Source organism: Triticum urartu, chromosome 1A (assembly GCF_056163025.1).
Source record: "Triticum urartu cultivar PI428250 chromosome 1A, HENAU_Tu73, whole genome shotgun sequence".
Lineage (NCBI taxonomy): Eukaryota > Viridiplantae > Streptophyta > Magnoliopsida > Poales > Poaceae > Triticum > Triticum urartu.
The window spans coordinates 540,068,806-540,140,894 of NC_141873.1; the positions used below are offsets into that span (position 1 = coordinate 540,068,806).

Genomic DNA, 72,089 nt, shown 5'->3' on the forward strand with positions numbered 1-72,089 from the left:
TACTAGCTATGGACCTGTAGGTCTGAGGTAAACTACTCACACTCCATCGGAAGGGCAATGGAGTTGATGTAGAAGCCCTCCATGATCGAATCCCCCTCCGGCAGGATGCCGGAAAAGGTCCCTAGATGTGATCTCACGGGTACAAAAGGTTGCGGCGGTGGAAAGGTGTTTTCATGGCTTGTTCTACTGGTTTTGGGATATAAGAGTATATATAGGCGAAAGAATTAGGTCAGTGGAGTCACGAGGGGCCCACAAGGGTGGGGGCGCGCCCTCCATCCTTATGGTCGCCTCGTAGCTCTTCTGAATTCATCTCCAAGTCTCCCTTTGGTATTCCTTTTCTGTGAAACTCAAAAATAGGGAAAAAACAGGAACTGGCACTGGCCTCTAGGTTATTAGGTTAGTCCCAAAAATAATATAAAATAGCATATTAATGCATATAAAACATCCAAAATAGATAATATAATAGCATGGAACAATCAAAAATTGTAGATACGTACGTTGGAGACTTATCAGGAGACACTATGGGAGCAATCGTAGATGCAATAGTTGGAGCTGAAACTATAACTCTGGAAGTGACTGGAACTGCAACTGATTTGGGCATAGTCTGAAACTAAGTGGTGGTGTGGAGGCCTGCACCCTGGTGCTCATCATCATCATCACTAGAAGACTATGCTCTGGCTTCATCCACATCTCTCTTCAAGTTCTCAACTTTGGTCTTGAACCTCTGTCACCTTGACATCCATATCGTGGAATTTTTTTCTAAAGAATCCTCTCAACGGTGATACAATGAACTTCTATACAAATGTTTTAACCCCTTCTCGCAATGGCATTTTAAACCGTCGCCCTAGTGAGTGTGTGCAATAGGGGTTCCTTACCACACGACCCAAAAACCATCGCAGATAGGGGAGACGTGATGCAAACGCCTTGCCAAATGTAATCGTATGTGATGCAGCACACACCAAATTCTGTCACATGTGTGGGATTGGTGATTAAACGTTTCTAATGACGCAGTGAAACCAAATGGTATTTTGTACTGAACCGTTTGGGAAACAGTATCTAAGGCACACGGGCGAACATATGAACTATGTGCGAGATGTGCCCCATCGCTCATGTTTCTGAACAATCACCGTGTGCGATACTGTTATATCACAAACGGTTCAAGAGCCCCTCCGCACACATATAAGTGCTGCAGATTGTTTATGATTTGTTGTGTATCACCAACGGTTGCGGTATGAGTGACGTGTGCTTTTCGTTTGGGATCCCACACGTGCCCTAAAAAAATTATGAGTGGGATTGTATTTTACATTGGGAACGGTTTACTCTGAGCTCTCGTGTGTGATAATGTGGTAAGACAAACGGTTCCGGAGCCCCTACGCACGCGTATAGTGCTGCAAATCGTCTGCGATCTGTTGTGTATCACCGACAGTTCCGCTAAGATTGACGTATGCTTTCCGATGTGGATCGCACACACCCATTTAGTTGAACTTTGTGTGCAGCAATTGCCAGGTTAAAGCTAAAATATCCCATTTGAATCGACATGCAAAAAGCAAATTCGCCACAATATGCAATTGAACAAATAGTGTCCACAGGAAGAACATTCATCAGATTTCACAACAGTTGCAATTGAACAAATGGTAGCTAAATTCCAATGATTTGTTGACATATATATACATTACATAATTAATCATAGTGTATGAAATACGAAGACCTCATCACATGGAGAACAATGGATCCATGCGTATATCTTTAGCGACTAACTCTTACTCAATGTTTCAGGAGAAGGCATGCTGAAATCTTCATTATCACGAGTGGGATTGATGTAGTGATTCAGGAAGAAGGTGCTGATAAATTTCCGAACCATCAGCAATTCACCAGCGAGGAGCAGTTTAGGGGTCCTCTATTCTAAGATAAGTTGCAGTATTTTTAAGATCAGAATATGCCATATGAATGGAGTAGAAGATATTAATTAAGACACACTTACTAGTACTAATTCACGAGAATTCACAATTATCAGCATATTTGCGGATGGAGATCACGTGTCTGCAAACATAGTATCCACAAAGGTTGGTCCCTGGTTGTTGCTAAGGACACTGATATTCTTTATAGAGAATTAGTCATGTATTTGTCCTGTTACAAACAACCTAATCGGTGTTAGATTTTTTTTCTTTGGACAGAAATAGAAATAGGTTTATTTAGAAGCTTGAACATTTGATTTGCGTAAGAAAGGTATTTGCAGACTGTTGGGTACATTTTCCGGAAATAATGGATTTTGGTGTGTTACCAGAGAAACGATCTCGTGATGCAGAGGTAGTTCCCTCTTGAACATGTTTCCTGGTTTAGTTTTCCACAATGAGAACACACTGCAAATGAAGATAAATTTTCACAACATCAATCCTTGAACCAGATATGAATGCAAATTAATTTCAACATCATAGAATTCAATAGCTATCCATTAATTGTTGAAGATGCGTCAGGTCCTAAGCCTTAATTGACTCTCTGAGAGAATCCAAGTAAATACCAAGATCCAGTGATTGCTACATATTAAGAAAACTAGGAACTTACGAATTATGTCGAAATCAATGTATGTTGATACGTCTCCAACCTATCTATAATTTTTTATTTTTCCATGCTATTGTATTATCTATCTTGGATGTTTTATATGCATTTATATGCTATTTTATATGATTTTTGGGACTAACCTATTAACCTAGAACCCAGTGCTAGTTTCTGCTTTTTCCTTGTTTTTGAGTTTCGCAGAAAAGGAATATCAAACAGAGTCCAACTGACCTGAAACTTTACGACGATTCTTTATGGACCAAAAGAAGCCCACGAAGTATCGAAGCTACACTAGAGGAGTCCCGAGGCCACCAGAAGGGTGGGGCGCGCCCTCCGACCTTGTGGGCTCCTCGTGGACTCCCCTGACTTGTTCTCAACGCCAACACCTCTTATATATCCCCAAACCTCCAGAACAGAACCTAGATTGGGAGTACCGTTGCCGCAAGCCTCTGTATCCACAAAAAAAAACAATCGGGAGCCCGTTCCGGCACCCTACCGGAGGGGGAAATCATCACCGGTGGCCATCTTCATCATCCCGGTGCTCTACATGACGAGGAGGGAGAAGGTCACCCTCAGAACCGAGGGTATGTACCAGTAGCTATGTGTTTGATCTCTCTCTCTCTCTCTCTCTCGTGTTCTTGATATGGCATGATCTTGATGTACCGCGAGTTTTGCTATTATAGTTGGATCTTATGATGTTTCTCCCCCTCTACCTTCTTGTAATGGATTGAGTTTTCCCTTTGAAGTTATCTTATAGGATTGAGTCTTTAAGGATTTGAGAACACTTGATGTATGTCTTGCATGTGCTTATCTGTGGTGACAATGGGATATTCACGTGATCTACTTGATGTATGTTTTGGTGATCAACTTGTGGGTTCTGTGACCTTGTGAACTTATGCATAGGGGTTGGGACACGTTTTCTTCTTGACTCTCCGGTAGAAACTTTGGGGCACTCTTTGAAGTTTGTTGTGTTGGTTTGAGTAGGTGAAGATGAGATTGTGTGATGCATATCGTATAATCAAACCCGCGGATACTTGTGGTGACATTGGAGTATCTAGGTGACATTAGGGTTTTGGTTGATGTGTGTCTTAAGGTGTTAGTTTAGTACGAACTCTAGGGCTGTTTGTGACACTTATAGGAATAGCCCAATAGATCGATCAGAAAGAATAACTTTGAGGTGGTTTCGTGCCCTACAATAATCTCTTCGTTTGTTCTCCACTATTAGTGACTTTGGAGTGACTCTTTGTTGCATGTTGAGGGATTGTTATATGATCTATTTATGTTATCATTGTTGAGAGAACTTGCACTAGTGAAAGTATGAACCCTAGGCCTTGTTTCCAAGCATTGCAATACCGTTTTCGCTCACTTTTGTTATTTGCTACCTTGCTGTTTTTACATTCTCAGATTACAAAAACTCATATCTACCATCCATATTGCACTTGTATCACCATATATTCACCAAACTAGTGCACCTATACAATTTACCATTGTATTGAGTGTGTTGGGGACACAAAAGACTCTTTGTTATTTGGTTGCAGGGTTGTTTGAGAGAGACCATCTTCATCCTACGCCTCCTACGGATTGATAAACCTTAGGTCATCCACTTGAGGGAAATTTGCTACTGTCCTACAAAACTCTGCACATGAAGGCCCAACAACGTCTACAAGGATAAAGTTGCGTAGTAGACATCAAGCTCTTTTCTGGCGCCGTTGCCGGGGAGGTTCGCGCTTTAAGGTATATCTTTAGATCTTGCAATCGGAACTTTTAGTTTATTGTTTTATCACTAGTTTAGTCTATAAAAGAAAACTACAAAAAATGGAATTGAGTTTGCCTCATATGCTTCATCTTTTTAATGTATTTCATGAAAATAAGCATTCCGATAATTGTGCCAAAGTGTTAGAAGAAGAATGCATTAAAATGTTTGGCATAAAATCTTTGAATGATGAGCATGATTGCAATGTTGTTAGTATGAATTCTTTGAATATCCATGATGCTAATGATATGCAAAGCCACAAGCTTGGGGATGCTATGTTTGATGAAGATGGTATTTTTCCTCCAAGTTTTGATGAGCAAATTTATTATGATGAAAGCATGCCTCCTATTTATGATGATTATATTGATGAAAGTGGATTTGGAGAGGTCATGACTTTATTTAGTGATGAATCCACTATTTTGGAAGAGGTTCCAATTGATTATGAGAACAAAGTTGCTATCTATGATGATTATTGTGATGACATGTATGCTATAAAGAATAATGATAACCATGAAACTTGTCGTCATGACTTTAATTTTCAATTGGATTATGCCTCCCATGATATTTATTTTGTTGAATTTGCTCCCACTATTATGGATGAGAAGAATTTTGCTTATGTGGAGAGTAGTAAACTTTCTATGCTTGTGCATCATGAAAATAATGCTTTATGTGATAGTTATATTGCTGAATTCATTCATGATGCTACTGAAAATTATTATGAGAGAGGAACATATGCTTTTACATATTGCAATAATATCAAGTTTCCTCTTTATGTGTTGAAAATCTTGAAGTTATGTTTGTTTTACCTTCCTATGCAAGTTGATTCTTGTTCCCATGAATTGTTTGCTCACAAAATCCCTATGCATAGGAAGTGGGTTAGACTTAAATGTGCTAGTCATATTATTCATGATGCTCCCATTATGTTTCATTTCTTATCTTTTATGTGAGCATCGTTGAAACCATCATGCCTAGCTAGAAAGGCATTAAAGAAAAGCGCTTGTTGGGAGACAACCCAACATTCACCCCTACTGTTTTTGTGTGTTCACATGATTAGGCTACTACAGTAATCATGTTTTATATATTTTATTTCAATAAAGTGCCAAGTAAGACGTTTGGGATGATCTATGGTGATAGTTGATTTGACCTTGCTGAAAAACAGAAACTTTTGCGCTTAGGAAAAAAATTCTCATTTTTAAAAGAAGTGTGGTAAAATACTGATTATTTTTGCATAAGATTAATAAATAAATTTCTCAAGTTTTCCTAATTTTTCAGAATTTTTGGAATCACAGAAGTACTCTATAGTTACAGATTACTATAGAATGTCCTGTTTTGATAGATTCTGTTTTGATGCATAGTTTGCTTGTTTTCTAGTTTCTATGGCTTATATTGCTTAATATAAATTGTAGAAATGATAGGGTACAGTAGGAATCATTTGAGAAAAATTATGAATCTTGTCTTGACAGTACCTAAGTGGTGATTTGTTTTATTTTACTAACGGAGCTTACGAGTTTTCTGTTAAGTTTTGTGTTGTGAAGTTTAAGTTTTGGGTAAAGTTTTGATGGACTACGGAATAAGGAGTGGAAAGAACCTAAGCTTGGGGATGCCCCAGGCACCCCAAGGTAATATTGAAGGACAACCAAGAGCCTAAGCTTGGGGATGCCCCGTATGGCATCCCCTCTTTCGTCTTCGTTCATCGGTAACCTTACTTGGAGCTATATTTTTATTCACCACATGATATGAGTTTTGCTTGGAGCATCATTTTATTTTATTAGGATTTGCTTGATTTTATTTAGAATAATTTTTTTCATGTTTATTTTCAATAAAAAGTCAAGTATAGCCTTTACCATGCTTATTTTCCAAGCCTATATGTTGCTGTTTGAAAACAGAAAGTTTTATGTTATGTTTTGAATATTGGTGAACAGTCAGAACATGATAAAATCTTGAAATTTTTACAAAATTAGTAACAACAAATTATCTACAGTGTGGTAATTTATCAGAATTTTTGGAGTTAAAGAAGTATGATTCGTCTTGCATTCTTTACAGACTGTTCTGTTTAGATAGATTGCTGTTATGATTGTATTGTTTGCATATGTTTGCTTGTTTAATGATTCTATTTGAGGATAGGAGTGTTAAATATGCAGATGCCTTTAGTATGCAATATCAAATTATAATTTTAGTAATTTTCTACAATAGAGAATGATAAGGTTTTGCATGGATTTATACTAACTTATCTTACAAATTCTTGTTGAGTTTTGTGTGGATGAAATTTTTAAGATTTAGGGAAACCACGAAATGAAAGGAATTAAGGAGACACAAAAGCTCAAGATTGGGGATGCCCAAGGCATCCCAACTTAATATTTCAAGAAGTCTCAAGCATCAAAACTTGGGGATGCCGCAGTAGGCATCCCACCTTTCTTCTTCAACAATGATCGGTCAGTTTTGGTTGGACCTAAGTTTTTGCTTCTTCACATGATAAGTGCTATCCTTGCAATGTCATTTTATTTTTTTTGCTTGCTGTTTTAATAAAGTACTTAATATCTAAAATTTTATTTATGAGAAGGAGTCTTCACATAGTTACATAATTATTCAACTACTCATTAATCTTCACTTATATCTTTTGGAGTAGTTTGTCATTTGCTCTAGTGCTTCACTTATATCTTTTTAGAGCACGGCGGTAGTTCTATTTTGAAGAAATTAATGAACTCTCATGCTTCACTTATATTATTTTGAAAGTCCTAAACAACATGGTAATTTGCTTAGGTTATGAATTTAGTCCTAATATGATGGGCATCCAAGAGGGATATAATAAAAACTTTCATATAAAGTGCATTGAATAATATGAGAAGTTTGATTCCTTATGATTGTTTTGAGATATAAAGATGGTGATATTAGAGTCATGCTAGTTAGTAATTGTGGATTCTAGAAATACTTGTGTTAAAGTTTGTGATTCCCGTAGCATGCACGTATGGTGAACCGTTATGTGAGGAAGTCGAAGCATGATTTATTTATTGATTGTCTTCCTTATGAGTGGCGGTCGGGGATGAGCGATGGTCTTTTCCTACCAATCTATCCCCCTAGGAGCATGCACGTAGTACTTTGTTTCGATAACTAATAGATTTTTGCAATAAGTATGTGAGTTCTTTATGACTAATGTTGACTCCATGGATTATACGCACTCTCACCCTTGCACCATTGCTAGCCTTTCTTGTGCCGCGCAATTTTCGCCGGTACCATACACTCACCTATTACCTTCCTCAAAACAACCACCATACCTATCTATTATGGCATTTCCATAGCCATTCTGAGATATATTGCCATACAACTTTCCACCGTTCCGTTTATTATGACATGCTCCATCATTGTCATATTGCTTTGCATGATCATGTAGTTGACATCGTATTTGTGGCAAAGCCACCGTTCATAATTCTTTCATACATGTCACTCTTGATTCATTGCACATCCCGGCACACCGCCGGAGGCACTCATATAGAGTCATATTTTGTTCTAAGTATCGAGTTGTAATTCTTGAGTTGTAAGTAAATAAAAGTGTGATGATCTACATTATTAGAGCATTGTCCCATGTGAGGAAAGGATGATCGAGACTATGATTTCCCCACAAGTCGGGATGAGACTCCGGACGAAAAATAAAAAAAGATATAAAAAAGAGGCCAAAAAAGGAGAAGGCCAAAAAAAAAAAATGAGAGAAAAGAGAGAAGGGACAATGCTACTATCCTTTTACCACACTTGTGCTTCAAAGTAGCACCATGATCTTCATGACAGAGAGTCTCCTATGTTGTCACTTTCATATACTAGTGGGAATTTTTCATTATATAACTTGGCTTGTATATTCCAATGATGGGTTTTCTCAAATTGCCCTAGGTCTTCGTGGGCAAGCAAGTTGGATGCACATCCACTTAGTTTCTTTTTGAGATTTCATACACTTATAGCTCTAGTGCATCCGTTGCATGGCAATCCCTACTCACACACATTGATATCTATTGATGGGCATCTCCATAGCCCGTTGATACGCCTAGTTGATGTGAGACTATCTCCTTATTTTTGTCATCTCCACAACTACCATATTCTATTCCACCTATAGTGCTATGTCCATGGCTCACATTCATGTATTGCGTGAAAGTTGAAAAAGTTTAAGAACATCAAAAGTATGAAACAATTGCTTGGCTTGTCAACGGGGTTGTGCATGATTTAAATATTTTGTGTGATGAATATGGAGCATAGCCAGGCTATATGATTTTGTAGGGATAAGCTTTCTTTGGCCATGTTATTTTGAGAAGACATAATTACCTTGTTAGTATGCTTGAAGTATTATTTATTTTATGTCAATATTAAAGTTTTGTTTTGAATCTTATGGCTCTGAATATTCTTGCCACAATAAAGAAAAGTTACATGGATGAATATGTTAGGTAGCATTCCACATCAAAAATTCTGTTTTTATCATTTACCTACCCAATGACGAGCAGGAATTAAGCTTGGGGATGCTTGATACGTCTCCAATGTATCTATAATTTTTTTATTGTTCCATGCTATTATATTATCTATCTTGGATGTTTTGTATGCATTTATATGATTTTGGGGACTAGCCTATTAACCTAGAACCCAATGTCAGTTTCTGTTTTTTCCTTGTTTTTGAGTTTCGCAGAAAAGGAATATCAAACGGAGTCCAATTGACCTGAAACTTTACGATGATTCTTTATGGACCAAAAGAAGCCCACGGAGTACCGGAGATGCACCAGAGGAGTCCCGCCCCCGACCTTGTGGGCCCCTCGTGGACTCCCCTGACTTGTTCTCAACACCAACACCTCTTATATATATCCCCAAACCTCCAAAACAGAACCTAGATCGGGAGTTCCGCCGCCGCATGCCTCTGTAGCCACGAAAAACCAATCGGGAGCCCGTTCCGGCACCCTGTCGGAGGGGGAAATCATCACCGGTGGCCATCTTCATCATCCCGGTGCTCTCCATGACGAGGAGGGAGTAGTTCACCCTCGGGGCTGAGGGTATGTACCAGTAGCTATGTGTTTGATATCTCTCTCTCTCTCTCGTGTTCTTGATATGACACGATCTTGATGTACCGCGAGCTTTGCTATTATAGTTGGATCTTATGATGTTTCTCCCCCACTACCTTCTTGTAATGGATTGAGTTTTCCCTTTGAAGTTATCTTATCGGATTGAGTCTTTAAGGATTTGAGAACACTTGATGTATGTCTTGCATGTGCTTATCTGTGGTGACAATGGGATATTCACGTGATCTACTTGATGTATATTTTGGTGATCAACTTGCGGGTTCTGTGACCTTGTGAACTTATCCATAGGGGTTGGCACACGTTTTTGTCTTGACTCTCGAGTAGAAACTTTGGGGCACTCTTTGAAGTTTGTTGTGCTGGTTTGAATAGATGAATCTGAGATTGTGTGATGCATATCGTATAATCAAACCCGCGGATACTTGTGGTGACATTGGAGTATCTAGGTGACTTAGGGTTTTGGTTGATGTGTGTCTTAAGGTTTTATTTTAGTACGAACTCTAGGGTTGTTTGTGACACTTATAGGAATAGCCCAATAGATCGATCAAAAAGAATAACTTTGAGGTGGTTTCGTACCCTATGATAATCTCTTCGTTTGTTCCCCACTATAAGTGACTTTTGAGTGACTCTTTGTTGCATGTTGAGGGATTGTTATATGATCTATTTATGTTATCATTATTGAGAGATCTTGCACTAGTGAAAGTATAAACCCCAAGCCTTATTTCCAAGCATTGCAATACCGTTTCCGTTCACTTTTGCTATTTGCTATCTTACTGTTTTTATATTTTTCATATTACAAAAACTCATATCTACCATCCATATTGCACTTGTATCGCCATCTCTTCACCGAACTAGTGCACCTACACAATTTACCATTGTATTGGGTGTGTTGGGAACACAAGAGACTCTTTGTTATTTGGTTGCAGAGTTGTTTAAGAGAGACCATCTTCATCCTACGCCTCCCACGGATTGATAAACCTTAGGTCATCCACTTGAGGCAAATTTGCTACTGTCCTACAAAACTATGCACTTGGAGGCCCAACAACGTCTACGAGGATAAAATTGCATAGTAGACATCATATGTATGGTTGTTTATTTGACTTACCTTTCATGATATGGCCAGAGAAATGATTTTGCATGGGACATGTTTACGAAGATATGGGCGAACGTGTTAATGGCCCACTCCCGTTTATCCTTACCATGTAATGTTGTGCCATTTGCTAATGTAGGATCTATGAAATACACGCTCTTCCTTTTTCTTCTCTGCGCGGTTAATCCTATGAGAGGAATAAAATGCAGTTAGTTGTTTATCATTTACAGTGTACGAAGAAGTTGATCGAAATTTGTTAAGTACTTACAAAATCAGGCATCTAACAAAAGTGGCATCGAGCACGTTGAAGTTGAAGAAGAGATGTAAGTCCTCGAAATCCACACTGACGGAACCAGGATCGTGTCGGAAATGATCTCTGTTATAGTAGATTAGCAGAACATGATGACTTGCTAACATTAGATCCATGCAATATTTATGTAACTCGCGGCAACTGAAACTGCACTCATCAAAGTATTCGCCAACAAGAAGTGGCTGACCATGGACGTAATTGCGTGCTTCAAGTACGTTTGCTTTATTTTTAGCAAGCGCCAATTCTATTTGTGCATCATTCATGTCGTCGGAAATAATATTACTCTATGATTCGAACAACTTGTTGTTAATTTGATTCTGGACGATGAGTGCCTTAAGTAAGAGGCAATCGTTCTCATTCCTCTTCGCTCTTGGGGGGTGCCTCCTCACGGGTGCAGCCTTTTTGGCCGCTTCCTTTTTGGTACTTGAAGCACTTCTGGTTCAAGGTCTGGATGCTGAAAGGCGGTCTGCCGAGCAGACGGTAAATCTTCGACGGACTGTTTAGTTGACGGTTTAGCTACGCCGGGCTGCTGAGCTGGCGGTGCTGCTGTGAGGGACTGTTGGGCTGTAGGAGCAGATGCATCGGACTACTGACAATGTGTTCAAGCTATGTCGGATTCTGCGTAGGTGGTGCTAACTTGTCGATGTGCTGAGAAGGACGTGCCAACGTGTTGGTTTACTGAGCAGGCAGTGCTGACACATTGGTGAATCCATGAAATTAACCAGAGTGGTTAATTGTCGCCCACAAGATTCAAACACGGGTGGGCAAAGAAGCACCACTGCGCTCTCATCACTGAGCTATGAGCCCATCCACAAGGTTACTTAATTTTTCTACAAACCAACTAATATAGAGGATTATGATTGATAATAAAAGGACCGGGGGCCCACACCAGTTAAATTTGGGGGATTATAGTAAAACACGTATAGATTTTTGTAGGTGTAGCATTATTGCCGAACGAGCACGTAGTCCTGCGGGCGCGAGTCGCCCGTACCTTCCTCTACCGACCACTGAAAAGTTCTTGACCTTTCTTGCTTCCTTTCTTTGCGCGTCCATCCACGTAGGCATTCATGTGACAGAACTTCCATTTGAAATGTATTTGGTGGAACCGGTCGTGTGTGCAAGTCACTTTCTCCATGCAGGTGCAGCTAGCTACAGGCTACAGGATACAACCAGTAACCAATAGTATGAACATATTTTTGCAGCTGATTGTGGAGTAGTATAACAGAGAATTTTCCATCTGGATGTCTGATGATGCCGGCATTATTGCACGGCAGCGTATCTTCGAGCAGCTCAAATTGCAGCCAATTGGCGAATAAACTGTGTACATGACAAGGCAATTTTACCACATCCACATCACCACGAAGCAAGGACTAGAACAACTCAGCCCATTATATACCGTGCGCGTCTCCATCATCACTAACACCTAACCTATCGAGATTTATAAATATAACACCATGCGGTTGGTCGTCTCTTTCGCAATTCGTCGCATTATTTTCGATGAACAACCAAAGTGGTGTGTAAAAGCTGACCAGGTTTGGGCATATAACACATTGCTGAAGGAAGAAAAGGAGCAATTTCTTTACAGAAAATATTAGTGGTGCGTGCAAAAGTTAACCACGTTTGGTAATATGCACATGGGATGTAGCCGAGCATATGTTACTTGCCTGGTCCTATTATAAATCCCACACAACATAGCATCATTTTGGCCTTTCCTGTTCTAATCTTTGCTCGGATTACACCTCTACTTTTCCATTTGGGCTTTGTTAGTGCATCCACAACGAATACCAAATTTCTAGTGCCAAATGATAAAGTAGCTTTTGGCATCCATTCTCACCATTGTGGAGGTAGTGGTAAATTAGGGAAAAGTGGAAACCGGCGCTTCCACTTGCTCCGATGCTAATTCTTCTCATGGAACAATAAACTAGCGACAAGTATTATGAATGGAAGGGAGTGGCATTTGTTCTCCCAGCTTCCAACAAGAATCATGCAAGGCTCACGAGACGGTTGACATGCAAGGAGAGACAACACCAATTTTCTATTTTGCTTTACTCAATATCGAGCCCTACTGTACAAAGATTTTTGCAACTGATTGTGGATTAGTATAACGGAGAATTCTCCATTCGGATGCTTGATAATGCCGGAATTATTGCACGATAGCGTGTCCTGTAAGAGCTTAAATTGCAGCCAATTGGCGAATAGACGGTGACACGGTGTACATGACAAAGCAATTTTACCACATCCATATCACCACGAAGCAAGGACTAGAACAATCCCAGCCACTTATACACCGTGCGCGTCTCCATCATGAGTAACACCTAACCTACCGAGATTACAAATATAATGCCATGCGGTTGGTCGTCTCTTTCGCAATTCGTCTCATTATTTTCGACAAATAACGAAAGTGGTGTGTAAATCTTGACCGCGTTTGGGCATAGTACAACACAGGGCTGAATGTATGAAAAGAACAGTTCCTTTTTAACAAACAAAAAGTCAGTGGTGTGTGCAAAAGTTACCCACGTTTGGTCATATAGCACAGGGGAACATATTTCTTGCCCGGTCCTATTATAAATTCCACACGGCATGGCATAGCATCTTTTTTTGTCATTTTCTGCTCCAATCTTTGCTCAGATTACACCTTCACTTTTCCATCTGTGCTTTATTATTTATGATGATCTGGTCAGGTCAGCTTGCACTAAGATTATGTTCCTCGCAAAAAAGAAGAAGAAGACTTGTTTATGTTAGCCAGCGACCCTGTGCTCCCCGTGGTGAGAGCCGGGAGGGACGATCCAATGCCGGCAGACCACGGCCGGGGACGATGATGATTGCCAACGATTGCGACGGCCCAACTAATAAACTAATTGGAAGAGATTAGTTATTTTCAGAAGAAAAAATAATTAGCAGACAGGCACGGGCGGGCAGACTGTCAGCGGCACCGGCCGTAACCACGGACAAAAAGTTTGCCCCATGCCGACTTCATTGACGTGATGTGCTGCGCACGCCCGTACGTCTTTGGCCGTCTGCTCGTCTTGCTCCGCTGGATCCATGACAGTGAGCAAGCACTAATAATTCCATGGGGTCCTGTGGCTAGCTGCTTGTCATTTAGCTCAAGAGGGAAGGAACAGTTGGTTAATGGTAAGGGAACAGTCCCTGAGATGCAGCTTAAACCGTTGTTTTCATAAATAAACGGTATAGTAAACTGCTGCTGCCATCTCATCTTAACAGGGCGCTTGTGGCTGTAAAATGTTCCAGACTGTGTTCCGTTTAGGGACGTTGGACAGCCATAAATTACCACGGTGAAACCACCTATGAACAACCAGCACCCAAGTGTCTACCTAGCGGCTGGCTAACGTTAGCATCACTCGTTGGGCTCGAGGAGAGGATGAACCACCAGCTTAACATAAAGTAACATATTGTGCCGGCTTTCGTTCGATTCTTTTGTTAATTGTACTTGACAAATTTCTTCTTTTTAATGGATGATGAAGTAAATCTTTTGTGAAACTACTCCCTCCGTCCGAAAATACTTGTCATCAAAACAGATGAAAATGGATGTATCTAGAACTAAAATACATCTAGATATATTCATTTCAATGACAAGTATTTTCGGACGGAAGGAGTACTTTACAAATGACATGCTTCACGCACGATAGTTAATCCACGGGCCGTGTTGCACCTAGTCGTATGTCCGAATGGTCTGATTTGCGGTATCGCGCAACAATCGGTTGAAAAATGTCGTGCGCATAGGCAACACACATCTTTTGTCTCAATTTATGTGTGTGTGTGAGGGGGGCAACCACCCTAATCAAACCCTGCCTAGATATTTTTGTTTCGTTTGTTTTGTTATAAACAAGACTGCTACTCCCTTTGTCACGGTTTAGAAGGCGCGCTTGAAAATTCTCTGGAACCTAAGTGGTTATCTATTGGTTGTGGAATGGGCTAAAAAATAACATTCACACTACGCATGCATATAGAAGTAGTACTAATTAGCTACTAGAAATAAATGCAATGCGCCCTAAACCTTGTCTATTGTGAAAACGCACGCAAATTTAACTGTGTCTTCTAAACTGTGATGGAGGGAGTAGATATTTGTAGTTTTATCTGTTTGTTTGATCAACTAGGAAGGCTGTATCATCATCAATGTATACTTGCATAAAAGTAGTCCATAAATTATAATTTTAGTAGAACAATTATAGCAGGATTAAAAAGTAGTGGACGAGGGAGCAGTTGCCCAACCAACCAAATCTGACTCGGCCAAAACCACCTTCCACGCGTCACGTCATGGGCGCGGCCTCCTGCACTCGGTCCATGGGCCGGAGCCCATCACCACCGTCCACTGCTCCGATCGGCGCGCATCAACGGCAGGCATCAGCGGCCCCGGGCCCCACGGCACCCTCAGATCTATCCTACAACTAGTAGTAGATTCCTATGTGGTGGGTACCCCGAGTGCGCCGGGTCCACGTACCGAACACGTCCACGTCGCCCAGGTCAACCGTTTCCGACCCGGCCCATGGGCCGGGTCTACCCGCGCCGTGACGGAAACACCCGTGCCGCTGCCCTCTGGCTTCTTCTTCTCCCTGCCGGAGTCGCCCGCCCCATTAAAACGGTGGGAGAAGGAGAAGCTTCTCCTCCTCCTCCTCCCGCCCCGAAATCCGCACCCAAAATCCGAATTCTAGCGGTAAAAAATCGCCGCCGGGAACCAAATTCCCCGATTGTTCGCCTCGCACGCGCCTGTAAGTAATAAGAATCATTATCGATCGAACCCTTTCCCCCCTTATCCAAATTCGGCGTTCGAGCGTGGTAGGCGCTTTGCTGCCGTCTTGTTGGCTGAGTTTTTCCGCGCGGATTTTTCAGCGGATTCCGGGCCTGGAGCCTCGCTGGGGAGATCGAGTCCGGAGCCGGAGGGGATGTCAGGGCCCCTCGACCGATTAGCCAGGCCATGTGAGTACAAAAGTGTTTATTTATTTCCTTTTATGGATAATTGTTGTTGGTTAGGGTGTTTACTTCCTTTAGAACTTGGAGGAGGAACCAATTTCCTAGGGCTCAAAGTTTCTGGGTTCTCTCGCTCTTTCCTGCATGAACTTAAGTTTCTTTTTTCAATTTTCAATGTTTGGGATTAAATAGGCTCGTATTTTGATTATTGTGCTCCTGGAATAGTTATATGGATTGTGGGATTTGGGGCTACCTGGAGCATCTTCTTCATTTAACAGTAAAAGTCCACATGTAAAAATACCCAACTCCTGTGTGAAAAAAGGAAAAATCTTCGAGCAGAAGTCTGCTCTGTTTTCAGTTGTTCTTACTTGGCATCACTAATGGATATTATATCCCCTATGCTCTTACAATGGGAATGACATCTTACCTAATGCGTGAAGGTTACCTTCCTTTAAAAAAGATTGTGTTATTATTATATCTAGTGCGTGAAGGTTAATAGGTAATCATTGTCAAAGATAGCTACACAAGACTAAATTGTAGAGTATAGAAAAATGCAGAGAATTAACATGTTGCGTTTTTTATGCCACGTGTATAAACCAACAAAGTTCTAAACCATCCAACTAATAATCAGTGCTACTGTGTTAAAAAAAACTAATAATCAGTGCAAGGTTCTTGCTGCTTGCACTCTGTATGGTGCTGAAAAAAATTGACGACACTGTCCCTTTTTGCAAGTCACCCTTGCTGAATCTTCATACTAGCACCTTTAATCACAAAGTGTTGTTTCAGCATACGGGTAACTGTATTTGGCATGGGTTCTTGCTGTAGTTCCTTGCAGAACACTATTATCTAGCTAGCCCACTAATCTGTTTTTGTTACTAGAGTAACTGTATCTGCTTTTGCTTTGACTACAATATGGAATATTAACATATTATTACTGGGCGCAGCTTTTGAAGGATTTACACATAATGATGGAAAGAAAGAGAGCAGATCGGATGCAGACAACTCAGAAGGAGAGAAGAAGACTAAAATAGCCTCCTTCAAGAAAAAGGCAATTAACGCAGGGAACAAATTCAGACATTCCCTAAGGAGGAGAAGCAAAAAGAAGAATGAAAATCAGATTTCCATCGAGGACATAAGAGATGTTCAAGATCTACAGGCCGTTGAAGCATTTCGACAATGCTTGCATGATGAGGACTTGTTGCCACAACAACATGATGATTACCACATGATGCTGAGGTACAGAATCTGCTGATTTCAGGGTCTTAATCTGACTGTATGGTGTAGATTTCTTCCCAATAGCCCCACCTTAGGAAACCGTGTACCAATGTCAATTGCCTATGTGTGCTCAAGAGGCTATCATTATTACAGACATTGATAGTTGTTTTAATTTTCGAAAAAAAAAGATAATTGTTTTACTATCTGATGTTTATTTATATCAATCATGTGTAGGTTCCTGAAGGCACGGAAGTTTGATGTTGAGAAGGCAAAGCTTATGTGGTCTGATATGCTTACATGGAGAAAGGAATTTGGGACCGACAATATAGAGGTAAAGCAGAAACTTGTACAAATGTAGTATTACATGGATTTAGCATTTTTCTTGCTTAAGAGTAACTTCAGGATGTTGGCACTTTTTTTTTTTTACTCAGGAATTTGATTACGCTGAGTTAAACGAAGTTATGAAGTATTATCCACAGTTTTACCATGGGGTGGATAAAGATGGAAGACCTATCTATGTGGAGTTAATAGGAAAAGTTGATGCCAACAAGGTGCTGCAAGTAACAACTATAGACCGATATGTGAAATATCATGTCAAGGAGTTTGAGAAATGTTTCCAGATGAGATTTCCAGCTTGCTCAATTGCTGCAAAACGGCACCTGGACTCATGCACAACTATTCTGGATGTGCAAGGCGTGGTATGGCTCTTTACGAAACATTGCTGTCAAGTCTCAACCTTGAAATCACATTTTTTAAGACTTTGTAATTGACTACTTTTCTGTAATTCAAGGGACTGAAGAACTTCTCGAAATGTGCAAGGGAACTAATCACCCGACTGCAGAAGATTGACAGTGACAACTACCCAGAGGTAGGTGATCCTGTGATGGATGTTGGGTCACAAATTTCAGTTCTATCATTTACATTCTTAAAGATTTATTTCCTGTCATGCGGGCTTATCATTATACTTCTCATGGCCCAACAGTACAGTATCTAACATGTTCAGAATGCTGCTGCAGACATTATGCCGGATGTACATAATTAATGCTGGCCAAGGCTTCAAGATGTTATGGGGCACAATAAAGTCTTTTCTTGATCCAAAAACTGCTTCAAAGATTCATGTAAATATTTCTATTATGTAGGATTGATTTGATGCATAATTGTTAATCGATTTAGTACACAGATACTAACTATATTTCAATCTTTTCACTTGAAGGTTCTTGGAACCAAGTACCAAAACAAGCTACTTGAAATAATCGATGAGAGGTCAGAATCTTTAATCTTGTCTGTGCATGCCTATGTTCGTAGGTTTCCAGACTAATGCCTTTTTGGTTTCCATTCATGCAGTGAATTGCCAGAATTTTTTGGTGGCAAATGCAAGTGTGAAGAACATGGAGGTTGTCAGAGATCAGATAAAGGTCCTTGGAAGGATCCCACCACAATAAAGGTTGTGAACTCCTCCTCCAGAAAGAGAGGATATTTCATGCACACTGCTATTTGCTGGGCGTCTTGTGTTTGCTAATCTGACACATCTTCATTTCTTCCAGAGGGTCCTGAATGGCGAGGCAAACTACGACAGACAAATCGTGACCATATCAGGCACTGATGGCAAGATCATCGGTTATGCTAGGCCACAGCGCCCAAATGTAAGTTATATAAGCTTGGTTGGACATGAAGAGTTGTTGAACCATCTGTTCAATCTGTAATGAATACTTACTATGTTACTATTAAAGCAGGGAAAGGGCAGTGATGCATCTGCTGAGTCTGGGTCTGAAGTGGAAGATGTTACATCTCCTACTGCACCAAAGGCCCTCATAACGAACCCTTCTTTGACCCCTGTACATGAGGAGGCAAGTATATATCACATGTTGAGCGTACAATCAAGAAACCTGGCATTATCAGCAGTTCAGCATAGTCTGCATCAGTAACATTGTCAACTAAATATAGCGAATGATGTAAACAGGAAAAGTTTTTTTTTTGAAAAATGATCACCAAAGTATGATTATTCTTTTACAATTTTTTTACCTGAAACTGTTTTATAGGAATTTCTTCCCACGGTATATTTTTATATATTTTCTCAAAAGAAGCAAAGTCTAATTACAGTGAAGAAGTAAAAGTAAGGAAAAAAAACTAACCATCTATCTAAGAGCCTAGAAGCTAAAACTGTAAGCAGATATAACAACATATATAGCTGAAGGAAGCAAGAGCAAGAATGATGCTTATCTGAAGTTCTGCACCCAGTCTGAAGTGACCCATATGATTTCCTCTTGGCCCTGAGCACCAGCCGTTGCAATTCCTCCTCGAAGTGTTTTCTATAAGCATAAAAACTTGGAGGAACAGCCCTAAAAATGTAAGCATTCCTATAGTATTCCAAATGGCCCAAGCAACTAGAATGATTATTTCCATAGCAAAGGGCAGATTCAGCAGATGCCTGATATTGCCAATTTGATCTTGAATCCCAGCTGACAAGGCTGTCCAACTGGGGCATATGTTCTTCCAACAGATTTCAGCAAATGGGCAATGGAAGAAGAGGTGATCCCTTGATTCCACAACATAGTGATCACACATGACACAAGTGTAATCTTGAATGAAGTTCTTCCTCTGTAGGAGTGTGTTCAGTCTATCATTCAGAAGTAGCCAGAAAAATATTGGGTGCTTGAGCTGATTACAAGTTCTCCAAAGCCAGGTGGTGGCAAGAATTGAAATGGAATCTCCAAGTAATAGCTTTTAAGCCTGATCCTGAATTGCTGGACATTTACTGGAAATTACCAAGAATCAGGCTCATCCCCAAGGATAAGGCCATCTAACAGAGCTTCCATTTGCTGAAACTGATCAAATGCTTCTACTAACAAAGGCAAATGGAATTATTCTTTTAACATTCATTTGAACTGAAACTGATCAAATGCTTCTACTAGCAAAGGCAAATGGAATTATTCTTTTAACACTCATTTGAACTGAAATTGATCAAATGCTTCTATTAACAAAGGCAAATGGAATTATTCTTTTAACATTCATTTGAACTGCAAAGGCCCTTGCATCCAAATACTCCAATGTTGAGTAATATAGAATTTGTATAAATATGCTATCCAGACAACCATGGAAGATACCCCATGGCTACTACTTAGTGCCACCTTTATTACTGCAATACATGTTTCTAACAGGTAACCTCTTACTATTTCAGTCAAAATTTGCAGCACATGCATCCACGTCTGCTGCTCACCCCACTATTGAAGACAGCATCCCTGTTGTTGACAAGGTTGTGGACGACGGATGGAGCAGCCCCAGAGCTAGTCCAGTGTCTTCTTCCTCTGGTATTTTATGTTGTTGCTTTACTTTTTACTTTCATGGAAAGCCCTTGTCAAGTTGTCCAAAATAACTAGACCTTTTCTTACTTTTATTTCAAAATAGTTATGAGTGTATTCCAGAAAAAAAATAGTTATCGACTCCAAGAGGTAGTCTGTGCATTCCTATGCACTGGTATACTTTTAAGTTTTAACTACATAGTAGATAGTTACATAAATTATCTATAGAGTTATTTTTTATCCACAAATACATGTACCACCATAACCCTTTGAGCTACTTCTATTTTATTAGTTTAGTCTAATCATGCTATTATTAGAGTGTAACCCTGAAAATAACCCTACCGCTTGATTGATATGCAAGCGTGTATTGTGTGTTTGTTGATTAACCTGTTTTCTTAACATGTTTACCCAGGTTCATTATCCTTGAGAAATCTGCCGACCACATTCGAAGGAATTCGGACCTTGGCTGTCGCATGGCTGACAGTCTTCATCATGACCCTTTTCGCCATGCTTCGAAGTATCCCGAGCAGAATGGCCAAAAGGCTCTCGAACCAATCCAATGATCACGACCACTATTACGTGGACTGCCCTCAAGAGCAAGAGTACAAGGAGGAGTTCCGACCTCCGTCTCCTGCCCCGGCCTACACAGAGAAGGATATCCTTTCAACTCTGGTAAGACGGCTAGGTGAGCTGGAGGAGAAGGTGCAGGCGCTTGAAAAAAAGCCATCCGAGATGCCATTCGAGAAGGAAGAGCTGCTCAATGCGTCCGCCCGCCGCGTGGACGCCTTGGAAGCCGACTTGATTTCTACAAAGAAGGTAGGCTCTTTTTTGGCTTAAAGCATATTAACTTTACGGATTTAGTCTGAATTTGCTATGTTTAAAGAGATATGTACTCCTGTAACAAATCAACAAGGTTATGATGAATTGTTTCTTCTGGTTTTCATCTACAGGCCCTCTACGAGGCGCTGATGCGTCAGGACGAGCTGCTCGCATTCATCGACAAGCAAGACATGCTCAAGTTCCGCGTATGTCGCAGTCAGCCCACGCCGTTATTTTTTCCAGACACCTGAAGATGGTACTACCATCTTTAAGGTCTTCTGCTACCTCTTCTGTACTAATGCGTGCCCTTCGTGCATATACGCATTGCAGAAGAAGAAATTCTGCTTTTGAGGAGCTTAAACGACGATGAGGGGGAGGGAGACACTTCATCGGCGGAGCTGTTGGTGCGTAAATACTGGAACCGATCGGACGATCATGCTCTCCGTGCGCAGAGCTGACCCTTCGTACATATTTATGTATATGTCATGGGCGTAAATGCATGTAATTTGTGTATGGGAAAAGAAGGCGTGCTGTATATCTGTTTGTATATTGGGCTGCGGACTGCTGAGGCTGAGGATCCTGAAATCACCACGGTATATGATGTGTTGGAGTTGTCGTTGTTCCATGTACATGATCAAATTTGCATCATATGATTGAATGTGTGATGATTTTTTTGTAGCATGGTCAGTTTGTATAGTATATATATCATTGGATGAACCGATTGTGACCTTGTGCTATGTTTTGTGACGCTTGATTTTTTGTCGCATCTTTTTAATTCGACCGATTCATGGTGATGGAAATTTGAATTCCAAGGGAGGGCTTGTTTCCTGAAGCACGCGTGACATGTTCAAAAACCCAGATTCCGAATTAACGAAAAGGTGGAAAGTCGAAAAGGATCCTTCTGATTGTCGAACAAAGAGTATCCTTGTCTTGGTATTTAATGGTTTTCCTACTTTATTGTACTGCTGTTCAATGTTGAGATGAACGCCATGCGGCCTTATTAACTTTATGGATCTAGTCTGAATTTTCGCGATTACACTGTTACCAAGAATGAGGTTCAGCTTCATAATTTGCACAAGCAAAATTTTGACACTTTTGGATGGTTGCCAATATTTTGATACGCATATGTTCCATAGCCAATTCTAGTTTGATTTTCTTACCAACAGTGACACGACCAAAACCAAAAATTCTGGTTGATTTGGCTTGGGCTTGAAGCAAACACAACATTAATTTCTAATTTGTTTACTACTACTGAAAAATTCCCTTCAGCTTCATAACTTGTGTGCGGACTTATTGCCATACATTCATTTATACATACTTTCTCGAATAATATTTGTCCGCGAGGATTACACCGTTCGACACAAACTATTTTACCTCGCTGGGAAGCCACAAGCAAGTGTTCCCAACCTGAACACACGTTCCCAGCAAATAGGCTCAAGGGTATGGAAATGAAACAGATCTCCAAAAGAAGCAAAAAAACGAAGAAGAAAAAAAACACAAGATTGATCGTCAAAAGAACAAACAGTCGCCAGGATCTTCAGACTAAACGTCAGCTGGCAGTGGGGAACACGGAATCCCGAGCATCAACGGCGCGATTCGTCTCGCGTAGGTGGAAGATGCTGAGCCGAGGAGCCTAGGTAGGTGCGTGGTTGTATTTCCTGAACACCCTCTCCTGGTTCTCCCTCCACCACTCCTCGGCCTGCTGCTCGGCGAATCTCCTCTTGCTAACAAAGGTTTTCAAGAGAAAGAACCGTAAGTAAATATGCACTAGCACCTTGCCACCTTCAGAGTTTTGTTATTGGGTTGTTATGTGGTACAGATGCCTCGAACAAGTTGTTGAGATGTATGCCCCTCACTCTCAGAAAAAAAAAAGTTGAGATGTATGCATAAAGCAGTAAAAGGGGTGGGAATGGAGTACCTGAACCGGACACGCTTGAATACTTTGGTGCCGTCTCTCAGCTGAATAAGTGTGACATAAACTCCTGGCTCAAACTGCTCGATCAGCTGCACCTCACCATGGGTGCCATACTTTGGTGCAAAGTCGCCTGGAGCCCTCCCATTGCTCTCCATGATTCGATGGCATGGAGATTCGCTTGTCAAGGAAGTGCCATCCAGGTTACCCATGCTAGCTGACCTGCCATGGTGTGTTATTTCATGCATCCCGCCAATGGGGAGGCGAGGCTGTTCATTTCCAGAAATGGCCTCCGGTGGATGACTACACTGTCCAGTGAGATACTTCTCTGATTGGCTTTGCAAGTCTTTGATACTGTCAGAGAATTCAGCAGGCACCTTGTCTGCAATCCCTTTGAGCTGAATATTGAAAGGATGTGAAGTTATGAGTATCCACTAATACAGATCGACAAAACATGGAACAACTCTTGCTATATGAGCCACTAAATACAAAAGTAATACCTCATTGCTCGTTTCATTTGATTATCCCTGAAGCACACCTCTTATTGTATTTTTATTGGATTAATTATATAGAGGTGTGAACACTTTAAGTGGTGTACCATAGAAGAAAGCACAATAAATATGGCAGCATGATAGGTACAAGAGGGCTCCAATAAAGTTCAAGTTGCGTACGTAGCTTGAAGTAGTAGTCTACTATACCTCTGTGTCAAGAAACCTAATAAAGTCCAACATGGAATTGCGTCTGGTAGATTCTTCTGCAGCTAGAGAGGCAGCGCTTTTAGCTCTTCTTTCTGTTTTCTGTAGTTGCTCATCCTGGACTTCACATTTCTGTTTTAGCTTATTAACCTATCAAAATTATATGATTTTATCAAAATCAGCTAACCGTGCTAAAGCCAAGAAGATACAGTAAAAAAAGAAAAAAAAAAAAGACCTAGACCTAGACTTCTAAATCATACCTGAGTTTGCAACTTTGAGATGTCTTGATTCAGCGTCTCATTAGTCTTCTTCAGGTTATCGATATCTTTGGTGTCACTTTTAACAGACAGAGCACTCGTCATTGCTGGAGATGGACTTGGCTTCTTATGAGATTGTGACACCACGGGCATGCCCATTCCCATTGGCGCCATGTTTACTCCCATTCCCATTCCCATTCCCATACCCATTCCGCCCATTCCCCCCATTCCTCCCATTCCTCCCATTCCCATAGGCTTTACAAAACTAGTTGGGACTGCCAAAGCTGTAGCAGGACCTTGGGGTGCCCTCGCATTGGACACAGGGTCAGGTTTCATCTCACTTCTAACTGATTTTGCATCCGCATACTTGACTGGCTCTGCTGTTGCTGCTGTTGCTAGCCTTGAAGGCCTTATGTCTGGCCTCTCTGACTTATCTTTGATATCAACAGATCGACGAGTCATGACACTCTTTTTGTTATTATATGGACTATTAGTGCCGCCGCTATCTGCAGCTTTCAGTTTCATGAAACATGAATCACATACACGATGTGGCTTGCCAGGAGTTGGTGCCAACGCAGCCTTCAGGACCTTCCTTGAACTACATGCATGGCAATGCACAAGCCCGCAATTGTAACAATTGTGCCGCTTTCTTGTGAAACCAAATGGTTGCCTACACCCTGAGCAGACAGACTGATCTGCGCCTGAAACCCACTTATGTATGCAAATGCATGTCGTAAAATTTGAACCACATGCTATACTTTTAACGTGACGGTCTTTTAACGCGTCCACGATAGTTGGTTTCTTTTTATCTTCAATACCACCATGTCCCAGCCTTCCATTGGCCCCCATACCCCAGGTATATACTTCGCTCCGTGAAGTCAAGACTGCAACATGGTTAGAGCCACATGAGATCTCTTCAACCAACTCACTGTTCAACTTGTCTTGTACTTGGCAAGGTAGTTTACCATCGGCTTTTGGATTCCCAAGTTGACCATTACTAGAGCTACCCATTGTGAAGACATGACCAGATGTGGCGAGTGCAACAGTCATACTATGTCCACAGGCTACCTGATGGAAATTATTATCAACAAGGGCTTGAACAACAGTGGGAACTAGCCGAGCCTCCTTGTCTCCATGACCCAAGCGATTCTTATCTCCATCACCCCAGGTGAATAGCTTCCTGGATACCACATTCATGCCTGTCTGACTATTGGTCTCCACAATTGCTGCGGAATGCCAAACACCACATGCAACTTTCATCGTTCTGAACCCACTCAAAGATTCAACTTCCTTTGGATAGGAAACACTATCACGATTTCCATGCCCAAGAGCACCAAATGTCCCATCACCAAAAGTGAATACTTTTCCACTTGACATGGCAAGTGCTGAATGCCACGAGCCACATGCAACAGACAACACTTGAAGCCCTTCTAAAGGTCCTGACACTCGCTTTGGAAGCCAGTGGCTAGCCCCAAGGCCATGTCCTAGCAATCCAGCATTGTAAGAACCATCACCCCAATTGTACAAATCACCAGAGGCAGTTACAGCACAAGTATGAAACTCTCCGCATGCAATATACTCCACGTTGGACACTGCTAAAGACTCAACAAGTTTGGGGCGACTAATATCTTCATCAGTTCCATGACCAAGCCGCCCACCAAGTTCTTCACCCCAAGTGAATACTTCTCCTTGTCTGGTAGTAAGAGCAATGTGCCTCGAACCACATGATATCTGCTGTACGTCCAAAACAACATCCGACTCAAGAGGTTTAGGAATCAAAACATCTGTTTTGGAGCACAAAAAGTTTGAGGATCCATCTGGGGGGAGCACATCAGTCCACACCTCACCCCATACATAAACATCACCAAGGGATTCTATATCATCTGGTCCAGAACCTTGACTGGAAGAACTAGGGACGCTGCTGGATATACTAATCCGACTACTGTCTCCCGTACTTACTCTTAGCATATTTGCACGATCTGATCTAACATCTGCTCTTGAAGAATTCAATGAATAGGCTGCGCCATAACCAGCTGAGTAATAACTGCGGTTAATACTTGAGGCAATCTCTAGTCTTGTATCATACGCATCTTGATATTGGGACACTTCCTGAAAAAGCGATACGCGTGTTAAACAAAAACATTCTGAAATTTATGACCAAGTGTAAGCCACTCTCCAATCTTCGCCTGGTACAAGGAGCGGTAAGATGGATACATGATAGGGAATCAGATGGTAACTAATCCACACAACAAATAAGAATTAAATGGCTCCCAAGCATTGTTTTCTTAGCACAGGACTGTCGTAAATCACATCTGTGCGCAAGTATAAACTCTTCTAGTTTAACAGTTATAATCTTGTATGCTCAAATAAGATAAGTAACATAGTTTACGTGCACCATTATTGGGTAGCTTAGGGAAGTTGAAGCACCTCACAAGTCACTAGTAGTTTCTAAAAATTATGGCTTCTAAAGGAAGCAAGCCGTTGCAAAAGGACTTAACTAATTGATAGATGGATATCAGAATGATGTCTCAATTACTTTATAGAGGAATGCTTATAATATTTGTATTGATTGTAAATAATGAAATAGATTGTTTAGAAGACCAACAACTTACATCAGAAAATGATATTCTATCACTTTGGAAATCTGTTGGAAAATTTACACGGCATGAAGTAATCAGTGTCTCAAGTGTTGAAAACCACACTTCAACCTCTGCTTGATCCTTGCAAACCTGTTGATCAGCTAGAATTCCGTGTCATTATTGTCTTCGATAGATCATCGTACGAAGCATATCAAACATGAAGCATTTCACATCAGTTCAAACGAGTATAAAGAATTTATCTTTTACCAGATCAAGGGAACGCTGGCCGTTCTTGTATATCAGTGAAAATGACAGGTAATCCTTCTCAGGGCGTAGAAACCTCCTAAAAACAGCCTGTCAAAGAAAGGGCAAATGCATAAGATCCCAATTCCGGATGTCAAATAAAATTAAACTGAAATACTACATAAACTCATCTTAGTAAATTCTTGGATATAAAATTTGATCCTGTGAATGTAAACCAACAACGTAACCACCAACAGTTAACTGATCAATGGTAATTCAACTTACAGTTCTCTGTCCAGGTATGATTTTGGACACGGAAGACAGTCTGAGACACTTTTCCTTGTTGTGCGAGTACCAAACTAATGCTGTTTCATCCTGTAATGAGAAAATAAGGACTTGTGTTCTCATCCTGTAATAAGAACATGGACACTGGTACCACACAAACACACACAAAAACTTACACTAGAAAGTCTGAACTCACGAATCTTGGGTTTTCCCTTCCGACTATACTTGATAAGCTTGCTGCCTTTCTTTAAAGTAATAACGGCCTTTCGGACATGTAAAATATAGTGCAGATTAGCATTGCTGATTATTTCAATAAATAAATGTGTGTCCAACCAAAAAAGGCAAATGATACACAGCACAGTATGTGGAGTCTCACGTTATCATCTGGTGTCATCTAAACTGCAACAGGTCACCATTCTATTTTCACCTTTTGATTACTTGTGTCTGCACAGATAAGCTCATAATGGGGTACCGGCATCACAACAGGCAGATAAAAAATGAATATATATAGGCGAATGAATGTGATTTTGGTGCCTAAGTATTCCCCGCATCCCCATTGCGAGTGTGAAGGTGGTTATGAACTTATAATGCACTGTTCCAAAACTATTTAAAAAGGATTGTTTACACAATATATGTAAACATGGAAATGTCAACATGAAATTCAGCCTTGGTATCGCCAACAAAAAAAAACATGGATAATGCAGGACTATGTTCCCGGTAATAGCAACGAATTCGGATATCAAAATTTGCAGGTCTACATGACTATCTATACGACATCTGTGATTTTTTCAGAACTCCTGAAACATTCTATCACGCACAAAAACTGTAAAAGGGGGACACGAGCTCGCCTGAACAATTTATGGTTCAGCTGCGCATTTCATTTGCAGATGTCACCAGGCACAGGTTCTCCCTTTAATCTACGGAATGTGCACTAAACTGTCGAAAATAAACCGCAGCCGCACCTTGGGCAGCGCCAACCGAGATCGATCTTGGGCGTTGAAGAGGGAGAATCTGATCGAACAACTAATGTGTTAGATTAATCAACAGGGTACCAACCAAGCAGGGACGGACTGGAACAACCGGCCCAATCAAAGCAAGGGTTCCTTACCAGCAGACGGAGGATCCAGTCCGAGTCGCTTATGCGAGGAGGCTTGGGCGGGTAGCTGCGTCCCGTCGCCGGCGGCGAGGTCGCCGATGGTGGGGCATTACGAGGTACGCGAGGCAGAAAAGGAGGAGAAATCTCCGCACGGACCAAAGAAATCCAGCCGGTCTGGGCGGGTCTCCGATCCGCTCCGCGGCAATTCGGTGGATGGGAGGAGAGAGTGGCTCCCGCGAGGTGGCGGGGGGATGCATGGCGAGGAGCGGAGCGGCGGGTTCGGCGGCGCCGGACGCGGGAAACGGATGGATCCGACTCGCCGGGATTGCCGGGGAGGAGGGGACGAGGTGGGGAAAATATCAAATGACACTACCACCACACACATGCTCCCCATTTTTAGAAACTGCATGCATGTGGTTGAACGTCATAAAAAAAAGACTACACCGGCACATACAACGGAGGATTTCTACCCCCATTAGGGCTCATTCGGTTTGAAGGAAATCTAACCGTAGAAATTTGGAGTAGTATAGGAATTTGATAGGATGGCACTTGTCACCTTAAGAAATTGACTTGCCTCGTTCCTACGCGTAAAATAAGCTTTGAGTAGATGTGTAGTTTCCTCCAAAAGCATAGGAAATGAATAGTATTCCTACGAAATTCCTTTACGCATTTCCTACAAACTGAATGCATATATAAGAAATTTTCCTCTGGAATCCTTATTTCCATGTTTTTCCTATAAAAATCCTTCAAACCGAATGAGGCCTAAGTTTTACTAGCATATAGCATATCCGTGATTCGTGGACTCCGAAAAGATTAACTCATTATTTTTCGGGTCTCCCCCTCATAATAACAATCCCGAAATCTGGTCTTACTTACAAATATGTTTAACTTATATTCACGCAACCATTCATGCAAATCCAATAATTTTATTTATTTAACTAGACCAAATCCATTTAATTCATTCACTCTCTCTGTCCCTTGATTTTTGAAGTGGCTTCCTGATTTTCACACAATTTATAAATGTATATAAATTGATGTATTCTTATGCAAAGAGTATAGTGGAATTTTTTAATTAAATAATGAACATGTTTTTTAGCACAAGCACATACTAGGTCAACTGGGTGGGGCCTTTGGGGTCATGAGTTCCAATCCCACAAAGCACAAATATTTTTCGCTGCTCCTTAGTATGTAGAAAAAGGGCACAATACATGCCCTCCTAACATATTTTATTTAACATATCTAGCTAATTTAAATGGGGTGAAAACACATATATATATATTCGCTACTTCTTAGTCTACCAAAAAAAAAGGTGCATTGCAGGCCCTTCTAACATACTCCCTCCGTCTCAAAATAAGTGTCTCAACTTTGTATTAGCTCTAGTATAAAATTGTACTAAGGCTGGTCGTAATGGTAGTATCATAGGTAGTATCATGCATGCCAACTAAGCAATTTTAATGAGGTGGCATAGTATTAAATGAAGAAAGAGAGGATGTAGTATCATATCATGATACCGTATCATAATAAATTATATGCTACTTTGTGTCATGCATGGCAATAAATAAAATACTACATGATACTAATATATAATACTATGCATTAGGGAGGTAGTATCACACACTAGTATCATATGCATGATACTAGTATATGATACTCCCCATTACAATCAGTCTAAGCTTGAGACACTTATTTTAGAACGGATGGACTACTTTATTCAACATGTGTAGCCAATTTAAATGAGGTAGAAGACATTTAATATTCCATGACAATTAATTAGGTTAATTAAGGTTATACCATAAAAAGATTTTTATATTAGTTAACAAGAACGACTAATAGCACAGTTGGATACTAAGCATTTTTTGGTGAAATTACATATATAGATTATTTTAATCCGAGTTACGCTTGCAAAGTTATAGCACAATCATTTTAACATATCCTTTGTACTCCCTCTGTCCTATAATGTAAGACGTTTTTTTACTCTAGTGTTGTGTAAAAAACCATCTTACATTATGGGACGAAGGGGGTAAATTATAACCAGGGACCTAAATGGGCTGAAAATAGAGTGAACTGGGTCTACTATAGCTCGACGCGGAATACTAGCCAGCGCTCAGGTGCGCGTGACAGTGGCTACAGAAGTTGGGCTGAAGCCCAACAGATAGAGAGAAAGAGGAGGGACTTAATACGGGACCGCGAGTTATTTAAAATGAACACCAGGGGGCTTCTATAAAACATACGGAAGAAGTACTCCATACTTTATTAGTAGGTATAGATTCACATGAGGTTTTGTTTGCCATGATTAAAACTCAAATTTAAATGTGTCAAAAGATGTGTGGTTTATTTTTTATGGATTGTTCACAGGACATGTGTACATCACCCAAACTTTTCAAAATACACGATGAAAAAACAAAAACAAAATGGCATGATAAGCGTCCAAGAGGACAAAAGAAAAAACTGACATTTTTCATGTTGAAACTGTCTTTTTTGTTTCTCTTTGTATATTTCAATTTTTATTTTATTTTGTAGGGGGGGGGGGGGTGGATATATGTCTTTTGAACATTCACAATTGTTTTGAGAATTTTTGAAACTTTTAAATTTGTTTTTTTCTAAACTAGAAGCATGAGAGCATATGAATGGTGGTACTACTGGATATTCTTTTGGGGGTAGTGATAGGGTTTTTTTATCATAGCACTCCCTCCATTCAGAAATACAATATGTTCTAACCTTTTTATGAATCGTTGTATGACACGTTTTATTGTGTTTGTTCACTCATTTCAATCCGTATGTAGTCTACATTAAATATCTAAAACATCTTATATTTGTGAATGAAGGAAGTAGTTGTCTTGATGTTGATGTATGATTGTTTAGCGCATCAACTTGTGCTGCTAATCAGTAGGCCTTTGTCACTATTTTCTGATGTACGTATAAAATTTTGGAATGTTCTTGATACCCTCATGACACTTACTTCTTCGACCTAGCCCATCTGCAAAAACTAAACCAGCACATACAACGGAGGATTTCTACTCCCATTGTTCCTATTTACATGATGGCGTTGTTTTCGATGATTTAAAACTTGAATTTAAATGTGTCAAAATATTTCTGATATTTTTTATGAATTGTTCATATGACATGTGTACATCCCCCAAAAAATTCAAATAACACGACGAAAAAAAAGACGGCATGAGAAGTGTCCAAGATGACAAAAGAAAAAACTGACATTATTCATGTTGAATCTGTCTTTTTTGTTTCTTGTATATTTCAAATTTTTATTTGATTCTTTTAGAGGGGGTGGACACATGTCTTTTGAACTTCCACAATTGTTTTGAGAATTTTTGAAACTTTTAAATTGTTTTTTCTAAACTAGAAGCATGAGAGCATATGAATGGTAGTATTATTGAACATTCATTTGGGGCGGTGATAGTTTTTTTTATCATAGTACTCGCTCCATTCACAAATATAATATGTTCTAAAAAATTATGAATCGTTGTATGTAGACATGTTTTAGTGTGTTTGTTCACTTATTTCAATCCGTATGTAGTCTATATCAAATATCTAAAACATATATATTTGTGAACGAAGGAAGTACTTGTTTGGATGTTGATGTATAAGCTGAGCGTAGGAGGAACTATGCTCAAATTTTATGTGCGAAGGTGAGACTTGAAATCAGATTGTTTACCGCATCAACTTGTGCTGCTAACCGGTATGACTCTAGGCCTTTCTCACTATTTTCTAATGTACATGTAGAATTTTTCAAATGTTCTCGATACCCTCATGAAACTTACTTCTTCGAGCTAGCCCATCTGCAAAAATTACACCGGCACATGCAATGGAGGATTTCTATTCCCATTGTTCCTATTTACATGATGGCGTTGATTTCCATAATTAAAAAATCAAATTTAAATGTGTCAAAGACTTTTGATTTTTTTTATGAATTGTTCAAGGGACATGTGTACCCCCAAAAATTCAAAATACATGTTGAAAAACAAAAAAAAGGCATGAAAAGTGCCCAATAGGACAAAAGAAAAACTGGCATTATTCATGTCGAATCTGTCTTTTTTGTTTCTCTTTGTATATTTCGTTTTATTTTATTTTTTTTAGAGGCGGTGGGCACATGTCTTTTTTGAACATTCACAATTGTTTTGAGAATTTTTGAAACTTTTAAATTTGTTTTTTTCTAAACTAGAAGCATGAGAGCATACGAATAGTGGTATTACCGGATATTCTTTTTGGGGCAGTGATATATTTTTTATCATAGTACTCCCTCCATTCACAAATACAATATGTTCTAACTTTTTTGTGAATCGTTTTTGAAGGAAATATGCCCTAGAGGCAATAATAAAGTTGTTATTTATGTTTCCTTATATCATGATAAATGTTTATTATCCATGTTAAAATTGTATTAACCGGAAACTTAGTACATGTGTGAATACATGGACAAACAAAGTGTCACTAGTATGCCTCTACTTGACTAGCTAGTTGAATCAATAATGGTTATGTTTCCTAACCATGGACAAAGAGTTGTCACTTGATAAACGGGGTCACATCATTAGAGAATGATGTGATTGACTTGACCCATCCGTTAGCTTAGCACGATGATCGTTTAGTTTGTTGCTATTGCTTTTTCCATAACTTATACATGTTCCTATGACTATGAGATCATGCAACTCCCAAATACCGGAGGAACACTTAGTGTGCTATCAAACGTCACAACGTAACTGGGTGAGTATAAAGATGCTCTACAGGTGTCTTCGATGGTGTTTGTTGAGTTGGCATAGATCGAGATTAGGATTTGTCACTCCATGTACCGGAGAGGTATCTCTGGGCCCTCTCGGTAATGCGCATCACTATAAGCCTTGCAAGCAATGTGACTAATGAGTTAGTTACGGGATGATGCATTACGGAACGAGTAAAGAGACTTGCCGATAACAAGATTGAACTAGATATTGAGATACCGACGATCGAATCTCGCGCAAGTAACATACCGATGACAAAGGGAACAACGTATGTTGTTATGCGGTTTGACCGATAAAGATCTTCATAGAATATGTGGGAGCCAATATGAGCATCCAGGTTCCACTATTGGTTATTGACCGGAGATGAGTCTAGGTCATGTCTACATAGTTCTTGAACCCGTAGGGTCCGCACGCTTAAACGTTCGGTGACGATCGGTATTATGAGTTTATGTGTTTTGATGTACCGAAGGTTGTTCGGAGTCCCGGATGTGATCACGGACATGACGAGGAGTCTCAAAATGGTAGAGATGTAAAGATCAATATATTGGAAGCCTATGTTTGGACATCGAAATGGTTCCGGATGAGTTCATGCATTTTCCGGAGTACCGGGAGGTTACCGGAATCCCCTGGGAGTCAATGGGCCTTAATAGGCCATAGTGGAAAGGAGAAGGAGGCGGCCAAGGTGGGGGCGCGCCCCCAAGCCCAATCTGAATTGGGAGGGGGCGGGCCTCCTTTCCTTCTCTCCTTCTCCCCCTTCCTTCCCTCTCCTACTCCAACTAGGAAGAGGGAATCCTACTCCCACCGGGAGTAGGACTCCCCCTTGGCCACGCCTAGGAGGCCGGCCCTCCCCCTCCACTCCTTTATATACGGGGGGAGGGGGCACCCCATAGACACACAAGTTGGTCATTGATCTCTTAGCCGTGTGCGGTGCCCCCCTCCACCATAATCCACCTCGGTCATATCGTTGCAGTGCTTAGGCGAAGCCCCTGCGCCGGTAGCTTCATCATCACCGTCATCACGTCGTCGTGCTAACGAAGCTCTCCCTCGACACTCTGCTGGATCGTGAGTTCGTGGGACGTCACCGAGCCGAACGTGTGCAGATCGCGGAGGTGCCGTACTTTCAGTACTAGGATCAGTCGGTCGTGAAGACGTATGACTACATCAACCGCATTGCCATAACGCTTCCGCTTACGGTCTACGAGGGTATGTAGACAACACTCTCCCCTCTCGTTGATATGCATCACCATGATTTTGCGTGTGCGTAGGAAAATTTTGAAATTACTACGTTCCCCAACAGTGGCATCCGAGCCAGGTCTATGCATAGATGTTATATGCATGAGTAGAACACAAAGGAGTTGTGGGCATGGATATATACATATTGCTTGCCGTCACTAGTTGATTCTTGATTCAGCGGTATTGTTGGATGAAGTGGCTCAGACCGACATTACGCGTACACTTACGCGAGACTAGTTCTATCGACGTGCTTCGCACACAGGTGGCTAGTGGGTGTCTGTTTCTCCAACTTTAGTTGAATCGGATTCAATGAACATGGTTTTTTTTCTGAAGATCAAAAAACAATCACTATACCGCATTGTGATTTTTGATGCGTAGGTAAGAACGGTTCTTGCTCAGCCCGTAGCAGCCACGTAAAACTTGCAACAATGAAGTAGAGGACTTCTAACTTGTTTTTTGTTGGGTAACGTAGTAATTTCAAAAAAATTCCTACGCACACGCAAGATCATGGTGATGCATAGCAACGAGAGGGGAGAGTGTTGTCTAGATACCCTTGTAGACCGGAAGCGGAAGCGTTAGCACAACGCGGTTGATGTAGTCGTACGTCTTCACGGCCCGACCGATCAAGCACCGAAACTACGGCACCTCTGAGTTCTAGCACACGTTCAGCTCGATGACGATCCCCGGACTCCGATCCAGCAAAGTGTCGGGGATGAGTTCCGTCAGCATGACGGCGTGGTGACGATCTTGATGTTCTACCGTCGCAGGGCTTCGCCTAAGCACCGCTACAATATTATCGAGGATTATGGTGGAGGGGGGCACCGCACACGGCTAAGAGATCAATGATCAATTGTTGTGTCTATGGGGTGCCCCCTGCCCCCGTATATAAAGGAGTGGAGGAGGGGGCCGGCCAAGGAGGGTGGCGCGCCCAGGGGGGGAGTCCAACTCCCACCGGGAGTAGGACTCCCCTTTTTCCTATTAGGAGTAGGAGAGGGAAGGAAGAGGAAGGAGGGAGGAAGGAAAGGGGGGCGGCCCCCTTCCCAATTCGGATTGGGCTTGGGGGGGGCGCCCCATCCCTTGCTCCTTTCCCCTCCTTTCCACTAAGGCCCAATAAGGCCCATATACCTCCCGAGGGGTTCCGATAACCTCCCGGTGATCCGGTATTGTCCCAATCTCACCCGGAACCTTTCCGGTGTCCAAATATAGTCGTCCAATATATTGATCTTTATGTCTCGACCATTTCGAGACTCCTCGTCAAGTTCGTGATCACATACGGGACTCCGAACAACCTTCGGTACATCAAAATATATAAACTCATAATGAAACTGTCATCGTAACGTTAAGCGTGCGGACCCTACGGGTTCGAGAACAATGTAGACATGACCGAGACACGTCTCTGGTCAATAACCAATAGCGGAACCTGGATGCTCATATTGGCTCCTACATATTCTACGAAGATCTTTATCGGTCAGACCGCATAACAACATACGTTGTTCCCTTTGTCATCGGTATGTTACTTGCCCGAGATTCGATCGTCGGTATCTCAATACCTAGTTCAATCTCGTTACCGGCAAGTCTCTTTGCTCGTTCCGTAATACATCATCTTGCAACTAACTTATTAGTTGCATTGCTTGCAAGGCTTAAGTGATGTGCATTACCGAGAGGGCCCAGAGATACCTCTCCGACAATCAGAGCGACAAATCCTAATCTCGAAATACGCCAACCCAACATGTACCTTTGGAGACACCTGTAGAGCACCTTTATAATCACCCAGTTACGTTGTGACGTTTGGTAGCACACAAAGTGTTCCTCCGGTAAACGGGAGTTGCATAATCTCATAGTCATAGGAACATGTATAAGTCATGAAGAAAGCAATAGCAACATACTAAATGATCGGGTGCTAAGCTAATGGAATGGGTCATGTCAATCACATCATTCTCCTAATGATGTGATCCCGTTAATTAAATGACAACTCATGTCTATGGTTAGGAAACATAACCATCTTCGATTAACGAGCTAGTCAAGTAGAGGCATACTAGTGACACTTTGTTTGTCTATGTATTCACACAAGTATTACGTTTCCGGTTAATACAATTCTAGCATGAATAATAAACATTTATCATGATATAAGGAAATAAATAATAACTTTATTATTGCTTCTAGGGCATATTTCCTTCAGTCTCCCACTTGCACTAGAGTCAATAATCTAGATTACACAGTAATGATTCTAACACCCATGGAGCCTTGGTGCTGATCATGTTTTGCTCATGGAAGAGGCTTAGTCAATGGGTCTGCTACATATCCGTATGTATCTTGCAAATCTCTATGTCTCCCACCTGGACTAGATCCCGGATGGAATTGAAGCATCTCTTGATGTGCTTGGTTCTCTTGTGAAATCTGGATTTCTTTGCCAAGGCAATTGCACCAGTATTGTCACAAAAGATTTTCATTGGACCCGATGCACTAGGTATGACACCTAGATCGGATATGAACTCCTTCATCCAGACTCCTTCGTTTGCTGCTTCCGAAGCAGCTATGTACTCCGCTTCACATGTAGATCTCGCCACGACGCTTTGTTTAGAACTGCACCAACTGATAGCTCCACCGTTTAATGTAAATACATATCCGATTTGCGATTTAGAATCGTCCAGATCAGTGTCAAAGCTTGCATCAACGTAACCATTTACGATGAGCTCTTTGTCACCTCCATATACGAGAAACATATCCTTAGTCCTTTTCAGGTATTTCAGGATGTTCTTGACCGCTGTCCAGTGATCCACTCCTGGATTACTTTGGTACCTCCCTGCTAGACTTATAGCAAGGCACACATCAGGTCTGGTACACAGCATTGCATACATGATAGAGCCTATGGCTGAAGCATAGGGAACATCTTTCATTTTCTCTCTATCTTCTGCAGTGGTCGGGCATTGAGTCTTACTCAACTTCACACCTTGTAACATAGGCAAGAATCCTTTCTTTGCTTGATCCATTTTGAACTTCTTCAAAACTTTGTCAAGGTATGTGCTTTGTGAAAGTCCAATTAAGCGTCTTGATCTATCTCTATAGATCTTAATGCCCAATATGTAAGCAGCTTCACCGAGGTCTTTCATTGAAAAACTCTTATTCAAGTATCCCTTTATGCTATCCAGAAATTCTATATCATTTCCGATTAGCAATATGTCATCCACATATAATATCAGAAATGCTACAGAGCTCCCACTCACTTTCTTGTAAATACAGGCTTCTCCAAAAGTCTGTACAAAACCAAATGCTTTGATCACACTATCAAAGCGTTTATTCCAACTCCGAGATGCTTGCACCAGTCCATAAATGGATCGCTGGAGCTTGCACACTTTGTTAGCTCCCTTTGGATTGACAAAACCTTCCGGTTGCATCATATACAACTCTTCTTCCAGAAATCCATTCAGGCATGCAGTTTTGACATCCATCTGCCAAATTTCATAATCATAAAATGCGGCAATTGCTAACATGATTCGGAAAGACTTAAGCATCGCTACGGGTGAGAAGGTCGCATCATAGTCAATCCCTTGAACTTGTCGAAAACCTCTTGCGACAAGTCGAGCTTTGTAGACAGTAACATTACCGTCAGCGTCAGTCTTCTTCTTGAAGATCCATTTATTTTCAATTGCTTGCCGATCATTGGGCAAGTCAACCAAAGTCCACACTTTGTTCTCATACATGGATCCCATCTCAGATTTCATGGCTTCAAGCCATTTTGCGGAATCTGGGCTCACCATTGCTTCTTCATAGTTCGTAGGTTCATCATGATCTAGTAGCATGACTTCCAAAACAGGATTACCGTACCACTCTGGTGCGGATCTTACTCTGGTTGATCTACGAGGTTCAGTAGTAACTTGTTCTGAAGTTTCACGATCATCATCATTAGCTTCCTCACTAATTGGTGTAGGTGTCACAGAAACTGGTTTCTGTGATGTACTACTTTCCAATAAGGGAGCGGGTACAGTTACCTCATCAAGTTCTACTTTCCTCCCACTCACTTCTTTCGAGAGAAACTCCTTCTCTAGAAAGGATCCATTCTTAGCAACAAATGTCTTGCCTTCGGATCTGTGATAGAAGGTGTACCCAACAGTCTCCTACGGGTATCCTATGAAGACACATTTCTCCGATTTGGGTTCGAGCTTATCAGGTTGAAGCTTTTTCACATAAGCATCGCAGCCCCAAACTTTCAGAAACGACAACTTTGGTTTCTTGCCAAACCATAGTTCATAAGGCGTCGTCTCAACGGATTTTGATGGTGCCCTATTTAACGTGAATGCGGCCGTCTCTAAAGCATAACCCCAAAATGATAGCGGTAAATCTGTAAGAAACATCATAGATCGCACCATATCAAGTAAAGTACGATTACGACGTTCGGACATACCATTACGCTGTGGTGTTCCGGGTGGTGTGAGTTGCGAAACTATTCCGCATTGTTTCAAATGTAAACCAAACTCGTAACGCAAATATTCTCCTCCACGATCAGATCGTAGAAACTTTATTTTCTTGTTACAATGATTTTCAACTTCACTCTGAAATTCTTTGAACTTTTCAAATGTTTCAGACTTATGTTTCATTAAGTAGATATACCCATATCTGCTTAAATCATCTGTGAAGGTGAGAAAATATCGATATCCGCCACGAGCTTCAACATTCATTGGACCACATACATCTGTATGTATGATTTCCAACAAATCTGTTGCTCTCTCCATAGTACCGGAGAACGGCGTTTTAGTCATCTTGCCCATGAGACACGGTTCGCAAGTACCAAGTGATTCATAATCAAGTGGTTCCAAAAGTCCATCAATATGGAGTTTCTTCATGCGCTTTACACTGATATGACCTAAACGGCAGTGCCACAAATAAGTTGCACTATCATTATCAACTCTGCATCTTTTGGCTTCAACATTATGAATATGTGTATCACTACTATCGAGATTCATCAAAAATAGACCACTCTTCAAGGGTGCATGACCATAAAAGATATTACTCATATAAATAGAACAACCATTATTCTCTGATTTAAATGAATAACCGTCTCGCATCAAACAAGATCCAGATATAATGTTCATGCTTAATGCTGGCACCAAATAACAATTATTTAGGTCTAATACTAATCCAGATGGTAGATGTAGAGGTAGCGTGCCGACCGCGATCACATCGACTTTGGAACCATTTCCCACGCGCATCGTCACCTCGTCCTTCGCCAGTGTTCGCTTAATCCGTAGTCCCTGTTTCGAGTTGCAAATATTAGCAAGATAACCAGTATCAAATACCCAGGTGCTACTGCGAGCTCTAGTAAGGTACACATCAATAACATGTATATCACATATACCTTTGTTCACCTTGCCATCCTTCTTATCCGCCAAATACTTGGGGCAGTTCCACTTCCAGTGACCAGTCTGCTTGCAGTAGAAGCACTCAGTTTCAGGCTTTGGTCCAGACTTGGGTTTCTTCTCCTGAGCAGCAACTTGCTTGCTGTTCTTCCTGAAGTTCCCCTTCTTATTCCCCTTGCCCTTTTTCTTGAAACTAGTGGTCTTGTTGACCATCAACACTTGATGCTTGCTACGTCTCGAGCTAGCGTTGGTTTTCCCCGAAGAGGAGGGGGTGATGCAGCACAGTAGCGTAAGTATTTCCCTCAGTTTTTGAGAACCAGGGTATCAATCCAGTAAGAGGTCACGCGCAAGTCCCTCGTACCTGCACAAAACAGTAGCAACTCGCAACCAACGCTTAGGGGTTGTCAATCCCTTCACGGTCACTTACGAGAGTGAGATCTGATAGAGATAATATTTTTGGTATTTTTGGTATAAAGATGCAAAGTGAAAAGTAAAAGCAAAACAAGTAAAATAAAGTAATGGAGATTGATATGATGAGAATAGACTCGGGGGCCATAGGTTTCACTAGTGGCTTCTCTCAAGAGCATAGATATTCTACGGTGGGTGAACAAATTACTGTTGAGCAATTAATAGAATTGAGCATAGTTATGAGGTTATCTAGGTATGATCATGTATATAGGCATCACGTCCGTGACAAGTAGACCGACTCCTGCCTGCATCTACTACTATTACTCCACTCATCAACCGCTATCCAGCATGCATCTAGAGTATTAAGTTAAAAATAGAGTAACGCCTTAAGCAAGATGACATGATGTAGAGGAATAAATTCATGCAATATGATAAATACCCCATCTTGTTATCCTCGATGGCAACAATACAATACGTGCCTTGCAACTCTTTGTCACTGAGTAAGGACACCGCAAGATTGAACCCAAAGCTAAGCACTTCTCCCATTGCAAGAACTACCAATCTAGTTGGCCAAACCAAACGGATAATTCGAAGAGACTTGCAAAGATAACTCAATCATACATAAAAGAATTCAGAGAAGATTCAAATATTATTCATAGATAAGTTGGATCATAAACCCACAATTCATCGGTCTCAACAAACACACCGCAAAAAGAAGATTACATCGAATAGATCTCCATGAGAGAGGGGGAGAACATTGTATTGAGATCCAAAAAGAGAGAAGAAGCCATCTAGCTACTAGCTATGGACCCGAAGGTCTGAAGTAAACTACTCACACTTCATCGGAAGGGCTATGGTGTTGATGTAGAAGCCCTCCGTGATGGATGCCCTCTCCAGCGGAGCTCCGGAACAGGCCCCAAGATGGGATCTCATGGATACAGGAAGTTGCGGCGGTGGAATTAGGTTTTTGGCTCCGTTTTTGGTCTAATGGGGGTACGTAGGTATATATAGGAGGAAGGAGCACGTCGGTGGAGCTCCGAGGGGCCCACGAGGTAGGGGGCGCGTCCAGGGGGGCGCCCTCCACCCTCGTGACCTCCCCGGAAACTTCTTGGAGTAAGGTCCAAGTCTCCTGGATCACGTTCGGTGAGAAGATCACGTTCCCGAAGGTTTCATTCCGTTTGGACTCCGTTTGATATTCTGTTTCCTTGAAATACTGAAATAGGCAAAAAACGACAATTCTAGGCTGGGCCTCCGGTTAATAGGTTAGTCCCAAAAATAATATAAAAGTGGAAAATAAAGCCCAATATAGTCCAAAACAGTAGATAAAGTAGCATGGAGCAATCAAAAATTATAGATACGTTGGAGACGTATCAGGCATCCCCAAGCTTAATTCCTGCTCGTCCTCGAGTAGGTAAATGATAAAAAGAGAATTTTTGATGCGGAGTGATACTTTGGCATAATTTCAATGTAAATCTTCTTAATCATGGTATGAATATTCAGATCCGAAAGGTTCAAGACAAAATTTCATATTGACATAAAAAATGATAATACTTCAAGCATACTAATCAAACAATTATGTCATCTCAAAATAACATGGCCAAAGGAAGTTCATCCCTACAAAATCATATAGTTAGGCTATGCTTCATTTTCGTCACACAAAGATGTTCCCAACTTCTATACCCCCGATGACAAGCCAAGAAATTGCTTCATACTCAAATAATCTCAAACTTTTTCAACCTTCACGCAATACATGAACGCGAGCCTTGGACATAACACTATGGGTGGTATAGAATATGATGATGGGGATTGTGTGGAGAAGACAAAAAAGGAGAAAGTCTCACATCAACGAGGCTAATCAGTGAGCTATGGAGATGCCCATCAATTGATGTTAATGCAAGGAGTAGGGATTGCCATGCAATGGATGCACTAGAGCTAAGAATGCTCAACAAAAGAAAACTAGTGGGTGTGCATCCAACTTGCTTGCTCATGAAGACCTAGGGCATTTTGAGGAAGCCCATCGTTGGAATATACAAGCCAAGTTCTATAATGAAAAATTCCCACTAGTATGAACAAGACAACTTATGAGACTCACTATATGAAAATCATGGTGCTACTTTGAAGCACAATATATGAGACTCACTACATGAAGAACAAGGTGCTACTTTGAAGCACAAGTGTGGAAAAAGAGATAGTAGCATTGCCCTTTTTATTTTCTCTCTTTTTTTGGGCCTTTTTTTGGCCTTTCTCTTTTTTTTGATTGGGCAATGCTCTAATAATGATGATCATCACACTTCTATTGATTACAACATAATGATTACAACTCGATACTAGAACAAGATATGACTCTATATGAATGCCTCCGGCGGTGTACCGGGATGGTGCAATGAATCAAGAGTGACATGTATGAAAAATAATGCATGGTGGCTTTACCACAAATACGATGTCAACTACAAGATCATGCAATGGCAATATGAAAAAAGTAAAGCATGTCATGATGATGATGATGGTGGAAGTTGCATGGCAATATATCTCGGAATGGCTATGGAAATGCCATGATAGGTAGGTATGGTGGCTGTTTTGAGGAAGATATAGGGAGGTTTATGTGTGAAAGAGCGTATCATATCACGGGGTTTGGATGCGCAGGCAAAGTTTGCACCAACTCTCAATGTGAGAAAGGGCAATGCACGGTACCGAAGAGGCTAGCAAATGGCGGAAAGGTAAAAGTGCGTATAATCCATGGACTCAACATTAGTCAAAAGAACTCATATACTTATTGCAAAAATTTAGAAGTCATCAAAAATCAAGTACTACGCGCATGCTCCTAGGGGGATAGATTGGTAGGAAAAGACCATCGCTCGTCCCCGACCGCCACTCATAAGGATGCACAAGCCAGGTACACTTCATGCTTCAAATTTGTTACACAACTTTAACCATACATGCATGCTACGGGACTTGCTAACTTCAACACAAGTATTTCTCAAATTCACAACTACTCAACTAGCACGACTATGATATTATCACCTCCATATCTCAAAACAATTATCAAGCATCAAACTTATCTTAGTATTCAACCCACTAAAAAGAAAGTTTCACATATCTTGAATACCAAGTATATTAACATTAAGCAAATTACCATGCTATTAACGACTCTCAAAATAATCTAAGTGAAGCATGAGAGATCAAGTTTCTTTAAAACAAACCACCACCGTGCTCTAAAAGATCTAAGTGAAGCACTAGAGCAAAAATTATCACGCTCAAAAAGATATAAGTGAAGCACATAGAGTAAACTATCAAGCTCAAAAGATATAAGTGAAGCACATAGAGTATTCTAACAAATTTCAATTCATACATGGCTCTCTCAAAAGGTGTGTACAGCAAGGATGATTGTGGTAGACTAACAAGCAAAGACACAAATAATACAAGACGCTCCAAGCAAAACACATATCATGTGGTGAATAAAAATATAGCTCCAAGTAAATTACCGATGGAAGTGGACGAAAGAGGGGATGCCTTCCGGGGCATCCCCAAGCTTTGACTTTTTGGTGTCCTTGGTTTATCTTGGGGGTGCCATGGGCATCCCCAATCTTAGGCTCTTGCCACTCCTTGTTCCATAATCCATCAAAAGAATTCACCCAAAACTTGAAAACTTCACAACACAAAACTCAATAGAAATCTCGTGAGCTCCGTTAGAGAAAGAAAACAAAAGACTACTTTAAGGTACTGTAGTGAACTTGTTCTTTATTTGTATTGGTGTTAAAACTACTGTATTCCAACTTCTCTATGGTTTATAAACTATTTTACTAGCCATAGATTCATCAAAATAAGCAAACAACACACGCAAAACAGAATCTGTCAAAAACAGAACAGTCTGTAGTAATCTGTTACTAACGCAAACTTCTAGAACCGAAAAACTTCTACCAAAATTATACGACCTGGGCAATTTGTTTATTGATCAGAAGCAATTGGAATCACTATTTTATCATGTTCTGGTGATTTTTGACAATTCGGGCACTGAGCGCAAAGATTCTGGAAATTACAGCAAGATCAAATAACTATCTTCCAAGAAGATCTAATAGGTTTAACTTGGCACAAACACTAATTAAAAGATAAAACCACATATAAACAGAATCTAGATGGATTATTTATTCCTAAACAGAACCAAAAAAAAACACAAAATAAAATTGGGTTGCCTCCCAACAAGCGCTATCGTTTAATGCCCCTAGCTAGGCATAAAAGCAAGGATAGATCTAGGTATTGCCATCTTTGGTAGGCAATCCATAAGTGGCTCTCATGATAGATTCATATGGTAATTTTATTTTCTTTCTAGGAAAGTGTTCCATGCCCTTCTTTAAGGGAAATTGGAATTTAATATTCCCTTCCTTCATATCAATAATTGCACCAATCGTTCTAAGGAAAGGTCTACCAAGAATAATAGGACATGAAGGATTGCAATCTATATCAAGAACGATAAAATCTACGGGCACATAATTCCTATTTGCAACAATAAGAACATCATTAATTCTTCCCATAGGCTTTTTAATAGTGGAATCCACAAGATGCAAGTTTAGAGAGCAATCATCAAAGTCACGGAAATCTAGCAAATCACACAAAGCTTGGGGGATAGTAGAGACACTAGCACCAAAATCACACAAAGCATGAAACTCATAATTTTTAATTTTAATCTTAATTGTAGGTTCCCACTCATCATGGAGTTTTCTAGGGATAAAAACTTTCAACTCAAGCTTTTCTTCATAAGATTGCATTAAAGCGTCAACAATGTGTTCGGTAAAGGCCTTATTTCGACTATAAGCATGAGGAGAATTTAACACGGATTGCAACAAGGAAATACAATCAATTAAAGAGCAGTTTTCATAGTTGAATTCCTTGAGATCCAAAATAGTGGGTTTAGCAATATCTAGATTTTTATTTCTTTCAATCCCTTTTTTATCAATTTCATCACCAAGATCTAAAAACTCAGAATTCTTAGAATGCCTTCTAGGTAAGGGAAGATCATAATCAGATTCATCAAGATTCACATTGCAAAACAACGATTTAATAGGGGACACATCAATAACTTTCAGATCTTCATCTTGATTTTCATAGGAATTCGGTTTAGCGGCCATCTTATTGACTAAGGTGGCTTGCATATCCGAAATTTCAGCGGTCATTTTTTCAAGATGAGCAATTTGGGCTCTTACACCATCAAATTCTTTGGACATATCATCGAGCTCTTTATTCATATAACTCATAAAACTCTTTTGTTCCTTAAGCTCGTTTCTAAAGAAATTATTATGCTCAAATTGCAAGACCATAAACTTCCTGACATCGTTTTCGATATCTTCTAGCCTTTTAAGGTGAAGATCACCAAAATTAGGTAAGGCCATCGTGACGAACAAGCAAGCAAACTAACACACGAGCAAACAAAAGGCAAAGGGAAAGAGAGGGCGAATAAAACGGCAAGGGTGAAGTGGGGGAGAGGAAAACGAGAGGCAAATGGCAAATAATGTAATGCGAGAGATAGAGATTGTGATGGGTACTTGGTATGTTGACTTTTGCGTAGGCTTCCCCGGCAATGGCGCCAGAAATGGCTCATTAACGGGAGAGTAAATCTTGACTTGACTTGGCGTAGGCCTCCCCGGCAACGGCGCCAGAAATGGCTCGTTGACGGGAGAGTAAATCTTGACTTGACTTGGCATAGGCCTTCCCGGCAACGGCGCCAGAAATCCTTCTTGCTACGTCTCGAGCTAGCGTTGGTTTTCCCCGAAGAGGAGGGGGTGATGCAGCACAGTAGCGTAAGTATTTCCCTCAGTTTTTGAGAACCAAGGTATCAATCCAGTAGGAGGTCACGCGCAAGTCCCTCGTACCTGCACAAAACGGTAGCAACTCGCAACCAACGCTTAGGGGTTGTCAATCCCTTCACGGTCACTTACGAGAGTGAGATCTGATAGAGATAATATTTTTGGTATTTTTGGTATAAAGATGCAAAGTGAAAAGTAAAAGCAAAACAAGTAAAATAAAGTAATGGAGATTGATATGATGAGAATAGACCCGGGGGCCATAGGTTTCACTAGTGGCTTCTCTCAAGAGCATAGATATTCTACGGTGGGTGAACAAATTACTGTTGAGCAATTAATAGAATTGAGCATAGTTATGAGGTTATCTAGGTATGATCATGTATATAGGCATCACGTCCGTGACAAGTAGACCGACTCCTGCCTGCATCTACTACTATTACTCCACTCATCGACCGCTATCCAGCATGCATCTAGAGTATTAAGTTAAAAACAGAGTAACGCCTTAAGCAAGATGACATGATGTAGAGGAATAAATTCATGCAATATGATAAATACCCCATCTTGTTATCCTCGATGGCAACAATACAATACGTGCCTTGCAACTCTTTGTCACTGAGTAAGGACACCGCAAGATTGAACCCAAAGCTAAGCACTTCTCCCATTGCAAGAACTACCAATCTAGTTGGCCAAACCAAACGGATAATTCGAAGAGACTTGCAAAGATAACTCAACCATACATAAAAGAATTCAGAGAAGATTCAAATATTATTCATAGATAAGTTGGATCATAAACCCACAATTCATCGGTCTCAACAAACACACCGTAAAAAGAAGATTACATCGAATAGATCTCCACGAGAGAGGGGGAGGACATTGTATTGAGATCTAAAAAGAGAGAAGAAGCCATCTAGCTACTAGATATGGACCCGAAGGTCTGAAGTAAACTACTCACACTTCATCGGAAGGGCTATGGTGTTGATGTAGAAGCCCTCCGTGATGGATGCCCTCTCCGGCGGAGCTCCGGAACAGGCCCCAAGATGGGATCTCGTGGATACAGGAAGTTGCGACGGTGGAATTAGGTTTTTGGCTCCGTCTTTGGTCTAATGGGGGTACGTAGGTATATATAGGAGGAAGGAGCACGTCGGTGGAGCTCCGAGGGGCCCACGAGGCAGGGGGCGCGCCCAGGGGGGGCGCCCTCCACCCTCGTGACCTCCCCGGAAACTTCTTGGAGTAAGGTCCAAGTCTCCTGGATCACGTTCGGTGAGAAGATCATGTTCCCGAAGGTTTCATTCCGTTTGGACTCCGTTTGATATTCTGTTTCCTCGAAATACCGAAATAGGCAAGAAACAACAATTCTGGGCTGGGCCTCCGGTTAATAGGTTAGTCCCAAAAATAATATAAAAGTGGAAAATAAAGCCCAATATAGTCCAAAACAGTAGATAAAGTAGCATGGAGCAATAAAAAATTATAGATACGTTGGAGACGTATCAATGCTCCTTCTTGATTTCTACCTCCGCAGCTTTTAGCATTGCGAAGAGCTCGGGAATTGTCTTATCCATCCCTTGCATATTATAGTTCATCACGAAGCTCTTGTAGCTAGGTGGAAGTGATTGGAGAATTCTGTCAATGACACAATCATCCGGAAGATTAACTCCCAGTTGAATCAAGTGATTATTATACTCAGACATTTTGAGTATATGCTCACTGACAGAACTGTTCTCCTCCATCTTGCAGCTATAGAACTTATTGGCGACTTCATATCTCTCAATCCAGGCATTTGCTTGAAATATTAGCTTCATCTCCTGGAACATCTCATATGCTCCATGACGTTCAAAACGTCGTTGAAGACCCGGTTCTAAGCTGTAAAGCATGGCACATTGAACTATCGAGTAGTCATCAGCTTTGCTCTGCCAGACGTTCTTAACGTCGTCAGTTGCATCAGCAGCAGGCCTGGCACCTAGCGGAGCTTCCAGGACATAATTCTTCTGTGCAGCAATGAGGATAATCCTCAAGTTACGGACCCAGTCCGTATAATTGCTACCATCATCTTTCAACTTTGCTTTCTCAAGGAACGCATTAAAATTCAATGGAACAACAGCACGGGCCATCTATCTACAATCAAACATAAACAAGCAAGATACTATCAGGTACTAAGTTCATGATAAATTTAAGTTCAATTAATCATATTACTTAAGAACTCCCATTTAGAAAGACATCCCTCTAATCTTCTAAGTGATCACGTGATCCAAATCAACTAAACCATAACCGATCATCACGTGAAATGGAGTAGTTTTCAATGGTGAACATCACTATGTTGATCATATCTACTATATGATTCACGCTCGACCTTTCGGTCTCAGTGTTCCGAGGCCATATCTGCATATGCTAGGCTCGTCAAGTTTAACCTGAGTATTCTGCGTGTGCAAAACTGGCTTGCACCCGTTGTAGATGGACGTAGAGCTTATCACACCCGATCATCACGTGGTGTCTGGGCACGACGAACTTTGGCAACAGTGCATACTCAGGGAGAACACTTTTATCTTGAAATTTAGTGAGAGATCATCTTATAATGCTACCGTCAATCAAAGCAAGATAAGATGCATAAAAGATAAACATCACATGCAATCAATATAAGTGATATGATATGGCCATCATCATCTTGTGCTTGTGATCTCCATCTCCGAAGCATCGTCATGATCACCATCGTCACCGGCGCGACACCTTGATCTCCATCGTAGCAACGTTGTCGTCTCGCCAATCTTATGCTTCTACGACTATCACTACCGCTTAGTGATAAAGTAAAGCATTACAGGGCGATTGCATTTCATACAATAAAGCGACAACCATATGGCTCCTGCCAGTTGCCGATAACTTGGTTACAAAACATGATCATCTCATACAATAAAATTTAGCATCATGCCTTGACTATATCACATCACAACATGCCCTGCAAAAACAAGTTAGACGTCCTCTACTTTGTTTGTTGCAAGTTTTACGTGGCTGCTACGGGCTTAGGAAGAACCAATCTTACCTACGCATCAAAAACCACAATGATAGTTTGTCAAGTTGGTGCTGTTTTAACCTTCGCAAGGACCGGGCGTAGCCACACTCGGTTCAACTAAAGTTGGAGAAACTGACACCCGCCAGCACCTGTGTGCAAAGCACGTCGGTAGAACCAGTCTCGCGTAAGCGTATGCGTAATGTCGGTCCGGGCCGCTTCATCCAACAATACCGCCTAACCAAAGTATGACATGCTGGTAAGCAGTATGACTTATATCGCCCACAACTCACTTGTGTTCCACTCGTGCATATAACATCAACACATAAAACCTGGCTCTGATACCACTGTTGGGTAACGTAGTAATTTCAAAAAAAATTCCTACGCACACGCAAGATCATGGTGATGCATAGCAACGAGAGGGGAGAGTGTTGTCTACGTACCCTCGTAGACCGGAAGCGGAAGCGTTAGCGCAACGCGGTTGATGTAGTCGTACGTCTTCACGGCCCGACCGATCAAGCACCGAAACTACGGCACCTCCGAGTTCTAGCACACGTTCAGCTCGATGACGATCCCCGGACTCCGATCCAGCAAAGTGTTGGGGATGAGTTCCGTCAGCACGACGGCGTGGTGACGATCTTGATGTTCAACCATCGCAGGGCTTCGCCTAAGCACCGCTACAATATTATCGAGGATTATGGTGGAGGGGGGCATCGCACATGGCTAAGAGATCAATGATCAATTGTTGTGTCTATGGGGTGCCCCCTGCCCCCGTATATAAAGGAGTGGAGGAGGGGGCCGTCCAAGGAGGGTGGCGCGCCCAAGGGGGGGGGAGTCCAACTCCCACCGGGAGTAGGACTCCCCTTTTTCCTATTAGGAGTTGGAGAGGGAAGGAAGAGGAAGGAGGGAGGAAGGAAAGGGGGGGCCGACCCCCTTTCCCAATTCGGATTGGGCTTGGGGGGGCGCGCCCCTTCCCTTGCTCCTTTCCCCTCCTTTCCACTAAGGCCCAATAAGGCCCATATACCTCCCGGGGGGTTCCGATAACCTCTCGGTGATCCGGTATTGTCCCAATCTCACCCGGAACCTTTCCAGTGTCCAAATATAGTTGTCCAATATATTGATCTTTATGTCTCGACCATTTCGAGACTCCTCGTCAAGTCCGTGATCACATCCGGGACTCCGAACAACCTTCGGTACATCAAAATATATAAACTCATAATGAAACTGTCATCATAACGTTAAGCGTGCGGACCCTATGGGTTCGAGAACAATGTAGACATGACCGAGACACGTCTCCGGTCAATAACCAATAGCGGAACCTGGATGCTCATATTGGCTCCTACATATTCTACGAAGATCTTTATCGGCCAGACCACATAACAACATACGTTGTTCCCTTTGTCATCGGTATGTTACTTGCCCGAGATTCAATCGTCGGTATCTCAATACCTAGTTCAATCTCATTACCGGCAAGTCTCTTTACTCATTCCGTAATACATCATCTTACAATTAACTTATTAGTTGCATTGCTTGCAAGGCTTAAGTGATGTGCATTACTGAGAGGGCCCAGAGATACCTCTCCGACAATCGGAGCGACAAATCCTAATCTCGAAATACGCCAACCCAACATGTACCTTTGGAGACACCTGTAGAGCACCTTTATAATCACCCAGTTACGTTGTGACGTTTGGTAGCACACAAAGTGTTCCTCCGGTAAATGGGAGTTGCATAATCTCATAGTCATAGGAACATGTATAAGTCATGAAGAAAGCAATATCAACATACTAAACGATCGGGTGCTAAGCTAATGGAATGGGTCATGTCAATCACATCATTCTCCTAATGATGTGATCCCGTTAATTAAATGACAATTCATGTCTATGGTTAGGAAACATAACCATCTTCGATTAATGAGCTAGTCAAGTAGAGGCATATAGTGACACTTTGTTTGTCTATGTATTCACACAAGTATTACGTTTCCGGTTAATATAATTCTAGCATGAATAATAAACATTTATCATGATATAAGGAAATAAATAATAACTTTATTATTGCCTCTAGGGCATATTTCCTTCATTTTTGTAGGGCATGTTGTGATGTGATATGGTCAAGACATGATGCTAAATTTTATTGTATAAGATGATCATGTTTTGTAACACAATTATCGGCAACTGGCAGGAGCCATATGGTTGTCACTTTATTGTATGAAATGAAATCGCCATGTAATTGCTTTACTTTATCACTAAGCGGTAGCGATAGTCGTAGAAGCAATAGTTGGCGAGACGACAACGATGCTTCGATGGAGATCAAGGTATCAAGCCGGTGACAATGGTGATCATGACGGTGCTTTGGAGATGGAGATCAAAGGCACAAGATGATGATGGCCATATCATATCACTTATATTGATTGCATGTGATGTTTATCATTTATGCATCTTATTTTGCTTAGTTCGGCAGTAGCACTATAAGATGATCTCTCACTAAATTTCAAGGTATAAGTGTTCTCCCTGAGTATGCACCGTTGCTACAGTTCGTCGTGCTGAGACACCACGTGATGATCGGGTGTGATAAGCTCTATGTTCACATACAACGGGTGCAAACCAGTTTTGCACATGCAGAATACTCGGGTTAAACTTGACGAGCCTAGCATATGCAGATATGGCCTCGGAACACTGAGACCGAAAGGTCGAGCGTGGATCATATAGTAGATATGATCAACATAGTGATGTTCACCATTGAAAACTACTCCATCTCACGTGATGATCGGACATGGTTTAGTTCATATGGATCGCGTGATCACTTTGATGATTAGAGGGATGTCTATCCAAGTGGGAGTTCTTAAGTAATATGATTAATTGAACTTAAATTTATCATGAACTTAGTCCTGATAGTATTTGCATATCTATGTTGTATATCAATTGCTCGCGTATAGCTTCCCTATTTTATTTATGATATGTTACTAGAGAAAACTATGTTGAAAGATGATAGTAGCAATGATGCGGATTGGATCCGTGATCTGAGGATTATCCTCGTTGCTCCACAGAAGAATTATGTCCTTGATACACCGCTAGGTGACATAACTATTGCAGGAGCAAATGCAGACGTTATGAACATTTGACAAAGCTCGTTATGATGACTACTTAATAGTTTAGTGCACCATGCTTTACGGCTTAGAACCGGGATTTCAAAAATGTTTTTGAACACCACAGAGCATATAATATGTTCTAAGAGTTCAAATTGGTATTTCATACTCATGCCCCTGTCGAGAGATAGGAGACCTCTAACAGTAGTTTGCCTACACTACAAAAAAAAGACACATCAGTGACATTTTGGGCCAAACGGAAAAAAATTATGTCATACATATGACACTTCTATGACGATAATTGTGACAAAACCCGGTATCATCATAGATGTGGTGGGCTCCTACTTCTATGACAAAAAATCATGATAGAAAATGGGCTTTTCGTCCTGGGCGGGCCGGAGACGCAGCTGCATAACATTCTTTGGGCCGTCCATGATGGGGAAAACCGTGGTAGAAGCGAGGGCGAGGAAAATTTCTGGGAGTTCCCAGTTACGGTGGGAGGTCGGGGGCCGAGCGATGCGCGTTTCTCTCATACACGTACGCGCGTGTGTGATACGTCTCCAACGTATCTATAATTTTTGATTGCTCCATGCTATATTATCTACTGTTTTGGACATTATTGGGCTTTATTATCCACTTTTATATTATTTTTGGGACTAACCTATTAACCGGAGGCCCAGCCCAGAATTGCTGTTTTTTGCCTGTTTTAGGGTTTCAAAGAAAAGGAATATCAAACGGAGTCCAAACGGAATGAAACCTTCGGGAACGTGATTTTCTCACCAAACACAACTCAGGAGACTTGGACCCTACGTCAAGCCATTTAACAGGAGGCCACGAGGTAGGGGGCGCGCCTGCCCCTCCCAAGCTCGCCCTCCACCCTCGTGGGCCCCCTGTTGCTCCACCGACGTACTTCTTCCTCCTATATATATCCACGTACCCCCAAACGATCAGATGTGGAGCCAAAAACCTAATTCCACCGCCGCAACTTTTTGTATCCACGAGATCCCATCATGGGGCCTGTTCCGGAGCTTCGTCGGAGGGGGCATCGATCACGGAGGGCTTCTACATCATCATCCAAGCCCCTCCTATGAAGTGTGAGTAGTTTATTTCAGACCTACAGGTCCATAGTTAGTAGCTAGATGGCTTCTTCTCTATTTTTGGATCTCAATACAATGTTCTCCCCCTCTCTCATGGAGATCTATTCGATATAATCTTATTTTTGCGGTGTGTTTGTTGAGACCGATGAATTGTGGGCTTATGATCCAGTCTATCTATGAATAATATTTGAATCTTCTCTGAATTCTTTTATGTAAGATTGGTTATCTTTGCAAGTCTCTTCGAATTATCAGTTTGGTTTGGCCTACTAGATTGGTTTTTCTTACCATGGGAGAAGTGCTTAGCGTTGGGTTCGATCTTGCGGTGTCCTTTCCTAGTGACAGAAGGGGCAGCAAGGCACGTATTGTATTGTTGCCATCACGGATAACAAGATGGGTTTTTTTTATCGTATTGCATGAAACTATCCCTCTACATCATGTCATCTTGCTTAAGGCATTACTCTGTTTTTAACTTAATACTCTACATGCATGCTGGATAGCGGTTGATGAGTGGAGTAATAGTAGTAGATGCAGGCAGGAGTCGGTCTACTTGTCTCGGAAGTGATGCCTATATACATGATCATACCTAGATATTCTCATAAATATGCTCAATTCTGTCAATTGCTCAACAGTAATTTGTTCACCCACTGTAGAATACTTATGCTCTTGAGAGAAGCCACTAGTGAAACTATGCTCAATTAAGTATTCATCCCAAGCTACAAATGAATTTTTCGATCTTATGCCTAAGAGTTTGATAATCACTAGAAAGAAAGAAATTCCTAAGGGAGATAGATGCCTCATTGAATAATTGCCTACCAAAGATGGCAATACATAGATCTATTCTTACTTGTTATGCCTAGTTAGGGGCGTTAAACGATAGCGCTTGTTGGGAGGCAACCCAATTTTATTTTTATTCCTTGCTTTTTTCTCCTGTTTAGTAATAAATAAATTATTTAGCCTCTGTTTTGGTTGTGTTTTTTGTGTTTAATTAGTGTTTGTGCCAAGTAGAACCGTTGGGAGACTTGGGGAAAGTCTTGTTGAACTTGCTGTAAAAAACAGAAACTTTAGCGCTCACGAGAACTGCTGTCATTTTTATTTGGAGAGTGATATTTAGTTAATTCTTTTTGCAGATGATTAATAGATAAATTCCTCACGTCCAGAAATTTATTTTAGAATTTTTGGGATTCCAGATCTTGCGCTAGCTACAGATTACTACAGACTGTTCTGTTTTTGACAGATTCTGTTTTCCGTGTGTTGTTTGCTTATTTTGATGAATCTATGGCTAGTAAAATAGTTTATAAACCATAGAGAAGTTGGAATACAGTAGGTTTAACACCAATATAAATAAATAATGAGTTCATTACAGTATCTTGAAGTGGTCTTTTGTTTTCTTTCGCTAACGGAGCTCACGAGATTTTCTACTTTGAGTTTTGTGTTGTGAAGTTTTCAAGTTTTGGGTAAAGATTTGATGGATTATGGAACAAGGAGTGGCAAGAGCCTAAACTTGGGGATGCCCATGGCACCCCCAAGATAATCTAAGGATACCCTAAAAGCCAAAGCTTGGGGATGCCCCGGAAGGCATCCCCTCTTTCGTCTACTTCTATCGGTAACTTTACTTGGAGCTATATTTTTATTCACCACATGATATGTGTTTTGCTTGGAGCGTCTTTTATGATTTTAGTCTTTGCTTGTTAGTCTACCACAATCATCCTTGTTGTACACACCTTTTGAGAGAGCCATACATAATTTGGAATTTGATAGAATACTATATGTGCTTCACTTATATCTTTTGAGTTATATAATTTTGCTCTAGTGCTTCACTTATATCTTTTAGAGCACGGTGGTGGATTTGATTTATAGAAACTATTGATCTCTCAAGCTTCAATTAGATTATTTTGAGTCTTAATAGCATGGTAATTTTATTAATAATAATATGCTTTGTATTCAAGATTTGTAAAACTTTCTTTTGAGTGCGTTGAATACTAAGAAAAAAATTGATGCTTGATAATTGTTTTGAGATATGAGGATGGTGATATTAGAGTCATGCTAGTTGAGTAGTTGTGAATTTGAGAAATGCTTGTGTTAAAGTTTGTGATTCCCGTAGCATGCACGTATGGTGAACCGTTATGTGATGAAGTCGGAGCATGATTTATTTATTGATTGTCTTCCTTATGAGTGGCGGTCGGGGACGAGCGATGATCTTTTCCTACCAATCTATCCCCCAAGGAGCATGCGCGTAATACTTTGCTTTGATAACTTCTCGATTTTTGCAATAAGTACATGAGTTCTTTATGACTAATGTTGAGTCCATGGATTATACGCACTTTCCTTCCTTCCACCATTGCTAGCCTCTCTAATACCGCACACTTTTCGCCGGTATCATACACCCACCAAATACCTTCCTCAAAACAGCAACCATACCTACCTATCATGGCATTTCCATAGCCATTCCGAGATATATTGCCATGCAACTTTCCACCGTTCCGTTCATTATGACACGCTCCATCATTGTCATATTGCTAGCATGATCATGTAGTTGACATTGTAATTGTGGCAAAGCCACCATTCATAATTCTTTCATACATGTCACTCTTGATTCATTGCATATCCCGGTACACCGTCGGAGGCATTCATATAGAGTCATATTTTGTTCTAAGTATTGAGTTGTAATTGTTGAGTTGTAAGAAAAAATAAAAAGTGTGATGATCATAATTTTTAGAGCATTGTCCCAAGTGAGGAAAGGATGATGGAGACTATGATTTCCCCACAAGTCGGGATGAGACTCCGGACGAAAAATAAAAAAGAAAAAGAAAAAGAGGCCATAAATAAAGAGAAGGCCCAAAAAATGAGAGAAAAAGAGAGAAGGACAATGTTACTATCCTTTTACCACACTTGTGCTTCAAAGTAGCACCATGATCTTCATGATAGAGAGTCTCTCATTCTTTCACTTTCATATACTAGTGGGAATTTTTCATTATAGAACTTGGCTTGTATATTCCAATGATGGGCTTCCTTAAAATGCCCTAGGTCTCCGTGAGCAAGCGAGTTGGATGCACACCCACTTAGTTTATTTTGTTGAGCTTTCATATACTTATAGCTCTAGTTCATCCGTTGCATGGCAATCCCTACTCACTCACATTGATATCTATTGATGGGCATCTCCATAGCTCATTGATACGCCTAGTTGATGTGAGACTATCTTCCCCTATTTTTGTCTTCTCCACAACCACCATTCTATTCCACATATAGTGCTATATCCATGGCTCACGCTCATGTATTGCGTGAAGATCGAAAAAGTTTTGAAAATGTCAAAAGTATGAAACAATTGCTTGGCTTGTCATCGGGGTTGTGCATGATTTAAATACTTTCTGTGGTGAAGATAGAACATAGCCAGACTATATGATTTTGTAGGGATAGCTTTCTTTGGCCATGTTATTTTGAGAAGACATAATTGCTTTGTTAGTATGCTTGAAGTATTATTATTTTTATGTCAACATGAACTTTTGTCTTGAATATTTTGAATCTGAATATTCATACCACAATTAAGAAGATTTACATTGAAATTATGCCAAGTAGCACTCCGCATCAAAAATTCTGTTTTTATCATTTACCTACTCGAGGACGAGCAGGAATTAAGCTTGGGGATGCTTGATACGTCTCCAACGTATCTATAATTTTTGATTGCTCCATGCTATATTATCTACTGTTTTGGACATTATTGGGCTTTATTATCCACTTTTATATTATTTTTGGGACTAACCTATTAACCGGAGGCCCAGCCCAGAATTGCTGTTTTTTGCCTGTTTTAGGGTTTCGAAGAAAAGGAATATCAAACGGAGTCCAAACGGAATGAAACCTTTGGGAACGTGATTTTCTCACCGAATACAACTCAGGAGACTTGGACCCTACGTCAAGCCAATTAACATGAGGCCACGAGGTAGGGGGGCGCGCCTGCCCCCCCCCCAGGCGCGCCCTCCACCCTCGTGGGCCCCCTGTTGCTCCACCGATGTACTTCTTCCTCCTATATATATCCATGTACCCCCAAACGATCAGATACGGAGCCAAAAACCTAATTCCACCGCCGCAACTTTCTATATCCACGAGATCCCATCTTGGGGCCTGTTCCGGAGCTCCGCCGGAGGGGGCATCGATCACGGAGGGCTTCTACATCATCATCCAAGCCCCTCGTATGAAGTGTGAGTGGTTTATTTTAGACCTACGGGTCCATAGTTAGTAGCTAGATGGCTTCTTCTCTCTTTTTGGATCTCAATACAATGTTCTCCCCCTCTCTCGTGGAGATCTATTCGATGTAATCTTCTTTTTGCGGTGTGTTTGTTCGAATTATCAGTTTGGTTTGACCTACTAGATTGGTTTTTCTTGCCATGGGAGAAGTGCTTAGCTTTGGGTTCGATCTTGCGGTGTCCTTTCCCAGTGACAGAAGGGGCAGCAAGGCACGTATTGTATTGTTGTCATCGAGGATAACAAGATGGGTTTTTTATCATATTGCATGAAACTATCCCTCTACATCATGTCATCTTGCTTAAGGCATTACTCTGTTTTTAACTTAATACTCTAGATGCATGTTGGATAGCGGTCGATGAGTGGAGTTTAGTAGTAGATGCAGGCAGGAGTCGGTCTACTTGTCTCGGACGTGATGCCTATATACATGATCATACCTAGATATTCTCATAACTATGCTCAATTCTGTCAATTGCTCAAAAGTAATTTGTTCACCCACCGTAGAATACTTATGCTCTTGAGAGAAGCCACTAGTGAAACCTATGGCCCCCGGTCTCTTTCTCATCATATCAATCTCCATCACTTTATTATTGCTTTGCTTTTTTACTTTGCCTTTTACTTTTCACTTTGCATCTCTATACCAAGAATACCAAAAATATTATTTATCATCTCTATCAGATCTCACTTTCGTAAGTGACCGTGAAGGGATTGACAACCCCTAAGCGCGTTGGTTGCGTTGAGCTATTGTTTTTGTGTAGGTACGAGGGACTCACGCATAGCCTCCTACTGGACTGATACCTTGGTTCTCAAAAACTGAGAGAAATACTTACGCTACTTTGCTGCATCATCCTCTCCTCTTCGGGGAAATCCAACGCAGTGCTCAAGAGGTAGCAGTGTGTGCGAGTCATTGGCTCTAACTGAACCCGAGCGAGGCGTTGGGCTCTAACTGAACCCGAGCGATTGCACTACAGGCTACGCGTTACTGAACCCGAGCGATCGATCGATGGCTGTTAACTGAACCCGATCAAGCGATTCCTTCGCTACTGCTGCTAACTGAAGCCGATCGATGCTGCCTGTGGGATGAACAGTGAGCATTGCGCGGGGGGGGGGGGGGGGGGTGGATGAACAGTGAGCGGCGGCGTTGCCTCTGGATGAACAGGACCCCGTGGTGTGGTGGAGGGCTGGATGAACAGTAGACGGTGGAGGGGTGCCCATGGAGGGGTGGTTGAACAGGACCCCGTGGTGTGGAGAGCTGGATGAACAGTAGACGGTGGAGGGGTGCCTGTGGAGGGGTGGTTGAACAGTAGACGGTGGAGTAGTGCGCGGTGGAGGCTGGATGAACAGGAGCCCGTGTAGGCTGGAGGAGGTTGACGGTAGCCCGTGGAGGCTAGAGGAGGTCTATGGTGGAGATGAACAGTATCCCGTGGAGTCCCGTTTTGCGGTACGCCACACCCCTCCCGATGAACAGGACCCCCGTTTCGACCGTAGCGCTCCAACACAAGTCCGTTTCGTCCGTTTTGCGGTACACCACACCCCTCCCGATCAACAGGACCCCGTTTCGACCGTAGGAGGTCCGTTTCGTCCGTTTTGCGGTACGCCACACCCCTCCCGATCAACAGGACCCCCGTTTCGATCGTAGGAGGTCCGTTTCCTCCGTTTTGCGGTACGCCAGACCACTCCCGATCAACAGGACCCCGTTCCGAATGTAGGATGTCCGTTTCCTCCGTTGTGCGGTACGCCAGGCCTCGTTTCCATCGCCTGTTCTGTCCAAGCCCTCCCGATGTACACGACCACGCATTCTGTTCCGACCCAGCCGGTTTGCTCCCACGTGTTCCGTTGCCTCCCGATGAACACGACGCATTCCGTTGCGTCCCCATGAACACGACGCATTCCGTTGCCTCCCCATGAACACGACGACGACGATGTTTCTCCGTTCTGACCCAGCCATGTACATGAGCCCTGGCCGTATGTATGCGCGAGTAGGCGTTCGAGACCCCGCCCGTATGTACACATACGTGGCCATATTTTCTTTCTTGCACCCTGGCCGCTGTACATACGTGTACATGCTACGTGCGCGCCTCTACTATGACACGTACACGCCTCTACTACGACACGTGCGCGCCTCTACATCCACCAGTATATATGTACGTACACGTTCGCGACCAGAATGACAACGCTATGTACGCTTCGACCAGGTGGGTCCCGACTGTCAAGAACTTCCTTGCATGCGAAGATGTAGCTGGTGCGTCCCAACAGTCAGGGGGCGAATCATTTTTTTTGCCCAGACGCACTTCCTTGCGTGCAAAGATGTATCTGGTGGGTCCCAACAGTCAGGGGGGCGAATCATTTTTTTTGCCCGGACGCACTTCCTTGCGTGCGAAGATGTAGCTGGTGGGTCCCAGCAGTCAGGGGGAAACGTTTTTTTCATGAAATACGGTGGCCCGTCCGGTGGGTCCCCACTGTCACGTGGAGGAATCATTATTTTGCGTGTAATAAGGAGGCACTTCCTTGCTGCGGCCATGGACCCAGCTGTCAGCCTCTCCACGTACAGTCCACGTTCGATGGAAGTCATCCCTTGACCACGTTGACCACGCCGTGCCGAGAGCACCACGGCGGTGGACGATGGCGAGGACTAGGAAGGGGACGACTCGGAGCCGGGGAAGACGCAGCAGTGGATGCCCACGCGAAGAGGAGTACAAGGGTTCACTGGTTCGGCTGCGGTGTGAGGCTGCTGTCGCCGCAGAATAACAGGGGGTGTGGGTGAGTAGAGGGATGGCCTGGCCAGCAGTGGGAGTAGTAGGGGGCGGTGAGGCCTCCGCGGCATCACAGCCGGCCACGGGAGGCAGGAGCACGCGGCACGACCGGCGCTGGTTTGGGCGGCTAGAGCAAGAAGACCAGAGGTTGAAGAAGCACTATGGCCGTTGGATGAACATCGTACGGTAATAGGAGCTAGAATCGTTCATATTGACTAAGTTGAGAAAGCCCTCCATCCTCGTCAACTTGGTAGGCCCACAAGTCACCCTCCCACTATGCTGGGTTCCAGCTGGCAGAGGGAATATTCATTTTTTGTGTGTAATAAGAAGGCACTTCCTTGCGTGTGAAGATAGCTGATGGGTCCGACATGTCAGCAGGGGGCACGTTATTTTCTCGAAATACAGATACCCTTCCGATGGGTCCCAGATGTCAGGTGGAGGAATCATTATTCTGCGTGTAATAAGGAGGCATTTCCTTGTGTGCGACCGTGGACCCAGCTGTCAGCCTCTCCACGCATAGTCTACTTCCGATGGTGTCGTTCGTTGACCACGCCGCGCCAAGCGCATCCAAGGTGGTGGACGACGGTGAGGCCCCGGACAACAATGAGCCGGACATGGGAAGACGCGGGAGTAGAGTCGCAGACGGAGAGGTGTACGAGGGTTAACTGGTTCTAGTGCGGTGTGGTTCGGCAGTCGGTGGAGAAGAACAACAGGTGTGGAGGGGTGGAGGGATGGCCTGGCCAACGGTGGAGTAGCGCTTCATAGCGAAGCGTGCTAAGCAGAGCTGCTAGCAGCAGGAGGCAGGAGGTGGTCCCGGCGGCGCTAGAGGAAGAAGACGAGAGATTGAAGATGGATGCCGGTCGTTGGATGTAAATCCAACGGCTAACTTGTCAGAATCATTTGTTGACTAAATTGACAATGACTTGCGTTGGCTTTGACCTATTGGCCCACATTTCAGCCTCAAAAAATGTGGTACGTATTCAATCCATTTTTTTAGAATTTACAGTCCTTTTTTGTGCGGTAGAATTTACAGTCAATTTGATCTTTTTTTTGAATTATAGCCATTAGCTGGGCTGGGTGAACAAATAATGTAGCGTCCATGCGACTCATTTATTTTATTTCCTAAAAAATTACAGACCATTTACACTTTCTTGAAATACACGATTTTGCTGGGCTGATTCTAATTATAATGTTGGGTTGGGCCAGCAATGTTATCAAAAAATAAAAAGGGGTCGAGCATTTTGTTACAAATATATTTAAATAGTAAGTGATATTATTACATTCGTCCTTAAATCTTACCAAGCTTTTGTACACAATCACTAGGATTTTCGTGCCAAAACAATCCAGGATTTTATTTGTTAAGAAATTATTTTTATAAGTTAATAAGATGTGGGATATTGTTTTCTTACATATGTAAGTATCTGTTAAATATATGATGACAATAAAAATAATATATAATAACATATACAATAATTTAAATATATATAATATAGTTAGAAGGGAAACATAAGTTGGACCTGGCATTCCTATTCTTATATAGAATAATAGAACAGACCTCTGCGTTTTCTTCATAAAAATACATAAATTGGGCTGCCAAAAATAAAACCTCGGATGGGAGGTCCATAGGCTTGGGCCTATGGACCTCCTATCCGAGGTCGTGGGCTGCACATGTTAAAAATGAAAGCCTAGACGGGGCAGCCCAAAACCATGTCCAACACTTGCCAAAACTTCGTCCCTCGTTTTCTCTGTGTTTCGCACACTCGACATTGTGTGGGCATTTTGACTGTGCATCATATGAAGATGTGCTATGCATGAATGTTGATCAGCATGATGTTAACTGGCTGGTAGTTCCATTTTCAACCATGAATGAAACTTCCAACATGATGTTAACCCTGTTTGAAAAGGCCGTGTTAATATAAATGCTCTGCCTCTGAAAGTTGCAGTTTCTTATCTGAAACTGAACTTACAGTTTCTTATCTCAGACTGAAACTTGCAGTTTCTTCTCTGAGAATCACATTGTCTGCACTTTTATACTCCTATGAACTACATTTTTTAAGTGCTAAAAATAGATCTCTAGAATTCATAAAATACTTCATATGCTCAATACTGCAAATCTGAAATTCAAAAGACATTCATATCTAAAAGTACTCTCAAAATACACAACACAAAACACAATTCACAACCTACAAATACTGACAACCCTAAGCTCCTCCTGACAATTCACAACCTGCCCGACTATTGGGCGGGGGGGGGGGCAGCCCCCTCCTATTCCTCGGCGGCAGACAGCCGCCCTGTGAGACGATGTGAACGGCGAGGGAGACGATGGCGGGGAAGCGTCGTCGGGCCAACTGCTTTTCTCCTCTTGCAGTTGGGTTCGGTCAACGAAGACTCCACCGGCTCGCTCTGGCAGGACACCCTCACAAACGGCACCCTGTAGATGCTTGATCCTTCAATCTTTGGTGGATGCTCCATCTGGGATCGATACTCCCACCACCGCTCCCTCACGATCGGATTCGGTGAATCTGTTTGCTCCATGGCCCAGAGGAGCAGCTCTATGTACTCCGGCGCGACTCCCCCCGGGAGTATCGCCGCCTTTTCGCTCTGTTCCAGATATTTGGCCATGGATGTCGCCGTCGCCGCTAGTTGGTCCTTGTTGTCAAACCAAGACTGTATCTCCAACATCCTAGCTAGCTTCACAGGGTCGCCGTCTGCGATCCTCACGTATCGGTTGTACTCCTCCATCGATCTACTTCTCCACAACACCTTCACTCGCCGGCGGTGGTTTTTTGAATGGAAGAGGAGAGGAGCAGCGCTGGTTTTGGATTAGAACGGGAGAGGAGCGACGCTGGTTTTGCACTGGAACAGGAGAGGAGGGGTGGTGGTTTCGAAATGGAAGAGGAGAGGAGCGACGCTGCATTTAGATTGGAACAGGAGAGGAGCAGTGGTGGTTTAACAGGAGAAGAGTGGAAGAGCGGTGCTGGTCTTGAAAGTATTTTTTGCTGTTTTGCGTATTTTGGGTCAAAGTTTGACCACGTACTGTATTTGAAAAGAAAAATGTGAATGCATGTCACCAAAAATTGTATCGTTTGGTTCGTATTTGAATGTACTTTCAAATTATATTATTTTTGCAACGTATAACATATATTTTATGTGCAAAAATCATGGTCAATTATGACCCAGAATAAAAGGGAGACTACTTAATTTGGGGTCGCTTTCTTAATTGAAGGGTAAATTGATTTTGATTTTGATCCAGTCACAGCGCGCCGGCCCTCTCGTCCAATCCTAAATCGCCGCTGCACGCTCCTCTCCCTCTTCTCCATTGCAAAACCACCTCCTCTCCTCTCCATCATCTCCATTCCAAAACCACCGTCTCGCCTCTCCCTCTTTTGATCTTCTACATTGCAAAACCACCTCGCACTTTGCATATATGCCGGTTCCATACGTACATTTGTGCAGTTCCACCAAAATGCAGCTGAATAACCCTGTTTGCACGGATAATGAAAAGGCATGATTACATTATAGTGGCACTAGTTGATAAAACACACAAAATAAATAGAAGAAAATATTGCGATAGTATCATAGTATGCCATGCTGCGAGGGCGAGATGGGCCTTGCGACGCCTCATACGGTACGCCTCATACTGGACATCGTCCCAAGTCTCCCAGATAAACCTTCTGCCAGTGATGAACATCAGTGTACAGTGATAGTACAAGGAGGCGCCTTGAGACATTCAAATCTCTATTTTTGTACATATCAACTAAAATTAAGCACCCCAATTTGCAGAAACGCTTAAACATTAACAATGTGACTAGTTGATGAAACATACATTAACAAAGAGAAACACTTTCTTTATCTACATTGGAAATGAAATGATAGAGATGACACTCGCTCTATTTTAACTGTATTATTACTTCATTTTATCAGTGACACTAGGGTCGAGCAGGTGGCAAACGAGGTGTACCGTGCGTCGCAAGGATGGAGGTCGGAGGTGCTTAGACTGGGATGCTGAAGCTGGCTCTTTCAGTCACCAACATGGATGATTCAATTCATGGGACCTTTTGGGGCAGTTCACCTAAAATGAAGCAATGTCCCGTGAGCTAGCAGCTTCGTCTTCAATTTTTTTATAGAAAAGGGCTCCAGCCCCGGTTCCATTTCCATCAGAAAACAAAACCCACAGAGCTTCTTCTTCATTAGTTGCAATAAATTTGAGCAACATCAAGGTTGGTTGTGAAGCTCCTGGAATGCTCAACTATAATTTGGATATCATTTGTGCTGTTCAACTAAGATTGAGCGTGAAATGTATATCTCTGTTTGCACAAAAAAGGTGGAAAGGAGGGTGACTAACAAGTGATGAAACATGCATCAAATGAAAAGAAGTATGTTCCTTATCTGAACGGCAATCCTACAAGGACAGTAGCAATTTCTAAAGCACTGGCATTGCTAGATATTAGTGTGGGCATTAGGATTAACTATGACAACCGTTAAATACGACATTACTTTGGGCACGGGAGAGTAGGCGGACCAGGACAGTTGCATTTCTAATGAAAAGAACCAACTTATCTTAATGAGAAATTTTAGCAGGACATGTAAAGAAGTGCCATTGATTCATATTACTGGAGGCATTACATTGAAAACAAGATTGGTTTAATGTGTCCTTACTTTTAACAGTGCGACTGCTACATTTTACCAGTGGCGTTACATAAGAGTGGCTCGGGGCAACAAACATCAGAACAGGATATTTGGGTTGGTCCCATTTTTGTTCGGTATAGCCACCTTATACTGTGTGAGGCTAGCAAATCTAGGGCTGGACTTACTCTGTTGACTTGTCCCCCAGTCCCCACTTTCTTTCCTTTTTCAACCAATAGATCAGGTTTACATTGAGTTTGTACTGTGTTTCCCTTTATTTCCCTATTAGACCTAGAGACCAGTTGGATAGCGAGTCTCTGCTACTTTTTGCCCCCATTATTTCCTCTTTCGACCAAGTCCTAGATTTAGGTAACAAATCCTCCCCCACCCCCACCCCCTTTATTCCTTATTTGAACCAAGTAGTACTAGATTCGAGTGCATGAACTAGTTTTACCTCTTAAACGTAAAAAATTAGGTGGTTTTCGAACAGCCGATCGTTCCTATCTACGAGGGGGCCTGAGAAATAGTAAAAGATACAAATGCAGCGACGTCAGGAGCTCGGGAAGTAGAGCAAGGCTGGTTTTGAAGGAAGTTATACCTGATGGTCGCCGGGATGTCGCTAGGTGGGCGGCGGGAGGCCGGATCTGCCCACACTATGACGGCGAGGAAGAAGGGGTCGGAGGCCCTCCCTCGCCAGCGGTGCTTGGGAGAGAACGACAAGGCAGGCTGATCGGGACGCGGCCAACAGTGGGTAAGAGCCGTCGCCGAGGACAATTCTCACCTTCCCCGGCGAAGAGGATCTGGCTGGATCTGTGACCAGCGGTGAGCAGAGAGAGAGAGAGAGAGTGTGGCCACCGTTGTCGTGTTTAGATCTAGAGAGGTCGAGACAGTGTGAAGAGAGCAACACTAGCAAGCAAGCGCGGAGGCTCCGGCCTATATAGTGGAGTAGTACTAGTTTTCTTTTATCTACCGGAGCCGGCTTGACCTCGTCAATGACTGTCGAGAAGTCTTCATGCACGTGGCCCGGAGGCGCAGTTGTCGTCATTTTGATCTAAAGCGCCGGATTATAACATATAACATGAAAAAAATGCCACATGACAAGAAATCATAACCTCACTGCCCAAATGAGACAAAATGAATCCTGACGGAAAAACTAGACGAGGAACAAAGCTCAAATTAAAAATAAACTCGTAGAAAAAGGGTCCATCTATAGATGTCCTAATTAACATAGCCGGCTTGACCTAGATGGCAGCCGAGTAGTCACTGTTCGTGCATGTGCCCCCAATGACTAGCCCAACTCAGTTGTCGCTGTTTAACCCTCGCAGTGATCCGAAGCACATGACACCTAATTTTGCGAGATGACAAGAAACCTTTTTTAGATTTCTCACCACAACTACAGCCATGTACAACACAGCCTGCACGATATGTAGACGATAGCCAATCCAGGCGTGTCTGCTGGAATCTGGTCACAAGCATGGACGAACTGATCTTCTGTGTCTTGCAGGGATTGTCCAGGCACCAACGTAGTACAACACTTCTCTAGTACTATTGCTCGTCTCCCTCTTCTATTAATTCACCCGACTTGCGGGGCCGAGGAGTGTGCCTATGGTTGGTTCTCAATTGCCGTCCCACATGTGTGTGCAAACACAATATGACGCGCGTTCCATTCGGAGAGCAGCGTGCCAGACCGACCGACAGTCTGGGGTGCGACGCGAACGCGAGGGGCATGCTGTATACTCCGTACATGTGTACCGCCATTTTCTAGACGCTTTGATCCATGGCGCGGGCGCAATCCATGGATACAAAATTGGTATACTGTATACTATTTAAAAGTCGAGGGCGGGGCTTTTCCTGCGCGGTAGGCGGCAGGGCAGTTCCGCCTAGTCGGTTCGACAGAGACGCGAGAAGACGAGGGAGTAGGCTGCTGCAAACGTAGGGCTATGTGATTTGACAGCGAGTTACTGCTGGACAGGTGGGGCCTCATGATTTGACTTGCCATTATCATTTTAACTGCGGCGCTATGACCGGCGTGAGTCTCCCGATTCCTGACCACCTCCATTACGAAGAAAGAGATAGAGAGGAGTAAAAAAATACACTTACAGCCAACCTTATAGCCAACATTGTTGTAGTATGAGTGACTAAGTGATGACTATGTATGACATGCCAACATCAGATAGCCTAACGCACCGTGTTAAATCTCCAAGGGCGCGACCGCACAAGCGACGCGACGGTCGTGGTAGGCGCGACCATGATACGGGCTACTGGCAGCCCTTGGATCTGAGATCAAACGGTCGCATGCTAAGTTGCTGAAAATTTGCAGAATAACCCTCTAGGATAGGATATTCACCCATAGGTCTAGAATCACGCCATGCAACTGTTCGATCTCAGATCCAAGGGCTCTCAGAAGCCCGTATCATGGGAGAATGGAAAGCCACTACCCTGCCGTTCACACGCTGGCAGTTCATTCCTACTCGTCCCCGCACGTCCTTCGATACTACGGTGGTTCTCTCCTAGTCGTCCCGTCTATTCACATTACGGCAGTTCCACTAATCCTAACCCTCCTCCCAAATCCATGGCGTCCCAAATCTCCACGATCGGCGGTGAGTACAAGGTTAGAACCATCACCGGCTATGAGTTCGATGTCATCTACACCCGTTCTTCCGCGACGGTGAAAGGATGCCTTTCTCGCTTCAGACGCATGTTCGAAAACTCAGATGATGAGTGGGTCGTTGGGCTAGATGTTGAGTACACCACAGTCCTGGGACCAGAGAAGGATCTAAAGGACGAAGAGAGGAAGAAGCTCGCCATGATCCAGGTTTGCGTACATAACGTTTGCTTGGTCTACCACATATGCCATGCCGACGTTGAGTGCCAGGATTTTAAGAACTTCCTCAAGGACAAAACAGTGAAATTCGTTACTGTAGACTTTAAGAATGACAGGGATGTCCTGCGTCGGATAGGTCTTGTTGTAGGCAACCCCTTCGACCTCCAGAAGAATCGACTAGTGCCCTCTCGTCAGCCTTCAATGCTGACCCTGGCAGGAGCCATGGTTCATACTTCGTACGGTAAACTGGAGAAACCTCCATACACGTTTCATCGTCATGCATGGCAGCGGAATGTACTAGATATAGACCACATCCACTACGCTGAAATGGATGGCTACCTTTGCTTCAATATCTACAAGGGTTGGATGAAGAGCAACAGCCAAGTGTGCGGTTCAAGCAAAGAAGTATCGGCCAAGAGGAAGAGGGACAAGGACGAAGTCGAGGACGTGGACGAGGACTCCGAGTAAGGTGGCAGTGTTGTTGCTCATGGTGGTTCTAATGCAGTGTCTACCGGAATAGTTGCAAAGTTTAATTTTAGGTGTGCTTAATTTAATTTGAGGGGTGTGTTGTGCTGAGCCCCCAGCAGAACTATGTTATGTTTCTTCTCGTTAATTTAACTCTTCAGTACGTACATACTAGTATTTCTTACATTTCATCTTTTAGTTGGTATAGTACCACTCGTTTCTTCACATTATAAACGTACAATATATATGGCCAACATCATATAGCCAACAGTTTAGTTGTCAAAGAATTTCAGGGTGCTTAGTTTTGTCAAAGAATTCCAGGATGCTTAGAGGGTGCTTGGATCCAAGGGACTTATTTTAGTCTGACTAAAAATAGTCTCTTTAAGGGCTAAAGTTCCAAGCACCCCTGACTAAAGAGGGGCTAAAACTAGTCTTGAGACTAAATTTTTTTAGTCAGGGGTACCCCTACTAAAATGTGGATTAGTCCTCTCTCTACTCATTTAACTCCTCTCCTTTAACACATGCAAGTTTTGGATTGGAGGGTTTGGAGGATAATAAATGCTCATTAACTTGATTTTAGCCTTTTTAATATTTGGATCCAAGCATGGGTGAGGCTAGCATGTTTTAGTCCCACTACTTTTAGTCATGGGACTAAAACGTATCCAAGCACCCTCTTAGTTTTATTTGAGGGGTGGGTTGTGCTGGACACCATTATTGTGACTAGCCTTTTTAATAGTACTATATACATAATTTGGCGATGAGCGCTCTCTATATGTACCACCTTTTTTTAATTTCAAGTTTTGCTCCATGGCGCAATCCATCGATACTACTGATGTACAAAAGTATACATTTTTTAAAAGGCTAGAGGGCGGGGCAGTCTAGCTTGGTCGGTTTCACGAGAGGCGAGGGCCTTTGTGATTTGATGGCTCATTACTGCTAGAAGGCGGGGCCTTGTGATTTGACTTCTCGTATAAATGCGCCGACGACCTGATCGAGGAGGAGCAAAGAACCGTGCGGTATACTCAAGTTTTCCACTGGAGTAGTACTGCGATGGAGGAGCACGAAACACGGCAGCCCAGTGCCATATGGCGATAAAAATGATCTAATTTTCTAGTCATCTCATTGTTAGCATTGTTCTATTCATTCCCTCAAAAAAACCATTGTTCTATTCATACCTCACAAAGAACATGACACGTGCGGCGAAACACCCGAAGCAAAAGATGAAACACAGGAGCAAAAGAAGAAGGAAGATTATCACCCCAAACGATCTAATTCGCCGCGGAGTCGTAACTGCTTCTTCATCACCTCCACGACCTCCATCTCCTTGCGCGTCTCCTCCGCCATCTTCTTCATTCTACCCATGACGCGGGATTTCTCGACGCAAGCCTTCATCATCTGTTCCACGGCCGCATTACGTACCTTGACAGCAGCCGGGTGCTCGATGCGGAGCTTCGCCAACTCCTCCTTCTGTTCCATGACGAAGGCCTGCAGCATCTTCATCGAGGAACTACTATTCTCATGCAGCTTCTTCTAGCCGGCGTTCTTCTCCTTCAACAGGTCGATCTCGTGGCAGAGCTTCGCCTTGTCCTCTTGAAGTCGCAGGATTTCGCCGGTCGCCTTCTTCTCCGAGGCAATGCTCTTCTTCAGCAGCATCACCAAGCCGGCGGTCAACTCCCCCTGCTGATTGAGCTTAGTGGGCATGTCGTCGAGGCTCTCCTTCAGCAACTCCATCAAGCCTTGGATGAACTCCTTCTGCTTATTGAGGTGCTTATTGAGCTGATCGGGCATGCCGTCGAGGGATAATGACTCCAGCTCCACCGGCTCGGCATGTTTGCCTCCGCGGCTAGATCGCTCGTGGGAGCCATCGCCTGCCCATGAGAGATCTTTCAAGGTCTCTGCGTGGCGGCGAGCCCTCTTTTTTTCCGCAGCCTTGGTTGCCGCTCCCTTGTAACGAGTAGTTCTCGACCTAGAGCTCTGCTCACCGGCCATGGAAACGATGGACGAAGAAGAAGCACTTATGAGGAGGAAAGGTAGAGTAATTTTCGCTTAGGTAGTTCCCCTTTTTATAACCTAAGTACTAGCACTAGTACTAATACCTGCATAGTGAGAACATGTTCAGGTTTGGTACGTACTAGTAGGTGTGAGCAGGCTTTCGAATGTGATGGGAACAAGGTAAAGATTAATTGATGGTTTTGGTTTCAAGGCCCGAAACGGCTCCCGATGAGTTTAGCGGAACATAAATTTCAAGTACTACAGTGCTCAAATGCGTAAATATTATGTTACTGTCAAAAATTGGCACAAAATACGAAGGAGACCAATGGAAGTACTACTAGCAACCCATGATTTAACTACTTGCATGCGCGCAGTGGAGTAATAATGTCTTTCTTCCGCCCTCACGTCCACTCAATTTGCATGCGCTGTATTAATTGACCATCAATGAAGTGAACGACTTTACATGCGTCAAATTATCACACGGGGTGGATCTCGGTACAAAATTGAGTCTGCCCGTGTACCCGCGTGTGCGTGCGAGGGAATGAGTGTGTGCGTGGCGTGCGTGCACATCTTCGCTTCGTGCATGTACCGCCAGTATGGCTCAGGGAGGACGAGTACATTCCTCTGGAACCAGCAGCACGTCACTGTGATCAATGCACACAAGGAGGTCGCGACAACGCCTCCACATGTGCCGCGTGGCTTCATGAACTGTAAGAGAGACACTGTGTAGCGTGCCATTGGTATTCTAATTTATGTGTTTTGCACATACTCGAAGTATTAGTAAGGTACACATACATTGCACGCATCAGATTTTGCAACCAAATTATGAATAAATACCACACTATAGCATGTAAGCTCTGAGTCATATATGCCTGATGTAGCCCTTCGTTTAATTCTTATAGTTCATCTCATTCAAAATCAATAAGTTTCTATAAAAAAAGCTAAGAACGCGGGAATAGGAAAAACATGGGATTATAGTGGAATGTCGTCTTGAATCCTACAGGATTGTACGAGTGTTTGATTGTGCATAGAAAAAACACAGAATTCTTTCAAAGAGGTTTGAGTGGATGGGATGTTTCCTATGAAATCTAGTGCAAATGAATCATATGGAAAAATTCCTATGGTTTACAATCCTACGAATCAAACAACCAAGATAGGAAAAATTCCTAATGATTAGAATCCTCCAAACTTCCTTTGAGAATCCTTTGAATCAAAGAAGCCCTTAATCTATTTTATCATTCATGGAATTGTGCGTTGTAAAGCATAAAGTAAAAACAAATAATGGCAATTCAACTAGAAAAAAAGTTTGGGCAGTTATGATACGAAAGATTCTAGAACAAAAGAGAACCACTGTGGTTTTGAGGTTTGTGCATTATGCTTAAGTTCAACCATGGAGTCTGCTAGATTGTACATGTGGCAAAATCCGGTGGGGGCTAGAAGATGGTGCGAGGGGCCGAGTGGAGGGAGACTATGAAGGAATGCACAAGTGCGAGATTGGTATTTAGAGAGAGTGGGCGAACACGTGCGCTGTTGCGCGCAGTGGCGGAGCCATGAAAAATAAATGAGATAGGGGGCCAAGCATTGCTAATCCTTTACGAGGAGGGTCAATTCATGAACTTAAACCATTTTAGCAGCAATTGTCTAATGATCACATTCATATTAGCCTCGATATATAGTGATGTTAGGGGGGAGGGGGCAGGGCCCTTACTGCCCCTGTCTTCGCCATTGTGCACGCGTCTGAGAGATGAAGCGGAAGGCATGAATGATGAGAGGGGGAGGTTGGATATATAATTAATGTGGGTGTATTAGCTATATATGTTAATCCTATATAGAGAGGTATAGATTGATCGATGTGGACGTGGGAAAGAGGGTGAGACCTCACTGGATATATCGATTGATTGGTTTGTGTGGAAAACTATGAAAGATCTAGCTATATACACACATACATAGAGGAACATCGATCGTTGCACATGCACGCGTGAGAGATAAAGAATGCCCGATATGATGGAGAGGGGGATGTGTGTGGGTGTGTGCCTTCATGGGAGACTGACCTGAAGAAAAAGATTGCATGCGTGCGATGGATAATGCTGACTGGTAGTGTGTGTGCATGCATGCATGAGAGAAAGTTAGTGATACAATTATAAAGAGAAGACTACTATGTGGGTGTAAAAGAATAGGTGAGGTCATAATCAATGTAAAGTTGAATTCAAATATTTGAATAAGCTGATGTTTAAAACCCATGCATGCATGAATATAACGGAGATCTGCGCGGTGTGGTTTGGAAACGAGCATGTTGTAATGTATACACATTGAACAAGGTCAGAATGATTTGAATTTGAGATATCGATGGCAGACATCATTTGGCCACATCGCATTCGTGCATGGACACACTATTCTAATTGGAGATGATGGGCGGCTTTCG

General features: G+C 42.3%; 2 protein-coding genes across 8 annotated transcripts; one reads left to right on the forward strand and one right to left on the reverse strand.

Annotated features, from left to right (window-relative positions):
- The first annotated feature begins 15,240 nt into the window (after positions 1 to 15,240).
- Positions 15,241 to 21,727, forward strand: LOC125527288 (phosphatidylinositol/phosphatidylcholine transfer protein SFH8). Of its 2 annotated transcripts, none has more exons than XM_048691822.2 (15): positions 15,241 to 15,478; positions 15,600 to 15,686; positions 16,622 to 16,913; positions 17,127 to 17,223; positions 17,324 to 17,590; positions 17,683 to 17,760; positions 17,909 to 18,010; positions 18,106 to 18,155; positions 18,237 to 18,336; positions 18,437 to 18,535; positions 18,623 to 18,739; positions 20,071 to 20,200; positions 20,604 to 21,007; positions 21,142 to 21,216; positions 21,341 to 21,727. In XM_048691822.2, the coding sequence occupies exons 1-15, from the start codon at positions 15,256 to 15,258 to the stop codon at positions 21,359 to 21,361; spliced, it is 2,142 nt and encodes a 713-aa protein (XP_048547779.1). In that variant the 5' UTR covers positions 15,241 to 15,255; the 3' UTR covers positions 21,362 to 21,727. The 2 variants fall into 2 exon arrangements, with proteins under 2 accessions (XP_048547779.1, XP_048547784.1); XM_048691827.2 differs by having other exon boundaries at positions 18,626 to 18,739.
- Positions 21,728 to 22,300: 573 nt separating this feature from the next.
- LOC125527270 (PH, RCC1 and FYVE domains-containing protein 1) lies at positions 22,301 to 28,477 on the reverse strand. 6 transcript variants are annotated; one of them, XM_048691808.2, is made up of 11 exons: positions 28,090 to 28,477; positions 27,944 to 27,992; positions 27,358 to 27,425; positions 27,158 to 27,244; positions 26,982 to 27,071; positions 26,721 to 26,807; positions 26,487 to 26,603; positions 23,878 to 25,983; positions 23,621 to 23,767; positions 22,929 to 23,320; positions 22,301 to 22,734 (listed from the first exon to the last, which is right to left on the reverse strand). In XM_048691808.2, the coding sequence occupies exons 3-11, from the start codon at positions 27,373 to 27,375 to the stop codon at positions 22,644 to 22,646; spliced, it is 3,135 nt and encodes a 1,044-aa protein (XP_048547765.1). In that variant the 5' UTR covers positions 27,376 to 27,425; positions 27,944 to 27,992; positions 28,090 to 28,477; the 3' UTR covers positions 22,301 to 22,643. The 6 variants fall into 6 exon arrangements, with proteins under 6 accessions (XP_048547765.1, XP_087385962.1, XP_087385964.1 ...); XM_087529836.1 differs by having other exon boundaries at positions 27,830 to 27,992; XM_087529838.1 differs by having other exon boundaries at positions 27,944 to 28,004.
- Positions 28,478 to 72,089: the final 43,612 nt, after the last annotated feature.

Excerpts from the sequence above, each read along its gene's own strand:
- LOC125527288 (XM_048691822.2), top strand. The coding sequence starts at position 15,256 with ATGGGCCGGGTCTACCCGCGCCGTGACGGAAACACCCGTGCCGCTGCC. Across the intron at positions 17,224-17,323 it reads TTGGGACCGACAATATAGAG|GAATTTGATTACGCTGAGTT; the intron begins GTAAAGCAGAAA and ends TTTTTTACTCAG. Across the intron at positions 20,201-20,603 it reads TCCAGTGTCTTCTTCCTCTG|GTTCATTATCCTTGAGAAAT; the intron begins GTATTTTATGTT and ends ATGTTTACCCAG.
- LOC125527270 (XM_087529839.1), bottom strand. Across the intron at positions 26,604-26,720 it reads GCCAGCGTTCCCTTGATCTG|GTTTGCAAGGATCAAGCAGA; the intron begins GTAAAAGATAAA and ends GCTGATCAACAG. Across the intron at positions 23,321-23,620 it reads TTAGGTTTCTTGACACAGAG|CTCAAAGGGATTGCAGACAA; the intron begins GTATAGTAGACT and ends TTCAATATTCAG.